Source organism: Diprion similis, chromosome 3 (genome assembly GCF_021155765.1).
Source record: "Diprion similis isolate iyDipSimi1 chromosome 3, iyDipSimi1.1, whole genome shotgun sequence".
NCBI lineage: Eukaryota > Metazoa > Arthropoda > Insecta > Hymenoptera > Diprionidae > Diprion > Diprion similis.
In genome coordinates, this window is record NC_060107.1 from 11,543,437 (window position 1) to 11,608,802 (window position 65,366).

General features: G+C 37.8%; 3 protein-coding genes and 1 long non-coding RNA gene across 7 annotated transcripts in view; 3 read left to right on the forward strand and 1 right to left on the reverse strand.

Moving 5' to 3' along the window:
* The window catches only part of LOC124404213 (probable cytochrome P450 6a14), a 4,387-nt gene extending 127 nt beyond the window's left edge, over window positions 1–4,260 (reverse strand). The window contains exons 1-6 of the mRNA XM_046878162.1: window positions 4,079–4,260; window positions 2,732–3,101; window positions 2,321–2,658; window positions 1,445–1,705; window positions 1,122–1,373; window positions 42–241 (exon numbers count right to left, since the gene is read on the reverse strand). Coding sequence (XP_046734118.1) covers window positions 42–241; window positions 1,122–1,373; window positions 1,445–1,705; window positions 2,321–2,658; window positions 2,732–3,101; window positions 4,079–4,259 — 1,602 coding nt within the window. The 5' untranslated portion in view covers window position 4,260. The remainder of the gene's footprint in view (window positions 1–41; window positions 242–1,121; window positions 1,374–1,444; window positions 1,706–2,320; window positions 2,659–2,731; window positions 3,102–4,078) is intronic.
* Window positions 4,261–42,350: 38,090 nt separating this feature from the next.
* LOC124404412 lies at window positions 42,351–47,373 on the forward strand. Of its 3 annotated transcripts, XM_046878517.1 has the most exons (4): window positions 42,351–42,528; window positions 45,791–45,863; window positions 46,027–46,177; window positions 46,249–47,373. In XM_046878517.1, exons 3-4 carry the CDS (start codon window positions 46,156–46,158, stop codon window positions 47,334–47,336), a joined length of 1,110 nt encoding a protein of 369 aa, XP_046734473.1. In that variant the 5' UTR covers window positions 42,351–42,528; window positions 45,791–45,863; window positions 46,027–46,155; the 3' UTR covers window positions 47,337–47,373. The 3 variants fall into 3 exon arrangements, with proteins under 3 accessions (XP_046734473.1, XP_046734470.1, XP_046734472.1); XM_046878514.1 differs by having other exon boundaries at window positions 46,027–47,373; XM_046878516.1 differs by lacking the exon at window positions 42,351–42,528 and adding an exon at window positions 45,003–45,042 and having other exon boundaries at window positions 46,027–47,373.
* A 2,042-nt stretch (window positions 47,374–49,415) lies between these two features.
* LOC124404413 lies at window positions 49,416–60,219 on the forward strand. The gene is made up of 3 exons (XR_006929006.1): window positions 49,416–49,490; window positions 53,131–53,132; window positions 60,209–60,219. It is a non-coding gene; the product is annotated as an uncharacterized LOC124404413 (long non-coding RNA).
* Window positions 52,474–57,160, forward strand: LOC124404411 (solute carrier family 22 member 4-like). 2 transcript variants are annotated; one of them, XM_046878512.1, is made up of 4 exons: window positions 52,474–52,661; window positions 54,432–54,526; window positions 55,337–55,415; window positions 55,534–57,160. In XM_046878512.1, exons 3-4 carry the CDS (start codon window positions 55,358–55,360, stop codon window positions 56,853–56,855), a joined length of 1,380 nt encoding a protein of 459 aa, XP_046734468.1. In that variant the 5' UTR covers window positions 52,474–52,661; window positions 54,432–54,526; window positions 55,337–55,357; the 3' UTR covers window positions 56,856–57,160. The 2 variants fall into 2 exon arrangements, with proteins under 2 accessions (XP_046734468.1, XP_046734469.1); XM_046878513.1 differs by having other exon boundaries at window positions 55,343–55,415.
* Window positions 60,220–65,366: the final 5,147 nt, after the last annotated feature.

Genomic DNA, 65,366 nt, shown 5'->3' on the forward strand with positions numbered 1-65,366 from the left:
GAATTTTAATACTTGTGATTCTTCCAGATGAAAATTCATCCCACGAGTAAAGGTGTCCGAGTTTCAGACTGTTGTGAGCTTCGCATTTCGACACGAAGCATCACTCCGTTTGCTGGAACCTGGACAAAGCTGGCACTATCCATCACCAGAGGCACCTGAAGATCTGGTCCAGGAGTGAAACGGTACTTGGACAGTAAGCTGGCAAGGCCAATTTTCGTCTGGAGTAGTCCAAACCTCATGCCTGGGGTTTCAAAAGAAGCTAATTTTCAGTCTGAACCTAACCTTACCGAAAAAATGTAAATTTATCCATAAATTGAGGAGAAACTCATGCCCCCCCCCCCCCCCCCCCCCCAAACTTAAGGCCCAGGATTGCATTTTGAATTAACTATTTTCAGCTGGAGGGTTGAATGCGAGTGAAAATGGATTTTTGTCCGACAATATTTCGATAATGAATTAACGGATTTTCATGATTTTAGTCTCAATTATATACGAAATATCGGAGTACAATAAAAAATTAATACTAAGTAAGTAATTTGGCTTGGCCATAAGGGCTAAGAACTTCAGGTTTCTAAGTATGCGTTTTGAGCTCATAAAACATCAACCAATTTTTTTGCACCTTTTTTCAACTTTTTTGATTCGTATAACTTGAAAACTGCCAATCACATCAAAAATGCAAACAGTTTTGAGATAAGAGGCACGTTGACTGGGACCAAAGTTATCAAATTCTGTCGATTCATTCTCGAGATATCATCTCTTTTATCTGGTTCCTGACTGTATATACCCCAAAAACCCGAGTTTCACCTTTCTAGTCCCAATTACCTTCTCACAACTACATTTACTCTATAAAAATGAGCATTTTCAACAATTTGATAATTTATAGCGCTCACTGTATTCGCGGAATTATTCTAAACCCACTTGAAACACCAACATTGATATCTTACAAGTCCAATCATGCAAAAAAAAAAAAAAAAAAAAAAAAATGACAAAGATGTGTCAAAAATTGAATTTAAATCTTGAATAACTGATTCAAAAAGCTCTCTGATGTATGAGACGATGTGCCGCAAAGAGTTAAGGTGACCTAGACAAAACACGATTTAATCACAAGAAGACAGCATACTTACCGATGCAGTTCCTCGGCCCTTCCCCAAACGGTAAATAGGCGTACTGATGCCTGCGGGCGATGTTCACCGTGTCGAAGCGTTCCGGGTCGAACTTGTCCGGTTCTGGATAAAGTTCGGGATCCCAATGGAGTCCGAGAACCGGGATGATAATTGCAGTCTTCTTCTCTATGCGGAGGCCAGTTTCCGGGAACTCAAAATCTGCACTGCACTCTCGGTTTAGGATCGGAATTACCGGATACTTCCTCAGAGTCTCTGTGAATAGTCGAATGCATTGGTAACCCATACGAAGGATCGTACCAGAATTTGGATTACGTGAAACCCACCGGAGACGACTTTGTGAAGATAGTCCATCGCCCTGATGCTCTCGTATGACACGTCTCCGAATTCTTCCAAGACTCTGTTCACCTCTTCTGCTACTTTGTCCTGCAACACCTGGTGCAACGCCAACTCGTAGAGGCAGTAGGTCACCGTCGATGACGACGTGTCGAAGCCACCGAGCCAGAAGACGAAGGCCTGTGCTGCACCCTCTAGCATCGTGATTTTCCGATTCTCAAAATTTTCTGGAGGGTAGGTTGTTTCAGAAACTGAAAAGGCAGAAATACATATGTTGACGAAGTCACAGCATCAACGTCATCATCATTGTCAACTTTTTGCTGTACAAGTATCCATAATAGATTCTAAGTGACTATTTCCCACTTGAGGATGTGCCAAAGGAGATTACGTTAATAATATTGATGCTTATATATTATAATCTGTACTGCAATGACCTGAAGCAATGCTTGCAATAGTATAAACATGATTCTGATGTCAATTGAGAATACAATGCGATAGAATTGATTGTATCGCAATATTTTTATGTCACAATCACATGATACATACTCTACTTCTAGGTGAACTCATTTTTTTCTATATACAAGTATGTTGATAACTTTTGGGGGTCTAGACCGAAGAAATTCTGACATGACCAAAATAGGAACCACTCTACCACATAACCATCAGTTGCATTAATATTTCTATTCGAATCTTTGATAATTCTAATTTTAATACTTCGGAATGACTTATTATTCAAGAATTTGACCAGTTGACCTAACGAAATTCGATGAAACGGTCAGTCTGACGTTCTGAAGTTTCAGAATTCAGTCCCGCACCCATAACTTCAACTTTTCACATTCAAAAGTGGAAATGAAATATTGAACCACCTGCCAAGGTTGCTGAAGTCTTGTCATTGTCACTGGCGATGTAGCCTTTGTTCATGAGCTGAATAACCACGTTCAGAAAGTCATTCCGAACGACTTTATTGTCCCTTCTAAACCTTACAGCCTCCTCAAAAACACCGATGAAGAATTTCGGGGCCTCCTTCCCAAAGACTGAAATATTCAACAGGTGTAAAACGTACGGGCACAGGATCGCGATCAGGTTAACCAGCGTTCTTCGTTCGAAGACCTTGCGACCCATCGTCGGGAATTCTGCTTCCGTATTCTCAAGGCTGTTGCATTTTATGCCGAAGGCAACCGAGGCGATCACGTCAGTGGAGAACCTTGAATGTACAGTACAGTATATCCGATGTAACGAAGTCCTGTAATCGATTGATTGATGAAGAGTCAGCTAACCTCGCCATGAGTTCTTTGACCTCGATGAGCCCGGATTTCTCAGCGTCTTTAGCAACGCGGTGATTCAGGGTCTCCGAGATTTCCTTGATGGTGAATAACATCTGTTTCATCTTGCTCGCGGTGAATACGGGGGAGAACTTGTACCTTAAGAACCTCCACTTGCTGCCAGCCACCGAAAAAAGATGACCCGATAACGGATCGGACTCTTCATTGCAGTACATACCACGGTCATGGAAATGCGTGAATTCTTTTGTCAGGACCATACGGATCAAGTCCGGATCCGCAACAACAAGAACCGGCTGATGGAACATGAAGACGCCGAAAATTCGGCTGGCCTTCAAGTCCAAGTAAGCGTCGCGGATCATTTCACCTGGAATACCCATCAGATCGGTTAATGGGGTGGGAGGGGGAGGGGGAGGGGGAGGGGGTTACAGCTTGAACGTTTTAAAATTACACCTATTATTAGGATTTTTTTTTTTTTTAGAGAATATCTAAACACTCAGAAAAATTTGAGTGTGAGGGCTTTATTATTTATAGTTTCAGGAACGTTTGACATTTTTTTCGTAGAAATTAATAAGAAAATGGCGGCATGGCGCATGTATGTAGCGAACGACGACGTTTTCAATCCGGTGGCGTGAATTCCTCGGTCAATATTTATCCGATCAATTTGAAATTTTGACACAATCTTTAAAACTTGTTTATCGATTCGATTTTGTGGCTAGATATTTGAATTTCAATTCCAGAATTTTTTTAAAGAATTTTGTTGGGTATTGACACAATTTCTTTAACGTAATCAGCCTTGTTTTAATCTAGATATATTCTTTAATGGTTGGACTTTCATGGAAGGTAGATCCCAAAGTAGGTCAAGCAATCTAGAAAAGGCAAGAGGCCTATATCTGGCAAGATAATGTCGCGCTGAAGGAACTACGATCTTAAATACAGGGTTCCTCGATAGATGAATTTTTCACAGGGAATCTTTATCGTTTTTCAAAATTTATTTCAACATATCGAGGGCGAGAATCTCTTCAATTTTCTGCTCTATGTTACCGATCTTAATCTTTCGATCTGGAAGATAAAAACTACTTCTCGATACTTGGAACATATTCTGTTTCCGTAAAAATACGAGGTCAATTGATCTCGATCTAGAAGTAATAAATCATATGCCATTTCTGGTTACAAGGAGCAAGTATTCGCAAGTCACGAAGAAGAATTGAACAATAGATGAGTGTAAAAATCAGTCTGTTTGAACCGAAGCAATCATGTGGAAGCCGTTAACTAGTTAATTTTAAACGTTATATATTCAATAAACTCAAATGATGGTTTCATGATTGATGCTGGTTATCCTACCAAATGAGCGTCTTCCTGCAAAGATCGGTCCCATGTTGCCAATAGGTACAACCGGTTTGACGTAGTCAACGTTTTTCCGACTCCAGTAGTTGAAGGTCACATACTTTAGATAGATGCACGCAGCTAAAGTGATTGCAATCACTGCAAAAGCGAACTCCAGAAGAAAATATGCAAGCCCCATAGTTTTAATATTTTTCAAATCACTTTGCACTAATGGATAAAAAATAAAACAACTTTTTCTGATTAATACGATGTGTAAGAAATCAGTCTTAATGATGATGTATTGACATATTTTCAATCATTGTTTTAATCATCGTTATTTTATGCCGCAACGATTGTACGTTGAAAAACTTAAACCCGCAGATTTACATTTAAGAGTTTAAGTTGATAAATTAAATCGCTCCTGATAACGCAGAACATTGAATGTAGAAAGTCTGTGAACTTAACTGACTGAGCAGCTCGGTGCTTGTTGGAATTGCCTCCCACTTTGTTACTAGGAAATTACTAGGTATGTTGGTTATAGTGGGGAGCAAAGTAGTCCTTCTTCTCTCTTTAGCAGCTTAGACTCATTTTTTATAGTCTTTAGGACTTAATCTGATTGCGTCAATTGATCAGTTAGCTTCGAACAGATTAGCGTATTGTCCATTTTGGATTTCTTTAATTTTTTTTGTTGCATCAATCGCTGTTGATTGCAGTCCGAATATAAATGAGTGCATTAGTCGCCTGACGTCTAAATCGAATCTTGATTTCAGAACTAATTTACATAATAAATTTCAAAAAATTTATTATACTTATTTTCCATTAATTTTTATTTATATTTATTGATAATCAGATTGCCAATTGGATAGCAACGTTTGATTAAGAGATAATAAGATTGATTAAGAAAAACATATCTACGAACTGACTGATTGTGAATAAACACACACCAAACAGACTAGAAAGTTGGTTTATGATACTGTGATAACAATATAAAAATTTATGCTGAACAAAAACTTTAAAAAAATTTCTGAAACGATCTTTATGTAGAATGGAATAAAAATTTGATATTTCAAATCTCACATGATGCCGTAAGCTGTTTTAATTTAGGCAGAGCCTCATTTTATGATCACATTTCTGGTCATGCTCATAATACCTTGGAAGATAGTTGCGTGCACGACAGCTACGTTATCAACTGTCCACATGACGTGTAATTATTCGACTAGTCGTAGCCTCTGAAGCATGGCCAATGATTATGCGAATGGCATCAAGCTGGATGGACGTTGTACATAATTCTGCGAACCATCGATAACCAATCAGTGATATGAAGTAACAGAAATAGCTTTATGTGGCATGCCCGTAAGCCGCATGTTTTTTTGGCAAGGATAAAGATTTCAGGACGAGCTGAAGGCGAGCCGGAAGCGAGTACTGAAATTATCCGAGCCAAAAAACGATTTACGGGCATGCCACATACAATATTTTTTACGCTATGGGCATTGAAAAGCAAAACGAAGAGTGAGGTTATGTCGCGATCTGTTCGACGAAGCTATTTTATTCGGCAGTTTGGGATGCGCACTTCGAACTGCGCATCAAAACTGCGGAATAAAGACTTTATTCCGCAACTTTGTTCGCTGCCGTACAAAGCGTCACTTTACGGAACGAAAACTGCCACAAAAAGTGGACTTTTCAATGCCCATGCCGTAAAAAAAATGTTAAATACTTACTGGTTCTGGTCCAGAAGACTAGAAAAATTTATTTACGCGGTGTTCTTAAAGGACAGAAAGAAAAGACTATTATTCCAGAAAGATATCATTTTTCACTTCCTTGAATCTGATTATGATTTGATATTCGAAATTTTTTGATTTTTGCGTTCATCTTCTCGCTTTCACAATGATGGTGTTAAAATGGCGTCTCAGGGTAGGGAGCTAAGAAACCCGTTTACGATTTTGGCAGGAAATTGACAATTTGGGGTGAAACTTTGTCTCTCCCTCCGAGATCCTTTGCCGTTTTATTCCCACTCTATGGATCCGGCGAACGACAAAGGATATTCTTGAAAATGTTTTTAGATTATCTACGTGATATTGTGGAGGAAAAACAGGCGATATGAAATACCCGGGGCGGTGCAGGTTTGTCGCATCGTAATTCAGGTAATATATTGAGTCTGCGAACGCTTTTGATGTCGGCAGTGCCTCGGGCCTTCGAGTATTCCAAGAGAAGCACTTCCCTTCTCTTCTTTTTGCGTTTTAAATTATTTCCGCCATCTTGATCCCGTCTCAATTTCAAATACGCTTTCACCGCAATAAATATCGATCTACGACCCGTGGGAAAGAAAATGATAATTACAACAATTACATTTTAGAATTCAAATTATCAACTCAAGAAAAAAAAATGGAATTTATTGATTCGGTTATAATGGGTGGTATAGAGCTAGTGGCAGCGGTGGGATACATGAATAAATTTTCGATTGAATAAATCGTGAGTAATATCATTGATTCTTTTAAACCCGAGATAAAGGGTCCAAAATTTGTTTCTGCAATGTATTTCACCGCATTCTATCCACCAGATCAGACGAATTTTGAGTGTGTATCTTTCTTTTTCACGACATGGGATTTGACTTGATGAAACTGAAAAGTGTTTTTTTTTTTCATTCTAAACAGCACCGCATGGTCGTAATTATACGAGTAATATTAAGTCTGATAATATCACATCGATTTGAAAAAAAAAATTGCGTTATTTCGTGATATATTCGTAATTCACCATCTTGATTCAGAGTTTCGTGAAGATCGATATGGATGAATAGTTAAACCATAAAAGAAAGCACGTACCTAACTGAAGTAAAACGTAAAGTGCATAGCAACGTGGTAACGTAACAAATCAGTCGTAAAACTTAATCGCATGATTGTATATTGTAGACATTAATACAAATCCATGGGGAAAAATTATGGTCCTGGAATAAAACCCTAACTCAGATTTTATAACGGTGTGTATAGGATAAGTTATCGGATAATCCGTACATTATTGGTAAAAGTGTAATATATTATCCTTGTAGATATATGCTGCACTATAAACTCAGAATCATATTCATTCGCTAACGCTAAATTACGACGTCTCGGTTTATTATTAAATCTACCGACCGGAATTGTAACTAAATAGCTCAGACAATAATTGGTATTATTTTTTTAATCGGTTTTGAATACAGTAAACACGCATCTGACGTGAAATGATTATATTTTATCCAGTGTTTAACTATTTATTTTCACAACTTGAGATCGTTAATCAAAATTCAAAATTTCGAAATTGTTAATTTAACGTTGAAAAGAACATACTCGAAATAAAAAATTCAGCTAGGATGTCTGATGGACTGATTTTGAGAATTTTCTTTCATCATCAAATGATTTCCTATCCATAAAAGAGTTGATTTTTGGATTTTTACACCGCTCTCTAGTATTTCTATTCGGGAATATCAAGCTGCGCTGTATCCTGGGCGATAAGTTGGGTTTTACGATAATGGGGTCGTGGGAAATAGCGTGTCTGAGAATGAGCTCAAAATCGTTAGTCCACATCGTGCCGAAGGACTTCTTATCCTGAGGGTTCAACTCCTCAGCCTTGTCACCCTCATTTGAGACCTTCTTACTACTCACAGCTTTATCCCGCTTCTTCGATTTCTTTTGATCACAAGTTACCGAGACGTTGGAACTGTCTTCGATCTCACCCCCTGATTTCCTCCCTTGCAACGCGCTCATGCCGAGCTTTCGACGATTTTTGCTACTCCGATTCAGCCACGAGCACATTTTCGTCTCGCCACTTGCTGGCTTCTTATCGAATAGTGAATCAGGCTTCATCTGCGGCGCTTTTTCCTGTCAAAACCATCAGCCAGCTGTAATTTTAAAGCTGTCATCTCACACCATCGCACTTCAAACTATTCTTTATCGTTTTTGCTACAAAAATTACGAGCTCAACTCGAATATATTCACGTTTATATCCGCAATATATTTTCAAATATATTAATCAATATCAATATAAATAATTATCAATATTCGTGCAGTGCTTGTCATCTCAGGATTATAATAAGATCAGGGTACACTTTTGTACAAGTACATGCAAAGTAAGTTTTCGCTTTCGAAAATTCGCTCGCACAGCACGCAATACTCCAGAAGCATTGCAATAACGTAAGGTTAAAATGTTCAAACCACTCAAGATAGATCGCGAAATATTAAAGAAGCATTGTAGCAAGGTCTCTACTATATCGTGACACATTGCAAAACCTTTCAGCAATATTGCAAAAACGTATCTTTCCAAGATTCACAAAATTCATGGATATTGATCAAAATTACAAAAAGATTGCAGCAAAGAAACTCGATAATAATTACAAAATTTCAACGAAATAAAAAGGATTTCAAACCTTTCTCATACATTACTCATCATTGCTGAAATATTGCAAAATCTATCTTTGGGATGTTCGGAATATTTCAGTCACGATCTGCAGTATTACTGCAACTTTAAATTCATCCTTGATGAAAAAAAATATCGAATCAATATATAATCAAAATCAATAATCAAAATATTACTGCAATATTCCTCCGATATTGAAGTGCTTGTTTAGTAAAAGTCAAATTAAGTCTTTGACCAAATTACTTCTCTGTCAACATCGTAGGTACGAGGAGTTTTCGATGGTTTCTCCACCTCATGGACGCTGCCTCTGTTAAGTTCTCTGATAATCTCATCAGCAGCACTTGTCCTGATGCAAGCATCACCGCAGCTCAACAACGCCTGGTACTTCATCACACCCATCGGTGAGGGTGGTGGAGTCAACGAACCTCCTTCGACGGTCTGAGTCATCCATAAAATTTGCAATTTGATGAATCTTGTAAATACCATTGAACGAAAATTAATTGCGTGAGAAAAATCGGTACCACATTTTCAAATCTGTTCAATTTTCTTCCGGAAATTTCGGCGAACTTGGGCAACGAGGTTAACTTCCATGGTGATGGGCGGTGGTCGTTTTGATGCTCCATCCATGGGTTCTGTGAACTCGGCAGAATGTTGGATGGATATCGTCTCGGGTTATCTGGCTACAAACAAAGTTCATAGATTTTCCGATAGTCAGGTAGAGATCGTTGCAATATTCACTTTGGAGAGAAGAAATAGGCGGATTGAGTGACAGATGATTTTGATATTCAGACAGCTGAACGGAGAAACTGTCTGCTCCTTAGTTTCAACGATCTCAAAATAACTTTTAGCTCTTCTCAGTAAGAGAAAAATTCAGTTAAGAATTCGAATGATTGACTGACTGGTTTTAAATGTTCGATTAGTCGATTCTGGTGGAGAAAAAATTGACAAGTAAAGTCCTGCGAAGTTGTTTGGGAACGTTTCTTCTTTCGATGCGCTTTTCACTTGCGACCTGCTTCTCACTACGTTTCTATTGATCCTACAAGCAAGGTATGATCAAGGTGAAATAAAAAATGCATGAAAGGGTGAAGACGAAGTGTAAAAATAGAAGGAAAAGCAAAGTGACAGGAATGCTCTTCACCTTTGCAATGTTGAAGAATTGCAATAGCTTTTGCATATCGTAATGCTTCTTCACGTTGTAGGATGAAAGCGTTTTTTCTTGTCTTGTTTTGCAATTTTGTGATGAAAATTCGTAAAATTTTCTGTGGATTTTCCTCAGATACTCTGTAATAATCGTGAAAAATCTTGAAAAATTTCGTGAATTTGTAATAAACAGAGTTTCGCTGAATTTTTTTCTCAAACATTCAAAAACTTCTTATCGATACTTTGAAGTTTGTTCAATTGTTTCCTGTAATTTCGAATCAACGTTGGATTCAAAGTCTCAAGTGATTAATTATGTCCAAATTTTACGATTACAAAAAAATTTGAATCAATCAAATTCTTGTAAAAGATCGATTAAGAATCAAACTAATCGCAAATGCAAAATCTACAATATCGGAGTCGTTTGCAAAGCTGAAATTGTATATCCAAAATACATCGAGAGAAGCTCGAGGCATCGACCCTCCCTCCGAATTTGCAGAACATTAATTGAATCTTTCGTCGTTAATTTGACTATCAACTTTCCTCCCTCGCATTTCATAATGCCTACTGCAATGCACACAAAGGCTTGATGGAACATTTCGGTTTCTCGTTTACCTCTCGTGCAATTTGGCTCTGTCTATATTATAGTAGGTATACCCCTCGTTTGATCAAGAAGTTGAAATATTTCAACTCCGTGACGTTTTGTAAACATTTAACTCACCGCTCTCTAGAGATAAAAGACGCATAAATTAACGATTTTAAAATACTATAAGTTCTGGTCTTCGGGTAAATATTTGGTGGAAAAGCTTTGCAAGATTATATTAAAGGTATCACAGGATATTCATAATCAATTGTTTACAATACGGATTAATAAATTGTTGATAAACGTTTACACAATATTCACGAAATCAAGTGCACGAAATCAGTTTATCACTTGCTACATATACAATTCGTCCATATTGCAACTGTAGCTGAGATATCTGAATATAGTTACAAGAGGTCGTAGCATTGCTAAAATATTGCAATATTTTCACAATGATTTTAACTTTGCATCTACTACATAATACTCACGTAACTGTCAGTCAGCGATGGGATTCGTATGAATTATTTAGTGATGGATACACGGGACAAAGAGAATTTCTAACAGATGGGATGACGAGAGGTGCGAGATGATACATATATATCTATATATAAAAGAGAAGTAACCGGACTGAGAAGTGAACGTCGCAAGCAATCGGATTAGAGAGGTCGCGACCGGTTCGTCGGGTATCTAAGCCGGTTCCGCAAGCTTTGGAAGGCGGAAAGGAAAATACGACACCTTCACCTTGGCCCATGTAACCCATGGCGAGAGTTCAAGGACACCCGTTACATGTGAATTCATTCTTATAAATTGCAATCAGAAATGATCTTCGGAGAGGATCTATGCAGGAAAGAAAATGAGAAAATTGGATTCAAAAAAACTGTTGAGAATTGTAGATTATTTTTGTAGAGAATGGTGTGATACTCAAATTAATGAAACTATCTACTATCTCTCAGATACTAGATCACATCAATAGTATTTCTAGGAGTTTTCAGTAATCTTTAAGAAAAAGAAAATCATAGAATGCATCGAAAAACTTACCCTGATTATTTGTGAAAAGTGTTAACACCGTGGGTTGTATTGTCTGCCACTCACACACTGACGCTCGAGTGTTAACGTGACGTAACGTCATTTAGCAAGCCACTACTACTAACTTTTTTAGGGTGGGGAGCCAAATTTCTCGCGACAGCTGTTTCGGTAGAATATGCAATTGTAATATCGACTGTGCTTTAAAGCCTAACATACGTCTAGCAGCGCCAAAAATGCGCTACAAATTTTTTTTTAGTTGGGATAAGAATAGAATTTAATAAAAATAAATAATACACATTGTTTATTGGTATTTAAACTTGATAAAATTTTTTATTTCTTCTTGTTCTTACAAAAATTACTACATTAAAAATTACGCGATCCACAAAACTAAGAAAAAAAGTTGCTCTGTAGTTGAAAATTTTTTTTTTTAATTTTTGTAAAATAAAGTTGTAGTTATAGATTGTGAAGCCGGAATTTTAAATTTCGCAATTTATGGCAGTTTAAAAAAAAGTGTACGTTTTACGTCACAAATTTGACACTTCAATTATTTTTATAAAATTTTTAAATCAAAATATCAAAAATCCGGCGCGACATATTATAACTACAATTTTATTTTACAAGAATTTTTTTCAAATTTTACAGATCGATTAATATTTACTTAAGATATGACGCCGACCGTTGATCAACTTTTGTTGATGTTTTATACAGTAATTTTTGTAAAAACAAAGTGAAATAAAATAAATTTTTTTATAATATTTAAATACTATTTATTTTTATTAATCTCTATTCATATCCCTACTAAAAACGGTTTTCTCTTGTAGCTCATTTTTGGCGCTGCTAGAGTTATCTAAGGCCTTAAAAGACCCACGTTGCAAGCGCAGGGTTAAAGTTTATTTCGGTTCAAAAAGAGCACTCTTCTTTCGTAATTCTAAATTCACAAGAGCTTAGTAACTGCGTTAATTGTATAATTCTCGAAGTGAACTCCCCGAAGCCTCGTCACATAATGCCGAATTCACGCTGCTCTCCGTCCTACTGACTTAGATTCGTCAACCGTCTAATCCCCATGTTTATGTTTTCGGGTTCTCGTAGTTCCCGGCATCCCCGTTTCACCACCAAGGCCTATACTCCTAAATTTTGACTAAATTTTGGAAGAAAAACAAGTTTGGGTCGCGAGACGTGCGGCAAAAATAAAAATGCTAGGCCTCGTATACGAAGTTTTCACTCAAATTTTTTGCAGTATTCTCGACACTTTTCCGCATTAGTTTGAATTCATAGAGTGAAATTCAGTATACATCTTACATATAGATATTAGATACATATCTAAATAGAGTGATTAGCTTACGGTCGAATGGTCTAACGCATGTGCGCTAAAATTTTAGACCAAAAGCAGTTTTTTGGTCAGGTCTAATCTGAAAATTTTATGGGGCTGAAGTTTGTATGTTAACGCAACGAAACGATGGGGAAAAAATCACTATTTTGCAAGTTGAGAGTGAGATTGAAGTTCTCAAGTTTCCAAAATATGAATTAGTTTTGTGGTGTTATAATTTACTGCATTTTTTTTTTTTCTTTTTACAGATATTTCAGTAACTACGAAATAACGATTTTAACCGAATTGCAAACGATCACAATAACGTTACTAACTTCAGATCCGTAAAAATTTTGGCGGTTGTAATTTTAAAATATATTTCATTTTGTATATAAACTTAATAGCATCACTTTTCTTAGGCTCGTATGTAAGGGAATAGTAACTATAAAATTTTGAAATTTTCAAGGTTTGTTCCTATCATTATGGATAGAGCTTGGAGACACGAGTAGTGGCATGAAATTTTACACAAATTTTTTTTAATGGTTTCGAACAGATCTGAGAGACGTCTAAATGAAAATTTGTTTCACCCCCAAAGAAGGAACAAATTAATACACACCTTTAAGCCATTTCAGGCATAAAGGAGTACGAATATCCCCACAAAAAGGATACCGAAAATAGGAAATCCTATATGTAGTTATATAGGGCGTCGTGAAGAATTTCGTTCCGAATATTTCTTGCTTCTACTGCCCTTGTTTTTCTGTATAAATTGAAAAATTTCCAATAAAGAATAATAAAAACTCGCAATTTGTTGCAGGTCTGCAATTATTCAAGCCTGCAACACGAATCCTGCTTCAAACTTCATAAAAGCAACATGAAAATGTGACTCGCAAGTATTATATCGTCGCTATTCTTACCCCATATCGCATCATTACAACATTACATAAATCTTACAAATACGATCTTACGCAAGATTGTAAGTCTTCTAAAATATTGCAACAATCCAAAATCCTTTATGAGAAAAGAGCAGTTGCAAATATTTCACGATTGACGAATGGCTGCAGAGATTCTTCGACGTCGCTTTGCCTGGTGCAATGCTCCAACCGCGAAGAGCCCGCCGGCTACACACGCGTTATAGTCGACAATAATCCGCTTACAGGTCCAACTTCATTAGGCTGAGAGCCAAACGGGGTGGGAGTTTAATGGGGTGGCAGTGGTTATGCAGCCGGGGTTGCTGGGGAGATTAAATATGCTCGGGGTGATGCATATTGTAAGCAGCTTACGAGAGAGGAGCCACACACACACACACATATATATATATATATTTTTGCTGTAATACAGACTTGCAGGTGTCCGATATTTTTGCACAGGCCATTGCCCAGCCTCCATCCTACAGGGCTTAAAACTTTGCTCCTTCCTCCGTCTTCTCGTCCCGATGCGTCGAACAGACTCGATGAAGATCCTCCAGGACCTGATCCTGAAGATTGATAACGTGGAGGGCTGCCACTGGACTTTGACCTTTGGTTCGTTACCAAACGGTTATTGGTACTATCGAAAATGGTGGAAATTGAACGAGACTAGGGTTTCTAAGATTTGGAAAACTTCTTCTGCTGTATTTAGAAATTTAAAAGTCTTCTTATGTCTTGTACAAATTCTAATAGATATAGAACTTTGCTACGATGTGAAAAAAATTTTGTTGAATTAGCGTTACTTCGTAATATTTAACTGGGTTTCATGGAGTTTTGATAGTTTATTTCTCATATATATGTACATATATATTTCAACGAACTTGATAGAACTTAGCATATTCCACCAATATTTTGTCACACTTGGATGTGGACAAATCTTACAAATTTTATTTCAAATATCTTTCTACAATTTCGGCAAATATCACCGAATTTATCATGATAAATTCAAAGATTTTACATAGATCATGGTTCGCAAGAGTTTGAAACCTTTACGACGTTTCCATAGACAAGTTGACAAGTAAAATAACCGGAAATACCGTAAGGATTCAATGAGCAAATTTTTCAAAAAGTCATATCGATTTCCTCACAGCAGTTTTCAATTTTTTTCTATTTTCATATTTATTTGTCAATGAGCTCAGCTATAAGACTTCATATTGAAAAATGTTTTGATTAGCATTATTTGGGGCTTGTGATGGATATTTTTCCATTTTTAAAACCCATTCTTATCTAAATAAAATTCTTTCTTCTTCGACTGCTCGTGCAACGCAAACCACCTGGCCATGTCAGTAAATGTAAAAAAAGTATCATTTCTAAAAAACTACTCATATTTTCACTGGATACGTTTCACCGTTAATCGCAATACCTACCGTCACAGTTCTTTAAAGGCTTTCTCTGCTCAGCCGGCAGATGTCACCCAAGTTGCTGTTCGCAAGTTTAACTCTGCACAAAACTGCTAGTTAACATTATGAATTAGTATTCCCACGAGAAGAAAACCGTTTCTACAAGTTTCTTTCTACAAGTAGCGGTCAAGTAATATAAATTAAATTAAATTAGATTATATTAAATTAAATCAAACTTTATAAAATTGAAAATTAAATGTATGAGAAACGAACTTATAAAAACGATGACCTTTCTTTTCAAGGTTCACTTACAAAAAAAAAAAAATAGGATTAGATGGAACATCAGAACAAACACAAATTACTTGCACATCGAAATAATCGTAGTGAGTAAGAAAAACGGGACAAACCGCAAAAATTACGATTCGCCTTCATTAAAATTGAAAACTTAGGTTATGTGGTGACAAAATGGCGCCAACAACTAGACTCTGACGTCATTAGGACATTTTTCAATAGATCCTGTTCACGAATTTCCGTATCAACGATTGTTGACTATTCGTACTCATCCAGTTCAGACTTTTTCCACTGTTATTATCGACGACAAGGTCCGAAACAGAGTTGAATTAGTGATTAGTGAAAAAGCGTTCAAAAAATTAGAAGTGGGAGTCATTTTACAATATATATCATTGCTGAAACATTTTTATATCTCATAACGGATTTATTCAGATTTTCAAATACGTCGATCAATAACATAGTTTTAAAAAATTGTGGAAAATTTGAACGGTGTCGAGAAAACTGAAGAAAAAAAATTGAGAGTTTTCAAAGTGAGAACAATCTTATAAAAAATTGCTGGCCAATTTCAAAAGATCAAGAATCGTACGTAGCTCGAAGTGAGCTGGACTGCCCCACATGAAGTTCCTTCACTTTCAGTTTCACGTTGAAATTCACCGTCAGAATGTGGTTGGCTCAGCAGCGAATAATCGTTTCTGCAAATTGTGTCTGATAAGTACAACTAAAACGATTTAAGAAAACCGCGAGTTTATCTGCTCTATAAATCTCATAACTAGTCCCGACGCGTTTCATGTAAAAAAATAAAGAGCAAGGCGGACTTGTGCCATTTTTTGGCACTTGCAGGACTTGCATTTTGTGCATTATAATGCACAGCGATTCGAATTCATGGGAATTTGGTTCGTCGCTCGCCTCGAGTTGAATGGAACTTGTAGATTGGAATTAAATCGCACCGGGCTAATATTCCCATTTAAATGTAAACGGGCGGAAGTAGCGATGCAGGCGTTTCTCGCTGCTCGAACGGTCTTGGCTTCGGCAGTTTACTTTACTACTCTGGCGGATTACGTGTGTTTTAGGGTCTTTCGTTTTGGAGACTACATTCTTTGTTCACTCCCGCCTGAAACACTTGTCGTATGTAGCAAGAGATAAAAAAAATTTTTTTGCTGACGGATATATAATGGATCCAATTTCAAAAAGTAGCTCTCGCAATTCAAAGTTTTCCCAATTTAGTAAAAATTGATATTTTTTTTTTTTAACAATTGACACCGCTCTGCTACGATTAATGATACAGACTTATTCCTAACAGCATTTTGTAAATAATGAACATCTCTAAAAAATCATCATTTCAGTTTTTTGTTGTAAAGTCAATAGTTTAGGTTCTATAGAAGTTTAAAATTGATTTTAGCAAAAAAAAAAAAAAATTGTGCAGAGAATCCAATTTTATACAAAATGCATTCAGAATCAAGTCCAATCATTAAATGAGACTCAGTGTTTTAACAATTTAAAAAAATAACTGACATCAATTCCCATCTTATTTAGATCGAAAAGCATTAAAAAATTCCGGAAGTGAAATTTCAAAATTGAATTAACGAGATATAATGCAGTGAGAATTGTTTTTTTGCTTTTAAACGAAACAAGCTAGTCCGTTGCCATACCAAGATCGGGGATGCGGTCTATTTCCGGTTCTTTTGTTTTTCTCTGGGAAGAATTATCCCTTTTTATTTTCTTGCGGCGTAGTACTTTTTGTATATATATAGGGTTATGTTGTTGTATTGACCGTAAATTTGAATCGCGGTTAGATTCAGTCTTCTGGCCAGCATATGTAGCGACGTATTATGCAAAGTGGCCTCTACGGTTTATATTTCTTGGGGCAACAATAAGCGTGGGCTTTACCAGCGATAAGTGCGTGGTAGCGCTGTTTATACATATATCCTTAGGTGATTGCAACGTGCTTTTGGTATCTCAGAATTTCCCTGATACTGTGTATCGTGATGTTCGCACGAATTTTTCTTAACCCGCTTCAAAGTTCACGAAATACAGGTAGCTTAAGACCATATACCTTGGTTACCATGCGATTCAAGTTTCTTATAAGAGTTGATCGTTCGATGTGGTTTGGTTACTGCAGTAAAAGTTACTAAGAACAGTAATCAGTATCAACTATTTACGAATTCCGAATGATTTCAATAAGATTTTATTTATTTATCTACGTTAAAATAAATACGTGAGATAATAGAAATTGCATACGTTTACTCACGGTTTATGCTTTTTGCGGAAAAATTTTCAACAATCACTTCTTCTAACTTTTGCAATTTTCCTTGTAGATTTTAGTTTGAAAAAGCATTGATATTTCATATTTTGCACAAAATCTTTTTTCCAACTTTAGTGCGAGGGTTCCTCCTTAACTCCCATACCTCTGTCCTAAAATGTGTGACTAGATTTTAGTCTAGTTCATCAGACTGTATCAGATGTCTCGCGTACAGGTATCGAAATCAATAAAGTATGGCGTCCTTCAGTTTCAATTTCAATTTCATTCAAGAAATCTGAGTGAAACCACCAATATTTCTTTCACCCTGATGCACTTTTTTCTCCATGACTAAAAGTTCATAAAATCCTTCGTCAAACCAACACATTTCTCTCAGAAAGCTCAGCCGGAGGATTCGCAGCGGATCGTGAAAGCGGTTGGAAAGTGGGCTTGAGTTTCACACCGAAACGCCCCAAATATGATTTAATCAAGTTAAACGGCAGTTAGTTAGAGGTGAACCCGAGCTTCTGGCAGGACTGGCATGTCGTGTAGAGCCACAAAATACGTTTAAAGGCCCAGCAGAATCCTTATGGAAGTTGACTGGATTTTCAGTATGTTAGAGGATCAAAATCCTCTGGATCAAAAGTTCTCATGGACAAGATGAGTCCCAAAAATCAGTAGTTTTCAAGATACAGGTTTTGGAATAAGGGTTTATGGTAAGTGGTTCCAGTAAATCAGCGAGTTCACAGATGGAATCAATCCATTGATGCAATCGATCACAGCTTCCTGCCTATCTTTGAGAATCAACCTTGCAGTTTTCTCAGTGATTTGTTTGATTTCAAGTCCCCTTGAAGCTTTATAATCCAAGAACGTCACGACATCCATAGATATTAAAAAATCTGAACACTTTTCTCCCGAAGCATGTATCACGGAATGACTAATTTTTGGGACTTGTGTTAACGAGAACTTTTGATCAGGGGAATATGTGCTATGACATACTGAAAGTCCAGCCAATTTCCATAGGGATTTTGCTGGTCCGTTACGCAATTTTCATGACCCAGTGATCGCAAGTAATAACACAACTAACATAAGTGCTCGATTGCGAAACGTCGTGTCGTTACGAGTTGCAAGTTGCAAAAACTGACATCAATTTCGTCTTGTGACTATCGTTGTCCCGCTGTTTGCGGTGGTAATGCAATGGAATTGCAATTGCAGTGGCGATACAAACTTTGAGATACCATCAGCCTAGCTACCCGCGATCTTCTCTCATCTTTTTTAATACATCCCTCAACCATTAGTTTTAAGTTCGCTCACCCACCTCGACCAATATTTACGTTTCATTTTGCTGAAGCGCTTCATCTACCACCCAGCGGTGCTCAACTGTTTACTCAACTTGATGAAGATGGCCATCTGGGTCAAAATGAGCCCTTGTTTTTGACCGTATCATCCGTTACTCCAACCTTTGCCTCGTTCAGAGTCTTCCGAAATTCCGAGTGAAATCTCCCGGAAGAATTGAACTAATCATTCCGGGATACGAAAAAGCACACGCAAGAAGGAATCATTGTTACAGAAGCTCCAATTATTTTTTTTTTACCTATTCCAGTCATGGATAATTATTACGATACCTGGCTGTGACATTATCATTGTTGCTACACTTTCCATTCTACGTTCTCAAGCACCAGAAATCACAGAAAAAATCAGGCCGACAAACAAAAGTTTTTATTTTGTTGAAAGAGCAAAAATTAATTCAATCACCCAATCACACAAAAATTTTATAGTATTCGCAACAGACACATCAGTCTCATTGACATAACAGTTTCTGTAGTTGTTTCTACGGCAAGAATTCAAAATACCGATGCGGTAACTTTAGCAAAAATTTTTTTGTTTGTCCAATTGCAGAGAAGTTAATGTCTCAAGTTGAACTTTGAGGACAAGGAGACACTTATTGGAAACACATATACAAAAGCACCGGCAACGGGGGTTCACTATTCGTGCTTGGAAGCCGATATGCAGGATTACGAAGCATCGTGTCGCCTCATCTCTTCATCTGGGCATCCTGCAGAGCACACGCGCATTATATCGTTGTGTGCGTATAATATCTGTGTCCCTAAACTCGACACACGTTTGTAGAAAGTTTTCCAATTAAACCGTTTACATTGGATTAAGGGGCGGACCTACGGGTAATGGCGTGTCTATAAGCTCTCCTAATCGAACCTTGGCCAGACCCCTTGGTAAAGGCTGCACGTCACGGTGGAAGGAAATTACCGAAGGAGAGCACCGAGCTTCGTTTCTGTGTTTCTCCTCCCCAGCTGTGAAGTGCTTGTTGATTTTTACACCGAAATTATTTGCCCGCGTGAATTATCCGAGGCGAAACGCAAACTCTTCATATGATGGAAATTTCCCTAAATTTATAGACCGGCCGCTCACCGAGTGACGGCGTGATGGCTTCATAAACCGATTACGTAGACAGAAGTATAACACAAAATGAAAATACTCAGGTAATTATGGAAATCCGCTGCGGGTGTTTTTAAAACAAATAGTCCAAATGGGGCGCAGTGTTATCCTTGCTTCTGGCGACGTCTCCCCGCCTCGATGAATCTCTCGCTTCTACCCTCAGCCACTCGTTTCATGCGGAACAAATTTCGTTAGAATATTCAATTCAAATCGGCTTTGTTCTTCGTATTATTGAAGTGAAAGAATATTTTAAAAGACAAATTCCCAAACCGATAGAATTGCTAGTTGAAATGATATTTTCGGATTCAACGCAAAGGAATTATAGTTCAACACTGGTTGTGCCATGAAATTGTGCTGATTGTGGCCATCGATCCACACTGGTATAATTTTTTCCTTTGAATCCTCACACAATAAGATCATTAGAATCAAAAATATAAAAACAAACATAATCGTGAAAAGATTTATCATGTGTGATTCAGATGTGTACCAACTGTCTAAAGAATTCCCTAGATTGTTAGGAAATTATTTTCCTAGCGAACGCTACTCTGCTCGATAATGCCATCGTGTATAGTTATGGTGTTAGTTATTTAAAGTTCCGCTCATTTTTTTCCCCAGGCAGATTCAACGTCACAACAATTAATCACCATTGATCTAGGGTATTTTGGCGCCGTTGGTACACGTCGTACTCAAGTCCAATCCAGCGCGAGAGAGAAACTTTTTTGAAGAAAGAAGCTGCACTTCTAGGCACACAATTTATACTCACACCACGACGACGTAGGCTTTGCAGATTTATGGTAGTTTCCTGGCGTATATGATCAATATATTTCGAACCTGACGTGTAGAAATCCACTGAATTATGAGACGCAGCCACTTATGTCGCGATTTATAGTTTATTTGGTCGAGCCCTCTGAATATCCTGTATATACGGTGAATGCCTAATGCAACCGTATATTCACTGCCATGTGCTAAATTCGCAGGCGTCCCGACGCCGCGTCTCGGTGTCCCGTGCCTCAACCTGCAACTCCAACCTCGACTGAGCTTCGTAATTAATTTAATTAAATTGTACCGGCTTTACTGCAGCGATTCCTTGTTTCGTTTTCAAATTCATTCTCAAAGTCCTGTGTTCCCTTTTCTTTTGTTCCTTTTTACTAGACGCTCACGTATTGTTTAAGAACTCGAGCGCTTCTTCTCTCGAGAGATAAACACAAGTGAGTAGACATGCGAGGTTGGGCCTGCATACAGAAATTATCGGACGGTCGATAATGTCGGTCAACTAAATGAACAGACGATCGATAAGGTGAATCAAAGTGGGAATATCCCCGCCGTCAATCATATCAGAAAAAGGTTTGCGTCTTGGCTAAGTGATGGTAAATGTCGGTATGGGAACCTGTATCCAGAACCCGCCTGTTATACCTGCTCACGGGAAAGGGGGTAAAAAATTAGAAAACCCGAAAATCAGAATGGCCAGAATTCCGAATGCAAAAACATCGAAAACCCACAAAAAAGAACGAACAAAGTGGTGAAACTTCATGAAGTCAAAAATAATAGAAATAGAAATATAAAATTATCGGAAGTTAAAGTGATGAAAAGTTGCACAGCACACAAAAGGTGCAGAATCATTGCAGCAAATCAGGTTCCCAAGGTTTGAAATATTTTCTATGATTTCCACGTGATTTGACAGTTCAAAATATCACAGAAAAAATGAATAGATATAGATTTGTAAGGTTTGAAACACCCCGAAAACTAGAGATTTAATTTTTCAGGAATGTTGCAGCACGTCACCTTGCAAGGGTCGAAGCAATTCGATTGCGTTGCGCAATGTTGTTGCAATATTTCTGAATCTCGGGTTTAAAATAAAGTACGATACCTTTGCAATATTTCTATGATATTTCGACTGCGAGTAAATTATTATTGAAGATTGGTGCAATATTTTACCGTTGTGCACGTATGTGATTGCAATATCTTGGTAATATTGCAGTCGTAGTTGCAGTATAGAAATATTGACGTATTGTTCTTGCAATATTGTGTGCCTTGCGGTAATGCGAACATAGTTGCCATGAAAATACTTTCCTACATTTCCGCTGTCAAATCACGATTTTGGCACACGTAAAGTGATACTTCTGAATGCCAACTTCATGATTAATAAAATATTGTGAAATTCGTATGAGTGGAAAGAAGAGCGGGGCAGTTTTTATCCTATTGTCATTTGCCGAACGGCGATGGTTCAATTTCTGCGTAATGTCGTCTGTCCACATACCGTGGATATCCGTCGGTAGGCAGGCATTTACAAACGTCGATGAAGGTTGGATTGCAAGTCTATGACACTGCAGAATTTTTCGCCTCGCGGGGTTTATCGAACATCGATAAAATTGGCAAACTCCACTGTTCCGACGATTCGCCTCCAGACACCCGATTATCTCCTCTAAAATCAACCAGCTTCGGTGCAATCCATCGACGGTTTTATTCCCTGGTCTGGAGCACCAGACTGTGCAAAACGGAACATTTAGTCATAATCAAGGATTCGCTGGCTTGAAGTAGAATTCAAAGTCTAAGAAATTTAAGAACAATTGTTCATAAAATTACAGTAGATTCGATATTTTTCGGCTTGATGACTTTCACCCTTTACTTGCCGTCTTTCTTGGTACCATAGAGTTCATTCTCTCTGCACTTGACCCACAGACCTTTTGAGAAGGTGGTCATCTTTTCGTGCTTTTATCAATCTAGAAAAGAGGTAGAAAAAGTTCGCAAACAACAGACGATAGTGGGATTCTAAAATACTAGTCTAGTATTTGCTTGAAGCTTTGAAATTTGAAAATCAACCTGCAATTATTCGACATTTTGTTTGAAATGACGTTTTTCTAATATTTCATACGATTTTAATGAAATTTGGTACACATTCTAGTCTGTTGCGTAGTTTTTGCATGAACTGAAATCATTCTTGTCCAAACTGGACTCTGTGAGTATAAATTAAAGACGTGATTAGATTAGATAAATTCCGTAAATTATTCGTAATAACACGGAGTTTCAACGTGTGTTTAATTTAAAACTCACGGAGTTTAGTTCGGACCTAAAGTCATCGAGGGAGACCCTTCATTGCAACCAAACCAATGACACCAATTGCCTCAGTGTTACTTGATCAAGCGCTGCAGTTGAAAGTAATAAGAATTATGGGGTATCCCACTTTGCCCCATGTTTAGTCGCATTGGTGTCATTGTGATTTCCGATTCGAATTCCGAATTCAGACTAAGTGTGCCAGGAGAGCAGCCAGTCCAGTTTTCCGATTAGATAATCTGGTCCATTCGCGGAGGCTTTTCGAAGCTTTGTTGTTCCACCAGGTGGGTGATGGCGAGTTTTCGAGATCGGGTATTGTTGTAAGTGGTGGACGGGCAAACGAACCTGGCAGGCGCCGGCATTGTGGCTCAGGATTTATTTCCGCCTTTGTCTCTAACCAGCTCCCCGGGGACTGCTGGGAGCGATACGGGAGAGCGAGAATTGTTTGTGCGGCTGCAGGCTCAAGGCGCCTCGCAGCACCTGCTGCCTCTTGTTCAACGTTCTCCAGATTCCTCCGATGGTCCCGTTCCCCTCACTACAGCTTCAGGACTTCGGTTAAGGGCTCATTTCCGACCCTAAAATCTCGGACTGATTGTGAGGCAAGGAAATTTTATTCTAAGGGACCAATGGCGGGGATGAATTCCATAGTTGGAGGATCAATTCTGTGTGTAATCAATGGGGGCGGCAAGCTGCAGTGGAAGGAAGATTTGAGGTCGCGTAATATTGGGCTGTTCAACCTAACCTTCTCTCGAAACTATCTCGAAGCTGGTGTAACTTGGGTTCGGTGTGAGGCGCAAGTTCCTTAGACTAGTAAACTGCGGAGATGAACGACCTCGAGCAAGTCGTGGCAGTTAGAGGGAGGAAAGGTGCATCCGCAAGTTCGGATCTCTTTTTTTTTTCTTCTTCTTCTTCTTCTTCTTCTTCTTCTTCTTCTTCTTCTTCAGTGTGATAAAAGTATCCCACCACAACTCTTTCGAGAGTTATCGGTGATAATAAAACTTTTCAGAAATAACGACTTTGATAACTGGATTTGTTATCCTACTTGAAGGATAACAACTTGGCCGTTATAGTTTTCCTAGAGCTCGGAATATTCGTCAAGTAACCCATTCGGTGTAGAGCCATACATCGGGTGAATTAGTGTTCGATGTTTCTATGGACGGTTTGCCGGGCTGAGAGATTAGGGCAGAATGGATTCACTGTCTGTCTGTCTGCCTGTTGCAATATGCACCAAAGGGATCCTTCTGGAAAACGACAAGCTCATCGACTGCGCAATTATTGTCCTGTCTGCGAGAATCAATTATTCATCTCTCCCAGCCATTACGGAGTTTCGCTTTGAGAGACACCTTCTTCCACACCCTTTTCAAATATTTACTCAACCCCAATCCTCTCTGCAGTAAGACCTCTTATAACTTAATTGAAGCCCCTCTAGACGCGAATTATTAATGACGATTCTTCAATTCAAGTTCACATCACGTATAGGTAAGAACGTATTTGTAGATTAAGTAACTTCCCTCCGAACAAATGACGCTCAATTTTGTGACATTGACTTCTTTCGGGCGTTGCCTGAGCCGTGTTTTCGCAAAATTCTCTCCACCATTTCCCTCAAAATTGAAACTCAAAAGTGTATTCATCAGTTTAAAAAAAATTCATTCTTTCTAGCATAAAGGGTACATTAAATCTAAATTTACTCAACCGCTTTTTTCCATTCCGTGACATGTTGCAGTGCATTAAAAAACGTCAGGAACGTAATTTTTTAAATGATAGTTTGGCTATTAGAGGGTCCACAAAGACCACCCTTATAATGTTACCTCCGCTAATGAATATTATAAGTTTTCTCGATGAAATTAATTAAATTTCACTATCCACAGACACGTCTTTCATCTTCGCGTCTTGAATCGAAGGCCACGAGAGTCTGCTGTGATCCCAGACTTGAAACACGTTGAAAAAAATATATAAACGGTGCTGAAATGAGCTGTGTGACGGACAGGAAGTACTAGGGGATGATTATAAGTAGTTAAGGGCTTAATCGTATCCAACTTCAGATCTCGACGGGTCACTTGTTTCTGCCAGTGGCACAAATAGCGACTGACCCACTTCCTGAGGTAACCCCAGCTGCGGCAGACCACGTGCGCTTGCACATAACCTCGAAGAGTGCTGCGGAGAAAGAGCAACGGATATGGCCGAAGCAGGTACAACACGGAGGAAAGAAGAGACAATAAGAGCACTTTGCACCGCAGACTTTGAGCAGCTGGGCGAGAGGGTGATTCGTCATCAGTCTTTCCCTCCAGCACCTCTGGCTCTTCGTGACCCTTCATCCCTCCGCCATTTCACCCTCCCTGTCTTGGCGACGATTTGCAGGGGTTGCAGGTCAGAGTCGTTAAGGAGCTTCAGAGCCGATCTTACCTCGATTGGAAGACGCGATGATGTTATGTGACCTACACGGAGTGAAAAGAATATTTGATATTTTGATTTAAAAATTTGCTAAGAATAATTAAAGTTTAAAATCTATGACGTAAAACGGATACTTTTTTTTAAACTGCCATAAATTGATAAATTTTTCGAAATTTTAAATTCCAGCTCGACATACTATAACTACAATTTTATTTTACAAGAATTTTTTTCAAGTTTTGCAGATCGATCAATATTTACTGGAGATATGATGCCGTTGATCAACTTTTTTTTCTTAATCTTGTGGACCACGTGATTTTTTTCATACTAGTTTTTGTAAAAATTAAGCGAAATAAAAGTTTTTTATAAAGTTTAAATACCAATAAACAATGTGTACTATTTATTTTTATTAATTTCTATTCTTATCCCTACTAAAAAAAAAAAAAAAATTCTTGTAGCACATTTTTGGCGCTGCCATTTTCAAACAGTTGTATAGAAATTTGAATATTCGACATTAATAATATTGCCAATGATTAAGTATCCCATTTTGCTCCAAGTTCATGTGGCAATAAATTTTTCACTTCATTTTAATAATTGCTTTCATTTTGAATCCACGCTGTTTCCAAGTTGAGAATCGTTACAAGAGAATCTCAGACGTCACGGGGTTCGCGTCACAGCATTGCTAACGAGCTCCCTCCGATAGTTGTTGGTACTTTGTTCGGTGGTAGTGAGGGCGGCCTGATCCTTCCTGCGTTGGTACAATGCTGGAATATACATCGGCCAGGGGTTGGAAGGTACACGCTGGCACAGCGGGGCGTCAGCATTATCAAGAGGCATTATAATGCCACGTCAACTTAACGAGGTATGTCCCTTGAAATGATGGTTACCAAACTGACAGGTTGGCCCCCTGGGCCTGTTGCACCAAATCCGAGGATTCGCCATTCGGAAAGAGGACATCACAAAACTGACGCTTTTGGTCTCGAAGTGTATAATGAACCGGACTTCAAAAATCAGTGTTTGGGTCCTCAGGTGACAGGAAATAATGGAAATTCATTGGAGAAGTGGTGGTGCCATTGATAGAATAGCTATTAATCAAAAACTTGCAACTATAGATCGTACTAAGTTCAGAAAACAGAGCTTGAAAAATCAGTGTTCAAGTCCTCGTATGACAGGGAACAATAAACATTTATTTATTCATATTGAGTGCCTAACCTGTCCCTTTATTTTTCAGATTTTACTTTATTCATTGAATGTGTAGAATGTAAATGGAACGATTCTGGTCGGATTTTGGACAATTGATCGAAATTGATCCATGCTACGGTATTTATTGGCATATTATTACATTTTTAAAGGTTAATGTTTCAAATGTACTTCAGAATCATGGTTTTATAATTATAAACCATATAAAATACATTTAGATCGTTTTATCAATGTTCTCATTTTCTATTATTTGAGGACCCATGCGATGATTTTTGAACCTTTATTTATTTCACTCTTGAAGACTGAAATCTACACTTTTTCAACATTCTCCATTTTGGAAAAATGTTACTACCTAAGGTTGAGGTCTCATTTTGACAATTGTGTGGACTTTTCTTCCATTTCTTTTAATTTTACGATATTTTAAAAGCTGAAATTAAAACTTACAGTTTTTTCGTGTGTTTATTTTTTCTTTTAGCATTTTCTTAATGTGACTTGAAATGCTAACCATAAGAATTACTTCAATTTTTGACTTGTTTTAAAGTGTTTGTTGGTATACGTCTTACGAACCTTAAAATTCCTGTTTTGAATTGTAGAGTTTTGATAAAGATTTTGAAAACAATTATGTTCTGTGAAAATCTATTGAATTCATTCAAGAAAATACTGAAAATTTTCAAAACTTATATTCGATTTCTGAGAGCTTTCAAATCATACAAAAACCGTAATCATAGTAATTTGCGTGGCTGGGTGGTACGTAATAATTTTTTCGATGTAACTAAAAAATAATTGTGAATTCTTACTCATAATTGTGAGATTTAGCGATGTATTACACTGTTTTGCATGGACTTTATTCTTCTCTACCAACGATCAAAATTTCGATAATTCAGTAAGAGATTGGAGAAATTCTTCCTCACTCTCTTAGTAGAAACGAGTGAATTTTCTCACATCATTTTGTAAAATCAGGAATTAAAATAGCCTCGCCGTGAGTAAATTAAATATGAGGTTTTCCTTCGCTCCGGCGGCGTTACACGAAGATAAAATTTTTAATTAGGGTGCTTCTATAGCGTTTGAAACCCCGTTGACATTCACGGGCTTACTTACCTCTTTATTCTCTTCAAAAATAATAAAAATTGTAAAAACACGTTTCTCTCCGTTTTATAAAACGTCCAGGTATAACGAAGTGTGCTGCTGCTGGGAATTTCATTTTTGGACGAGCTGCTGAAATAAAAAACAAAAAAAAAAAAAAAATTTCGTCCTGATTTTTACCGTTTCAAATGAGTTCCGTGAAATTATTTTGCAAATAAATTTCAAGGAGAGTAAGAAAGCGGTGAAATATGCATGTATAATTTCATAGTACCGAATAAAATACTACTCGTTTAGCTGACAAAAGGTTATCAAACCAAATGTATTTGAACTGAAATATCATCGAAGACTTCTCACATTCATACACCAATTATTTATTCATCTAAAATATTTTCTACCTCAAAATTACACATTGATCGCGTTGAACGCAGTTTTGTGAGGAATGTTAGACATCCGGGAAGCTGTAAGGAAAGCTGGGAGAGAGAGAGAGAGAAAGAGAGAGGAGAGAGTGAATAGAGTCCCATTTGCTTAGCGTTATGGGGAAGCACCAGCGCTTCGCTCTCGCAGTATATTAAATTTGCATTTCCTAGGTAATTGAGATTTCGAGTAATATATTTTCACGCGCACTTGATTAAATTTCATTTTATATTATACCTTTGCTTTCTATACAACGTCTGACGGAAAGAAATATTCGCAAGAATTATTGCTTTTCCGGGCTTTGCAAGAATGAACGGAAGAAAAAAAAAAAAAAAACACGTCTAATTTAATTTCCAGCGATGTACCGATCGCCTCTAACAAATTTTAACGCGTTCACCATTATGGAAATTTGAGGTGTAAATCTTTTCGGCATTATCATTCGACGGAGTAAAAATTTTTATACTACTACGAAAAAAGGATGATCGTAAAATACATTATTTTTAAATCATAAGTGATTAGATTTAATCCTGGTTCTTTTTTCTCTACGCACAGTTTTATTTCTCAGCCGATACGGTCAAGGAATTTTGACAAAAAACCACATTCTCAATAATTTAAAAACACATTAATTTTTCGCAAAATAATTTTATACTCAAGTGAGAGTTTGATTTTGGTTCTTTTGGTAGATTTCCAGTGAATTGATGTAAGAAACTGTCACTGAATCAGAATAATAGTAACAATTCTTGGATATAAAAAAAAATTTGGAATCCATGAATTCAAATAACACAATCTTAATTAATAATAATATCCTATTAATGACAGTATTAGATTCCATAATCAGTGTTGTCTCCTACCAGAAACAAACGATTTATTCATTTTCTGAAAAAACAAAATTGAAGTAACATCCAAAATCTACGACTTTCGAATTGAATAAAACAATTACACGTTAATGTTCAACTTTCTCGAAAATTATTCACAAACAGCTAATCTCTGATTCATATTCATAGTTTGTAATTTTTCTCACGTGGAAGAGAAGTTTTTTTTTCATCATAAAACTGAACCAAATCGATTTCACTCTCACTGTTCGTACAGTGACGAATATTTTATTCGACGTGGCCCGACGCACCCGCAATTTCATTGCTTGTTGAATACAACAATGAGAAACACGAAGTGCGTGTCGACAGTCGTTAAGGCGTCGCGACGCCTGTCTAAAACTGCCTATAATTCGCGACATCTGTACCTACCTAGGCGCGTTTCAACCGTAAATATATCCAAAACGGAAGTGTATAACCGGGGAATCATTACAGCGGTAGGTAAATACTAACCTCCAGCAACTACGCCTAATGCTAGCTCTCTGTTCACCAGCGCCATCTTTCCACCGAATTCGGTCAGTTCTTGGAACAAAGTGGAATATCGATTCCAATTTATTGCACGCATGGGGTCAGGATCGGTCGGCTTTCGTACGGTACTGTTTATACAAAACTACCTGTAAGTGGTATAATTTTCATCCAGTCGCAGCTGTTGTGCTAAATTGGAACAAACAATTGTTGAGAATCACGCCATTTTCCATAAAAACAACTTTTTTCGTACGTGAAACTTCGCAACTAGTCAATGGAAAGTTGTTTTCATGTCACAATATTCTCAAAGCTTAGTTAAGATCTTTCAAAAATGATGAATATCAATGAAAAAGTGCAGCAAAAAAAAAAACAACAACTTCTAATTCACCCCTAGAAACGTAAATTCACGTGCCAACATTGGACTTGTAGAGCGCAGCGTGGACCAACACACTTGAACCGAGAACATTGTCTCTTTAATTTCATCCCCAAGGGCGTTTCCGCCTCGAATTTCCTCCCTCGACTTCTTTCCCGCCACGAGAAACCAGGGAATTGGAATATGTATACCTGTGCCCACCACTCCAGCGTGACTTTTCAATTAACCGCAACAACCGCGAAGGGTATGAAAAACTGGAAACTATCCAGGGAAGATGATATTATTAATTTGGTAGCAACCATTGGCCAATAACTTAGCTATCAACCGAAGGTTTAAGACACTTTGTTGCAACTGGTTAGTTGTAAACGTGGAAATAAAATCCACGCGCTCCTCAGTAGTGCGAAAATATCGCAGTTGGTTAATTTAATTGCGGAAAGTATTTTTAAATACTGTAGAAATATAGCAGGCATGTAAATTTATTAGCTTCAACAAGTTGCGAAAAAATTGCAGCAATTTAACTTGATAAGCTTTAAAATGCTGCAAGGATATAGTAAAAACGTTAGTTCGCCAGGATTGAAACATTCCAGTAATGTTTGAAAATTAGAAACGTTGCAAAAACATTGTAGAAATCGCACTCTTGTGGGTTTACCCAAAGTTTTTGCAAAGCTTTGAGCGCAAGTTGCGGTATCGCATAAAACGGCAGTATTCTAACATTATTTCTGCTACTGCGGCTGCAATATAGCTATATTGTTATTGCTATGTTTTTTTTTCCCTTTTACATATTGCGTGCTGCATGAGAAGTGAATCGATTAAAGTGTGGGAAGGAGTCTTCTCAAACTGTTGGTAAGGTATAGCAACAAAATTATCGGATGATCGATGAACATTATAGAAAAGGGTTTACGTCTTGACTAAGTGTCGGTAAAATGTCGGTACAGGAATCTGTATCCAGAAGGATTCTTCATCTTTGCCTCAAATAGTGGATCAAAAATGTGTAAAACTTGGAAGATTTCTGGAGCAAGTTCGAAAACCCTGTTTTGATGAATTACACGAGTCATAAAGAGAAATTTGGTGTGTTTCGAATTCCGAAATTTCACGTTTCTAATCGCACCTACTTTCTTTGGTAGAACTTTATTGTCGTGATGACAACATAGCACTTAAGCTAAAATATGGGAAAGTAATTTAAGTCGATGATCGTAACTCAAAACCAAAAAAAAAGTGTATACTTCTAACTATCAACGTAGATCGCTGGTTTTAAGACAATTTGGTCCTAAACGTAGTGTAAAAAATGCGGTGTGGCGTTGTTTGAATTTGATGATAGTCTAACGCTATATCGAACGTTAAACTTTCGAATTGAGCAAAAAAATTGGTCTATATTTATCTCTGCTGGACAAAGTTGGTCAATTTTACTATCACCATTTTTTTATAGCGTATATAACCTGTCTTGTAGTTGAAGCTCTTTGTGTTTACCTTATGGAAATGATCATCAAGTCGATTTGATTCAGTAGTCTCATATTGAACTTCAAAATAATGCTCTTCTCTACACGGAAATGAAGTATTTGAAGAAGAATAATGACCGTTTTTTTTTTCATACTTGAGGTGATGAAAACGAGATCAAACTATGCATTACTCAGGGACAAAAGTCGTGTTGACCGGTGATATTCAGAATTATTTTGGTCTCCTCGAAAAGCCATTCGGGTTCCCGAGAGCTGCTGCACCTGACGGACCTCGACGATTTGATTCAACCCTGTACTTATTCAAGATGTCAACAAGGGTTGAGTGGCGGTCCTCCAGGGAAAGGAGGCCCCTTACCCTCAGTTTTCCTCCTTAGCCTTCACCTTCGCTTGAAATCATAAACAGACACTTCTCGGGTAAGGACCTACTTATCACCTGTTATCCTCCGAGATTTTCTGACACTTCCGAGGGCCGAAAGATGTGCTCTTTAGCATAATGAAACGATACGTATGCCGGACACAACGGTGCTCCTGGTACCCGGCAACCCCCGCCAAATTAGGTGTGTGTATAATATATATATATATATATATATATATATAGGTCATTCCAGGCCACGAATCTCACCATTTTTTTGTAAGTATGATGGTGAGTGGACACAAAAATGCGATCAGATAATTCTCAGACTTTTGAAAAAAATCTGTCTTCCAGTATTCGATCGATAAGTAAATTCATCGATAGCCATAATTAATTTTTAATGGAATTAAAGTAACTGGTAAGACTTCTGACTTGAAACTAATTTACGAAATAGAAGAAAGTAAGTTTGAGAAGAGACGAAAAAAGGTCAGGAAAAAGAAGAAAAATCTCCGGCGTAGCAATTTTGTGGTCTGTATTCAAATTACGATAAACGATTTCTTGTTGCTTATCTTTGTTGTTCTTTTTTCTGCTCATTTGAATTTTTCATTTCAAATCTATTTGATCATACCACTGGAACTAAATGCACGCGTATTTTAGCTGTCGGCGTAAGATTTTCGTCTATTGACCCAGACTTGACGACGTAACAATTGAAATCGGTTATGGCTGATAATGATTTAGCCAACTCGGCAGTTTGGGAAAAGCTCATTGTTAGTCATAATGCATGGATTTATTAATATTAATACAAAAAAAAAAAAAAGAAAATGAAAGAAAAGAAAACTTGAAATAAAAAATTGAAATCTGTATTTTCGAGTACTGAAATCAATGGACCACGTCCACGTCCTTTGTCCCTGGGTAATAATTATAGTAAATCAAGCTTGTGACAAAAAAGTTGACTGATTTTTCCCGAATCTTTTGATGTAAATGTAAAACTGTTTGTTCTAATGTTATTTGTTGGGTCTGTTAGCAAGTTTATCTCACGTTATCCGCAACAGACTTCCTAGCTCACTACCCAGTTTTATAAATATCTGTGAAACTATTTCCGTAGCGAGAGAGTTCACCACCTAGTGGATGTTTTCGGTATTAGTGTATCGATGCTCACGGTTAATATAGTCTCTACTTGTTTCAAAGCATGTGGAGTTTCTTCTATATACCTTGTAAACAAATAAGTGCAACTGATTCATCGAGTTACATTCAATCGATGCAATTTTTTTGTTGGCTAAATTGTTGTACTTGTTTTATTTGAAGTACCTAATTGCTTCTGCCAGCGAATATGCGACTTGGAGAAACGATATATAAGCTTCATATGAAATGATATTTAGTTGGTTCAATTTCAGAAACACAGCAAAAGGTTCATTGGAGTCAATACTTGACTTTAGGAATTCGCTTGACTAAATCATTTTGCCAAACTACCTCAACCAAAATTGTTGTATCGAAGTTATCGTATTTGTAACAAATAAGGGATACTTGATTAAAGTGAATGGACTCTTAACAAAATCTACTTTATTGATTCAAGAATTCGTTTCCCTCCGCGTAGTTTATTTCAATTGATTCCTTAATTTTCGTTGTAAACTTGATCTCACAGGTTACTTCTCGCTCGCGGAAAAGAGCCAGGAACAATCCTGATTAGCACAAGCTGAAAGACTGTTGGATGAATAAAACATTTTCTTTCACCACCACAGCCAGCCCTGAAGACACCGTTTGGACTGGGAATATCTCTAACTTAGAAAGAAGGAAATATGAAAGAGGAAAAAATGTTAGCATCAACTTGAGTAGTCGAGAACCGGCAAAGGGATGTCACACAGAAACTCGCGTCTCGCCTCCAGCGTTAGCAGCAAGGACGAGAGAGCACTTCGAGTTATTAGAACTAGAACAATGTGCGTCCCGGGTGAACATAATTCCGAGACTGGAGGTGCTGCAGACGTCCAAACATGAAAGGGTTAAGCGAGCTGCGCGGCAAGTTCGTACCTTCGTTTTCACGTCGAGAGGGGAAACCCGGCTCTCTGTTTCTGCACATCGAGCTTGTCCTGCAGACCCCAAACTTCACAGGATTCCCTTAATTAATTACCCAAATTAGATTGCTTCGTGGACATGCAAACCACTCACAACATACGTTTGCCATACTAATCAGGTGATTTTATACGTTTCCAGACGATCTGTTTTTCTTTTTTTTCGACTAATATTAGACTATTATGGACTAGTCTAGTGGGTCTCGAGAAGCTTCTTGAATCCATTCATTAACGTTCAGAAGAAACATTCAGTTTCGTTGATCTATCGATATTCCGCAGTCATATAAGTGATCCGAAAATTTCTGTGGTCAGAATTTTTTTATAGATCATTTCGATTTAGCCAATCAGATTCGAAAGCTGAGCTGAAACTGTGCATTGACTTTTTGGGATCGATCTACAATTGGGGATTCTACATTAAACCGCAGTGTCTAAAAAGTAGACTGACTTTGAAACCTAAGTAAAATATGAATGTGTCTAACGAACATCAAGATTCTTTTTTTTCCTAGAATCTAGGAGAGTTAGTGTATCATTTGAAAATTTGGAAAGTGTTTGTCTGTTGTAAAGACATAAGAAAGTGATAAAATGTGTATACCTGGGATAGATAAGGATTTTTCGGATTTTCGATTGCAAAATCAAAAGTTCATTCTTCCAGTTTTCGATATTATAAAAAACAAATCTTAAAAATCGAATAAGCTATCGTATTTTACTCGGGTTTTGCTTTTGGCTGGCTTTTCTTGATGCTACACTAAATAAAAATAATTCTAAGAAAGAATTAGAAATTTAGATCGGCCAATATCTTCTATTCTGGATTGTCGTAGGCACTATTGAGAGTCAGTCGAGGGGATCGAATCGTTTCACATCGTGAACAATTGGATGTGCTTCGTGTGTGTGTGTGTGTGTGTGGGGGGGTAACGGATGTGACGTCAGCGAGAGCAATTTCCCGCGCAAATAGCAGTTAACCGCCAAACCCGAAATTGTCCTCAAATTGCGCGTGGCCATCTGCCTGCACGCGAGCCGAGCAATTCATACCGGTTCGTAATATCCGTTTCATTTCTTCACCGTTTTTGGTCTGCCAGTGTAGGGATTTTTCTGGTTCAGAGGGGTCGTTTTTAGAAGGTGAAAAATCTTGTAAAGGAAGAAAGATCTTGGAATGGAATAATGATCTAGGATTACATGTTGCAAAGTTAATTTAAAAGGACACTCCGATGAGATTTTGGGCCAAAATTGTTTTTTTAATTCTCACACGATTAAAAAAAGGCGTATCAAAAATTATTCCACCAATTTTCAGGTCTTGTATAATATGCTTCGAAACAAGTTTTCATCTCCTGCGACGAAAACCTATGCGTAAGGAAAACCTTTCGAAGTAGATTCTGTTCACCGCTGCCAAAAATTCCTTGCAAATACATTTCTATCACAGAAAGTTGAAACTTTGTTTTCAGGCCTATACTACCATAATCTGAAAATTACTTGCATTGAATTTATTTAATATTTCATCGTAATTACAAAACACAATTGTAATTGGTATTCAATTTATTTTTGATTCCAAAATAAACGCAAATTAGGTTAGTCTTACAATTGCGATTCAAAAATGCAATTTGTACTCTACTGCGGTCTCGATCAAAAAATTACACTTGCGATTCGTGATTCGTGATCGACTAGTTACAAATGTGACAATCGCTCAAAATGCAATATTTTCTAGATAGGTATGGCAGTGACGTACCTGGCTTGTGTATTAAACGTTCGCCATTAAATATTTCAGTAATCGGGTGGTACGGTTAACCAAATTTATGGTTATGTAATCACGGCCTCGAGGTCGTTCGTGGAAGGGGCGGAAGAGTCAAGGTGTATAGTCGATGCAGCCGGTGACTTCGATTGATAGCGTAATCCAATATTATAAATGGTCCGAGGAAAGGAGGAGGAGGAGAGAGAAAGTGGATGCAGGGAGAGGAGAGTTGAGGATGGTTGAGAAACGAAGGAACGGAGGAAAGAAGGAGGCAATTTATCACTCGGTCCTGTCTTACAGGGTTAATCCCTCTCTTATACCATGAGGCAGCAGGTACTGATTTATTCCTCACTCGATGATTAATTGATTTCTAATGCAATAATATTTTTGACAGCCCATTACTTTTATTACTCTGTATCAACTTCTTTTCCTCTGCCTTCCTTGCTGTGCAGTACACCTTCAGCTATCTTCGTAGATCTACACACATAAGAATTCCGCAATATTTTTTCTTTTTTAGCAGGAAGTTATTTTTTTTTGATTTTCTAGTAGAGCAGTAATTCCGAATACATCCAGTTATATTTTGTCACACTTACGTTGTTTATTGATAAACCTGTAATGGAAACAAGATTTTTGAAATATTTATACACTGTTCCTATATTGCAACTTTGCAAAAATATTGTAGCAATATTGCAAGTAGGGTATGAAAATATGTTGCGTTATGTGTACGAAACGTTTTTGAAATATTTCAAACTTTGGAGAATTGTCTTAAAGATTCTGAACTTTTCAAGTTACTTTGCTGCGATGTTTGTGAAATATTTCAAGTTCCGGAAACTAACGTTTCTCAAATATTATAAACTTTGTAAATTTATCTTACCGCAATATTTTCAAAAATTTTTTTATCCAAGAAAATTAAGTTTTGTTATTTCAACGATTTCAAGTTACGTTTCTGAAATATTGGAAACCTTGCAAATTGAGTTGCGTTCCTTAAGTCCAGTCAACTATCCAGTGTTTCTAGCTTTCGAGGTCACGAAATTTGTTAGATCAGGACTGCTGACTGCAGATTCCTGAGAGACGCTGACGTCAGGATGGGAAACAGCGTTAGGTGAGGTTTTGTTTTTTTTTTAGGGGCAGAAGCTTTCCGGATAATAGTGCCTCGTTTTCTTGCATACTTCTTATGTAATGGGGCGAAACGTACGGCCAACACAGAGGATTTATCGCGAGCCATTTTTCGAGGCCCAAGATTCACCGGAACGACCGAAGAGCGGGAAGCGCAATGGAATCAGCGCGTTTTTACACCTCCAACAACCTTTGATCTCGAAATTTATAATACGCGGGGTGATGCATAGCCGTGAATTCCTTCATCCAAGAATAATATCCGCCTCTTGAGCTGCGGGTGCGTCGGAAGCGTCGCGTTGTTATCGTTTTTCACCAAGGTAGAAAAATTGCTCCAGCAGAAGAACAAGAAGAAGAGTAAGAGAAAGAGGAAACGGAAGAAAAGAAACGGCGACTATGGAACGTTTCGAATTTGTTCTAATGTTCTTTTGACACTGGTGGATAATGTCCCATGAAAATATATTCCATTCCCCGTCATTTGCCCCTGCCCTTATGCGAAGCGATTTCTTATTCCCCCCGCCATCCAGGCAATATCACTGAAACTTTAATTCGCACACACTATGCAGATGGAAACATAACCTCACATTTTTCCTTCCACCGAGTTGAGCCCCAGTGGTCGCTCGATACGATGTTATTTAAATGTTTTGCTTCATTTTTCAGGGTGAAATAAAGACAACGGATACGGAAACAATGAAGAGAAATCGCCAATGACACATCAGTCAAGAAACACACAGTCACAGAGTCTTCACTGAACATTAAGCAACTGCAACTCACCATGAGTCTTAGTAATTTAAATTCCCTCATCCGTAACCCTCCAAATTTACATAAATCCTAGAAAAAAATCTTTGCTCATCTAAAATCTTTTAAAGAAGAAACAATGGAAAAGTAACTGAAGTTTTTGACTTCATTTTTCTTGTAGAATGTCAAAAATACTGAAAGTCACCGGTGGTAATGGTAATGGTTATAAATTGCAAGATAAAACGGAACTGCAGAAATCAGTACTTCCTTGATTTCTTATTGTTATTAAAATACGCGAAAACATTGCTCAGCTCATTCAGAGGGCTTAAAAAGTTTCCGGTCAAGAAACGTCGCGAGTATCCCGTAGATCTCGATATCCTGGGGGAATCAGGAAGGTCATAAGCTCGTCCATGATGTCATCGGATCGTCTTTAAGTTTATACCGTGCCAGTTTGGCCCTCGCGATTAGGTTGGGCTAGAGTGAGGCGAGGTTTCCTTATTGCCTGCAGCGTCGTATCGGTATAATGAGTCCTGCAGGACCCTGATGAAACCGTGAAACCGAGTCCGCCTCGTGCTTCATGCATACAGTTTCCCACTTTCGTGCATTATGTATGAAATGAGACGCGGTTGCATAAATCTAAACTTCTTGCATAAACTGATAAGCAGCGCCATCTGGAGCTGCGCGCAACGCGTCTTGGGTAGCTTGCAATCCGCTGCTGCGATAAAGGCAAGTCCGAGGTGCCTCGTAATAAAAGTCAGTATTAAACGATGTTGGAAAATCAGTGAAACCAATAGTAAGGAAAAAATTTTCAAAAATTTATTAACGTTTATTCGAACGTTTACCACGAATTTCCAGTAGTCTTGTTGGAATTTCTGGAACGGATTTGTGTTCTTTCGAAAATTTATTTTGTGGGAAAAAACTGAAAACTTTTCAAATAATGTCAAGATTTTTTTTGTACAACTGCCAAAATTAATTTTCTGTATGAAAATGAAGCTTTTACAATTCGGTTAAATTTCTGTAAATATCGTAATTTTGTACGAAATATATTGAAAATTAATCAAACTTCACATATTCGTCGCCACTCTGTTTTCAATCATCAGGAATCTCTTCTGCTGATCATTTGCAATGTCGATTGTTTATACAATATACGTATATAGGTATATATATATATATATATATATATATATATATATATATATATATATATATATATGGGCTAGAATGGCCTGCTGGCAGACAGGATGTGTACAAGGGTAGATTAATGTATCGGAGTGATGGAATGGATGCATCGTTGAATGCGTTAATAGTAATCTCGATGAATTTATCCAGTTGACTTAATGGAATGGTATATCGTGGACCGTATTGGATCCCACACTCAATTATATAGCTGAGCAAACGCAATAGATTTTCATCCCCGACTCAAAACACTATTTTAATATCACAAATTTTGATTGGGAAATTTTGGGATTGCAAGTCTCGTAGTGGTGAATGTAGAAGTATGAAAAGTTCGAAAAAGAGACTCCACCGGTGGCTCAAAATGAAGCCGAAAAACAGCGAATTGAAGTCAAGTCTGACAATTGCATTCATGTTCAATAAAATCTGAAGCTACATGTCCGAACTTGAAGAGAGTGAATGAATCTTGATCTTAACATCGCCTTCTTCTTTTGGTTTCCTTTAATTTGAGGTGCGTTGAACGGAGATGGGGAGGAAAGAGAATTGCAAGAAAGAAGCTACGGGTTGTTTGTGCTTTGTTGACTTGACAAATATTCCTCGGAGTAATGGAAAAACAGAGGAGCGGAGAACGAGTAAGTGTGCCCTGCAGCACCGGCGACATTTCTGTACCAACCTATAGATACGGATAACGGATAAGTAACTCAAGGTATACAATACGAGTTGCTGAGAAAACACTCCAACATTTTTCTTCCGATGGAAAAAGGTCTCGTGTTTCGGCCGTCTTGCTCATCAGAAACGCTACAGTGGCTCATACCTTGTCCAATTAATTGCCTCTTCGTTATGGCTCGAAACAATTCACACAAAATAGGTTTCATTGCTAGACTTTACCAAGTTTTCCACTCGGCGTATTTATTTACCGGAAATATTCGCAAGTTATTAACGCTGGAAATAGCGCAAAACTTTTCTTTTGAATTAAATAAAAAAGGAGCAAAGAATTGGTTGCGTAATAAATATATTCAATCTTGAAACAAACATTCAATATCTTGCAATATCACAGCACTCATGCTGTTCGATCATTTTTCATTGACAGAATTCAAGCTGAGACGAGTCAAGTGACTGTGCCAGTAGAGCGGAAAAGTAATATTTACGATTCAAATAAAAAATCAGTTGAAAAAAAATCTCATTACCAATAATTCCTGTTCAATTGGAATGGAAAACTGTGATATCTTTCACGAACCCTGAGATTGTTTCCTAAGGGGACTTCGAGGTGAAACTGTTTTTGCATATTCGGAGGGTCGATTGGTTAAATCAATCAACTTAAGCACCCGAATCATTGGATACAGTGAAACTAGTCAATAAACGACAGGACAAAGAAGAAAGGATTCTGATCCAGAAAAGGCGAGACGATTCGATTCCTAAGTTTTTGTTGGCATCGTGGACGTCTTGCGTAAAAGTAAAATAGTGGAATTGGTGACAGCGGTGGGATTTTGGTGGTAACAATTCTGCCGAACAGAAACGATGTTAATTGAAACTTTAGGAGACGCGTTGAAATTAACGTAATTACGATCTGCTGTCGGTGGCGTTGTTCACCAGTTGCGGTTGTATCGAGAGTCCGGAGGGACGACGAGGCACGCGTGGTTTTGTATTTGCATGTTCCGTTATACCGTTGGTCCCACTGCTGCTGCCACCACTGTGTGCACACCTTCACATTTATGTTTTATTTGCTCAACAGCGGTGAGAATTCCTGCTGGTGTAAAGTGTCATTTCATGCCAGTTGTGAAAAGTTTGGGTGACGCTCTGGGTTAATTCGGACAGTTGTAGCTGAAAATTTGGCAACGTGGGATCGATATCAAAAAATAAAATCTGTCGATCCATACTTGTGGGGGGTGAGGAAAGATTAACGAAAGGTTCAGATAAGTTGATGTTTGTGTCACTCCTGAAACAACGTTTCATATTGGTTATACCAATATTTGAAATGATGTCGTTACCGTCAAAAATGCATATTAGTAGAAAAACGGTGTATAATATTTTTTTTTTTTCTTTTTTTTTTCACTGACTCTGGAAATGATCAAAACGTGTAATTTAATCGAAATTAAGCTTTTGAAAATATGAAGGCAAACTATCGTGTATTACGCAGATTTCACTTTTTTTCGTTAATAGGTACATAAAAAAAGGTCAAAACAGAAGATCGTAAGAACCATTTTTTTTTCTGCAATCGGTCTAGAAACTATTGGAACGCATAGATAAATCAAAGTCTGAAAAAAACAGAAATCTGATAAAAAAAATTTCGAAGATAAAGACAGAAGAGCGTAACCGTCAATTTTTTTTTCTTCGAAATCGTCTGAACACTGGGTATACGCATAAAGAATTTTATCTGAAATCGATCGGGTATTAAATTTAGTTTAAAGACATGTCTTTCTTCTGTATAAACCTGAATTTGGAGTAATATCATTGTTCAAAGTATTTTTCTGTTGCAAAAACAGTTTCAAAAATGGTAAGAAATTATGCTCTTTTGTTTAAAAACCTCTAAAAAATGTAATCATCAATTTTTTGGGAGAAGTTAAGTTCATGTACAAGAAAGGCGCGTCCTCAAAGTAAATTTGAAGCCCTTTTGAATTCAGATAAAAACTGTGGCCTCCAGAATATACCCAAACAGCTACGTCTGTTGATGACCTCCGATGGGTGGCAGCTGATATCTTCCCTATTTTCGGAGGAAATGCTTGAAAATATGACGATATTTATTTGAATATATGTATAAAATGTCCTCAAAGTTTCAATAAATTACGTACATTCCTTTCTTGTCAAAAAAAAAAAAATCACGAAATCACTAAAAGATCGAAGTTTTAATTTTGTTCTTAACTAAACTGTTATTCAGTTTCAATGTTTCTGATCATATTCTAATGTTTTAGGCCGTGATACGATAAAAAAAAATATACGACCCTTTGCCTTTTTCAAAAGCGAAAGGTTGTAAGGTGGTACTTACGACCTTCTGCTATTAGACACGCGATATGGTGGGTTTAGAAAAATTTATAAAAAAACGTCAAGGACGTGTGATACATGCGGTCACAATTGACAATTATTCTTTATTTACTCGGTTAGAATTTACTCAATTTCCATAAATATCTAACCATTCGTTTGTTTGCAGCATCGTGTCTTATACTGGATTCATCCATTTGTGTCATTTGGTTCAGCATCGACTTCCTACGGTTTTTTAAATCGATCAGTTTCGTATCGAAGATCATTTTTTACATACGCAGTGCACTTTTAGCTGCAATTTGCGCCAATACTTGTCAAATTTCTTCGTGTTGTTTGAAATAGCTTCCTACATTCATTAGAAAAAAAAAATAGAACATTTTTCATCATCTCATCATTTCAATCATCTCTTGGAGGGTTGCTCCAATTTTTTTTTTTTTTTTTTTTTTTTGATGCAATTATGGCAATATAATGATGAATTTGTTCAAGATAGATCAAAACAACTTGTGCTCAAAAGTCACAAAAAATAATTATCAGCTCAGGAGTCGGTCGGGTTTATTCATTATGCGTTGTTCGTCAATTTTTCTGTCTTCCTCAGAATATTTCCAACATCTTCACCACACTTCTAGGCTAGCTTTATATGGCACGGTGGTTTTTATAATGAGATGTTAAAATCACAACAGTTGAATGATTCGCTCAGCCATTTGTTGCTTTTTGAAAGACTCGATTTTTTATTTCAAATAGAATATCACGGATCGTAGAACTCGTGGATGTTCCCATTTATTTCCGGGTTTAGTGTGTCACCAGTAAAGGTCTGCACCTGGTAGTGATGTGAATTCTAGAGGCTCTGATCATTTTTCACGTGGTTCTGGTACGTCGGGTATTCCATCATACACGTAATAGTTTTTCCGTCACCCCTTAATTTAGCTGCAATTGCACTATTTAATATTTATTTATTTAAAAAACTCGGGGTTCTCAGTCTGACTGCTTCTCGCTTATCAGCATCTTACTGCATCTCGCTTATCCAATGCACTGACTCGACTGGATCGATATAGGATTCTCTCAGAGAAGTAGCGGGGATGTAAACCTGCCAAGCTATTGGCCACGCAGGCGCAAAGGATTTAATGTGCTGCGTTCAATGTCAGAAAAGGACTACGCATCTCTCGCAAGCTGGCAAGGTCTGATCATCAAACGAGAATAACCTTTTCTATTTCGCATCGTGAAGTGAAAGAGACTTCAGCAAATCGACCAAGATTTGTTTCATCATTGCGTGTTCGTTAGGGGAAAAGGAGACTAACTAAGTGGCCAGGTCAGTTTTGTGTCCCTCTTGAAATACGTGTATCATTTCTGCCAGACGTATATTTGGTGCTTCATCATTCGCTGGATCATGGCTTCGAAATCATTCTGTGCATCACTCTCAACTGTAGGGTTCTTTGCTGCGATATTTAATGGTGGCTTATTCCGCTTAAACGACGTTATCCAGAAATCAAAAATTGGTAGAATTCATATCAACAGTTTACCATAGTGGCCGCCATCTTTGTTAGTCGATGTCAGGTCAGGGGCGTACATATGTTCAAAATCATTCATGGTGCCTATGGGGTTCCAAATTTCGGAAATTTTGTTTCACGAGAACATGTGCAGAACATCAATTCTTTGGTAGCAACAGAAGTTGATATCTTATTTTTTGCATAATTCTTTGAAAATCCCTTTTTGTTAAACTGAGTTTGGAAGATGGATTTGATTTTCAGAAGCTGAATTTATGAATATTCAAAAAAATATTTTTGATCACATTTTTTTATGATTCCCTTGCATTATTTTATACGATAAAGGTCAGAAATGTGATTGGACGTTGTGCTGCAAATGTGAACGATTGTTCTCCGGGTAGACCTCCAGTACATGTGCACCGGGTGTGCACGAATCAAGATTCAAAAGTGTGTAAAACGTTTGTGGACCAGGTTCAAAATGCTCGTGAAATGTTCTCCAATATTGCAAAAAACTTCACGAAGCGTGTGGATACTTCCCAAATACCTCTCAGACATCTTATTGCGCATTCCATTTTCGTCAGGGTCCGATCGTAAATCCCGCCTTCTACCCGCAACCCATGCAACTTCGAATGTACTCAAATGTTACAGGGATTGAGGAGAATATCGTCGAATCAGTGGAAAATGTCGAAGATATAAAGAAAATTCTCCCCCCCCCCCCCCCCCCCCCCATAGCAGAAAAACTCAGTTATTGGCTGAATTTTTTCATTTATTTTTTTTATTTTATACGTTTTAAAATTATATACAATATTTCACGGGGGCCAATAAAATTTTTTACCATGTTTGTTACGAATATAGAATAGATCGTGATGATTGACAGATTTTTTTAATGTCTCTGGGACTGAAAAAAAAAAGGTAGAAACCAGAATATGCCAAAATCCAATGTTATTCTAATGGGGTTCATGCTTACAGGCACCCTTTCCCGTTGGAATAGGGATCCGGTTGAGCTCATAATATTTTTGAATTTATTTGGAACACAAATTAAGGGATGAATGAAAAAAAAAGTGTGTTAAGGGGCAGTCTAATGTACATATGTCATCAATTTCATCGTCCGACGATATTTTGAGAACGAGTTACCGGATTTCAATAATTTTAGTCTCACCCGACGTGGCCCTTCCAAACTTAGAACTGATTAGATTTTGGCTTTAATTAATTAATAATTTAATTGGTTCAGTATTTTGTGGATTATTTGAATAACAAACTTCCAGGAAATTAAATAAAAATGATATCCTGATATTGGAGAAATGGATTTGAATAAAAATTGGTACCGTAATGTCTCTTTGGTCACTAATCACGAATCTAAAGTCAAATTTGAAAAATTTCAATTTGACCCGTTCAATGGCCTTCAAAAAAAGAAGAAAAAAAACATTTGAATTTCTAAGAAAATTGCTATTCGAAGTTTTGTTCCATGGCTGATCACGAATCTAAGGTCAAATTTTTGAAAACCAAAATAGGGAATCCAATATGGTAGAAAATAAAAAAATAAAAATTTAGATTTTGCTGTGAATTAGTAGGTGGAGGTTTTTTGGGTTACCGAGAACGAATCCAGAGTCAGACTTCCAAAACTTATAATGGTGTATCCATTATAGTATAATATGGTATCTAAGGGCTTCAAAATCGTTAATCACGAATCCGAATCTGTAGTTCGAAATTCGAATTGGATATTATCTTTTTTCTCTTTATAAACTTGGAATCTGCAGTGTGAGAACGGGAACTTCAAGGACTCGCTCATGGCCAGCCTAAAGCTGCAGAGATGACACTTTTTTTCACATCTTATTAATAGAAATGAATCTTCCGATCATTGCCATATCATGGTTACAACAAAATCGCGAAAAATGTTTTTAAAAATAATTCAACAAAAAACATGCTACATGCCTAAGTTTTATTTATTAGAAATAAGTATTTTCCTCGTACTTTTACCTGCAAAAAGGAATACTGGAAATAGGATGAACATTTTAAGGTTCAGACGATTTCAGTAAAACCCAATTCCCATAAGATTATTACAGGGTTTTTTGTGCTCGGCTGGGGCTCGGCCTCACCAGTTCAGCGTCGAGCGGAAAAGTTAATAGTGGCGCCATCTTATATCATGGATTTCCGCGGTGAAAGATCTGAGTATACGAAGCTCAACCAAGGCAGGAGTTGCAGTTAATGTATTCGTGCTATTGTTTTGTTGTAGGTGAAATAGATTTTAGCGGTATCTAAGTATCTAATAGTAAGTGCCGTGAATCGTTAAACAAGAGATATGCTATCGCGGTCGTATCAGCGGCAGCCATGTTGATATTGTGAGTGTTTGAATGTGTGTCAGCTGCGTAAACGGAATATTTTGTAATTATTTTTCTCATTACTTTCCACTTAATTATGATATGCAGCTGCTGTTTCACCCACAAAACTTTTGAATAATGAAAATACGTTGGAGAGTTTTTTTTCAGAATTGTGGATAGAATGGTGCTGTTAAGCCGTTTTTTGCGATTGAGATACGTGGACTTTGATATTTAGATATATATATATATATATATATATATATTCGAAATCGATCAGGGCACCCCCTTAAATCGCCATCGAGTCACTTGCAACGCTGATTCGGTTGCACATTCTGTTTAATCTACTGCAGATTTCTTGAGCTTTACGATACTGAACACAGAACTCATTGAACAATGATTCTACAATTTAATGCAATGACGTAGAATTTGGGTCACGAAATTCTCGTTTCATTCGATTTTTCATATTCTAATCTTTCAAATATGAATTGAAAAACAATCTGGAACTTTTTTTTTTTTTTTTTTTTTTTTTTGAGGTATAAAAATTTTGCTTCACAAAAGATCAAAGAAAAAAAAAGAGAGAAATCCTGAAAGGCTGAGAGTAAAGGGGAGAAAAAAAATGGACTTCGTGTCCTAGATGTGACTGTTATTATTCGACAAGTTTGGTGCTATTTTCGATTCTAGATTATCAAATTTTCATCCCAAAAAATTGATCCTACACGTTTCCCAACAATAATTTCGTACAGTAATATTGAAAATATGTGTTTTTCAGGCGTTCACATACAAAATGGAATCGAACGGCTTTGTCTGGCTCTTACAGCGGAGACAGTGCCTGGTAGTTTGCGGTGGGTTTCCAGCAATACGTAAATTGTTTGATTCGTTCGTGCGAATTGGCTTCACCATAAAATCACTCAACTTTCTTAGGATTAAACGAGTATCGAGTAATTGACATCCATTAAATTTAATTTTTGAGTACCCAAGTACAGGTCAATCCTTTCCTTGTTGCAGCATCAGCTTTGATATTGGGTTCACCAATCGGCCTTTTTTTCTGCGACCAAGACTTGACGATGACTTACGGTATCAGCCTCATGTTAGAAACTGGCCTGATAATAATTGGTGCGATTCTTGGAGCAGTCCATGCGGATACTAAAGGACGCAGGTGATCTATGATGGCGTCATCATTATTCCTGATATTTCAAATCGCCTGCTATACCTGTTTACACTTCGGAGCACCAGACGTGACTGCGATTGTGATCATAATTAAAATTGGTTTGGGCTTTACAAGCGTTGTCGTACTTACTTGGATTTCGGAAATCACCAGCACCAACATACGTCAAATGGCAATGGTGCTTCCACTGTCAATTTACTCCGTCGCAATATTCATTTGGACCTTTGCACTTGAACTATCGGAACTGAATTTCAGGAAGTTTAATTTTTTATCTGGTGTTTGCGCTTTGATCCTGTTCACATGTCACACGCTGGTAATACTAAACTGTCCTGAGTCCCCCTATTACTTAAACTGGATGGAACGGTACGAGGAAACAGAACAGTCACTGGAATTTTACACAGGATACAGGCACGTCAGAATAGCAGAAGATACTCCGCAAGCCATCGACATTCTCCTAATGAATGGGTGTGTGCAACGATGGCGAGAAAAATTCAGAGAAATTTTTAAAACGGAAAATCTTCAAAGACTGGGAATTATTTGTTTTCTTATATTAGTCAAATGGTCCACGAAGCAATCTTACAGTGAGTTATTGCTTACGAAAGTTGCCATGAACATTCCGGTTTCCTTGAATTTTGTTCTACTCTTGCCATTAGCGGGGTTCAGTATCTTCCTAATGCTATCGATCAATCTATTCGCAAGAAGAAGATCTCTGTTGGTGGTAACTATAATAAGTTTGACAGTTTCTGTGATTATGATTAACATACCTGTGGATGAGGGTTCTCCACTACTTGCGGTATTGATTTTCGTGAAATACTCAATTCACTACATTTTTGTCAGTGTCATTTTGTGCTGCGCAGGAGTATCATTTCCAACTAACATCAGGGCCCTTTTCATTGCTTTAGTTATGAGCTTAGAGGCGTTGATAAGGAACACATTTTTCTGGATCGGGTCTCTGATCGAGAAAGAGAGCATATGGATCTATAGCTACGAATTAATTACAGCTAAAGCTTGCATTGACATTGGGTCACTTGTTGTTGCTGGTGTTTTAGTCGTGATCTTCATTCCAAAAACCATTGAGGTGCAGTCTGATGGTATGTTGAAAAATTACGCGGTTGCCTCGACGGGAGATTTAGAATTGTTGAGACTGTAGCGAAAATATCACTCTGGTTCTCTTGATGACAAAATATTCTCAAATTTGCATAACAGAGAGAACTTTCGTCGGCGTGATGACTTTGTGGATCGGTAAACTAGCGAATAATTATTATTTCTGTATTTTTTTAGAGACGTCTGAAAAGTTATAAAATTGAACGGGACGACGTATTGAAAAATTGATACTATAACTTTTCTCTGCCGTTATTTGTAAAGGATGAGAAGAAATTACAGATTAAGCTTGATTCGATAACTTACAGCTTTAATGTGTTCTTGGCGGTTAATAAATTCTTTGTCGACCTGAAAAGGACTTTCAACACACGTTTTACTATAATGTATTTATTTTCGCAGACATAGAAGTGAGGTATCATTACTCTAGTACGTCATTCATATTGTACCGATTACTTTATAAGAATTCAAACCTCAGAGATAAAAATTCTTCCAACGATCTTTGCACACTGCTCAAACCGTATATTTCTGGTCGAAGAACATTAAATTTAAGATAAATAATACTAGCATTGAATAACGTAAGATAAAAATTATTCTTTCTAAGTGTAATCTATTTGTACCAAATACTGAACAAGTCTGGGGAATAAAAATATTTTCTGCAAACGACAACTGAAATTAATCTGATAACCAGCTAAACCTATATCAACCTTCCTGGAAAGATACTTTCACTATAAGACTCGTAAATGAGGTTAAAGTTTAGCGAAAAAATAATTTGGTATTCGTTTTTGCTGTTCGTTTTTCATCGAAATCCAAGCGACACGTATATTTCTTCTGATCGGCGGATAAACGGTTTAAAGAGGTGAAATTAACCCCCAAAGTTGGGCACTCTCAGTGGCAGTTTCGCTATTTCGCGTGTTTCCAGTTGAGATATTTGAATGAAACCAATTGGAGGATAATTCTCGTGGCGACTAATGAAAAATTCATTTTGACCGATTACGACAGGGTTAAATGGTAGAAAATTATAAGGGTACAAAGTTACAAACTATTTATAACCTCGGTAAATCTCGTAATTTGAATGCAATTAATTAATCCTTTGAAGCATACATTTTTCCTCACTATCAAATTCCTTGAAACTGGGTAAACCAGTGTTTTCAGGATCGCTAAAAACGAATCCGATCTCAGAATTTCAAACTTTAAGATGGCGGATCCAATATGGTGGACTGAAGACGTAACAATTATAATTTTCCAGATTCCTGTACTTCCAATTTTGATTTCGCAAATATTCCTCGAGCACGATTGGATCTACCTCTTCATCTCTCATTTCACGATCAGTGGGCAAAACTTTAGTTCTTTATCACTGCATGGATAAAAAATTCAAAATGATATTCAGTATGAAAATGATCGGTGATATTCTTTCCTGTAATATTATTTCATATCCTCTTATTCCGTAAAAATTAATCATCCAGGGGACAAACATGCGTCGAATTCACAGTTACCGTGTACACAGGCCTCAGACGTAACGTCCACGAGTGGCGTTGCTGTCCCTTAAGCTGTTCACATTCCACGTAGATAACTGTATCTTTGCAGTCGTCAGTATTCTAAAAGGCAAACCATTGGCAAGGCAAAGCAAGGAGGTCGAAAGCCCAGGAAGGGAAACCTTAAAGAGAGTCGACTTCGTGCCTCAGAGGTGACTGTTGGAATTCCATGACGTCACTTCTTTTTTTAATTATTTTCATTCGGGGAGTGCCAATGTGAAAGTAGTAGATAATGATCGTTTTATTTAATGTTTCCTTGTGAATAAACAAATGGTCGGAACAGAGCGAACCAAATCGCGCTCGAAAACAGCAGGATCCCGCTTCGGAGGACAAAATAGTTTACTGAAATATCGTAAAAATTGACTTTTGTAGGTCCGGTCCACTGGAGCTCTGCGAAAGACAAGAGTTACTCTAGTTATAATGAAACAATCAATGCAATGATTATTTTATGCTAGCATAAAACTATGTAAGCATTATCATTTTTCGTGCAATTTAGAATTGCTCCAATTTTCATTGGATTTCCAAAAAATTAAGTAAAGACAGAATCTTCTTTAATAATTTAAATACTATGTTACGTGAAATACTTCAAGCACCTTATTTTTACTGCTGTCACGTGGTCCTCTGTTGGAGTTTTATTTACGACGAATGTCAAGGCCATCGCCATTGCTATTGTCGTGAGCATAGATATGCTGATGGGCACCACCATATCTGTGTTTGAGTATCCAACGTACGCACAATATCTTATTCTAAGAGTCTGACAGCGCTGCATACTCGTGACTAATAAAATGCCTGAGAACTAATATTGTTAGAAGTTGTGATATTTGCTTCAGCGCTTTTTATTTTTGTAAGCGAAAACAGTTTCTCCGTATCAAATGGCAAGTAAGCTCAACACATTTTTTCATTGTGCTGGAATTATTGATTCTTTATCCTGCTCAGAATGTTCCAATCATTTATACGTCCCTACGCATGTCTCTTGTATGATACTCGACAGAACTTTTATCTGTTCCTTGTTTTTATTGCATCATATTAACCTCGAAAGTTATCAGCTAAGATATACAAGTCTATATAGTCAAGTAATTAGCATAAGCAGTTGTTGCTGTATCGCGGATACGAATTGAATGTCTGCAGTGATGTTTTGGTTCAACGAGTGACGCTACTCTTATGTGGCTCAGCGGTTCATTCGAAACTTGGGATACTTTTTGAATGGCACAGAAAAATCTGCAGGTATCTCTTTGGTCTCAACGATGACTACTTTTCAGACGTGGAATCAATTCAAATATTTTAAAGATACGGCGTTTCACAAAACATCATTACTTACAGAAATTGTAAGTGTTCGAATAATGCGTTAATTTCTGTTACTTGACTTATCTTGGCTGATGATGCAGAGGCCAAGTGTCACATCCTCGATGCCTAATGTCCCTGAACATAAACCTCATTTTGCATCACCGATTCAATTCTATGAATCGATAACATTTATAATTTCGTTTTTTAATACTTAAGCAAAAACTGTTTATCGTCAAAGAACAGTTCGTTATGACGAACCAGATGCCCGAGAATCACGTCACGATATTTCCGGATATGGAAGTGACATATACATTTATGTGATGCAAGCACGGAAATTCTCGCCGGAACCCATGGAAAAGGTCGAAGTGCACGTAAATAACCCATGACACTGGCCCCAGAGGGCAGAGAGAGTTCAGGGCGAATAAGAAGGTCCTAAATATCATCTCGACATACTTAAATACTCCATATTGGTCCGTTCTTCAAAAAAATTGATGGAACTAATTAGAAAGCACGATAGATAACTGCATGCTAAACAATTAACTCAGAAGAGCATTGCAGTATGCAGAAATAGAGTCGGTGAAAACCATCATTAGAACGGGACATATTACCAAAAATCATCTATCTAGAACAGTTTTCGTGAACCCTCGATCAGAGTAGTACACAAAATCTTTTTCAATCTCGAATTAGATAACTTTGAAGAAATTCCGAACTTTTCTTTTGATTCAAGTATCATGATTTGAATAATAATATTCAATCATTATAATTTCGAATCAACTCAATTTGAATAAATTTGTTCATAGTGTTTAATTTATATTTCAGTTATCCCAATTAATTAGTTTCAACGGGAGTAAATCAAACTGGCAAATCTACTGAACCGTCTCCGTTCCCACTTAGTATATACGTAGTATACATCCGCGCCCTATCAAGCATTAGTGAATTTATTTCTCTACTCTACTATTTTCGCAATAGTACTTGTATCATTCGTTGGTCCACTGGCGCCTCATTTGGCCTGGGTCAATTAGCCTTCTTTCTCTTGAAAACTGTTCTACGAAACCCCATTCCAGCCGGAGTGCTAGTAAATAATTGTTAGTAGAAATTCCATTCATTCAGTCACAGATGATAATTCATTTGCTACGACCAGAGTAATCCCACGTAAATAGTGATGATTCATATCATAAACAGTCACCGCCGAGCACGCAAAGCCATCCACAGCCCGATTCATCAAAATCGACTAACCGTAAGTGACACTTTTATTTTTCAAAAGCCCAACCGAGAGAGAAAAACTCCGCATTCATCTCAGGTGAATCGTTTTCCGAAATTTTTTCTTCGTACAAGCTTAAAGTTACAGCGGTGAATTATGGTTTTTTGACACAAGTCAAGAGCAACTTAGAATTCGCAAAGGAGAACTGATGTTTTAACGAATTTTGCAGTAAAAAGATAATTTGAATTCTGCAATTGTCATCGTAAACTTATATTCAGCGATAAATAAAGAATCACGTACTCCCATTTTGCTGTTGATTTCTATCGCTCGATATTTTAACCTTCAAAACAACGAACTTTGTCTAATGATATCAACAGACTAGTTTTGAATAAAAATACAAGTTTCCCGTGATGGATTCCAAGTGAACGTTGGCTTATCTTTGGCTCCTTCCACTAAGGTCGGTTGATCACCAGATCCAATTGATGCATTCCTTGAATTCATGCAGTTCACAAGACGGATGTCTATGATTATTTTAGGATACATTTTCAGTAAACGTCAATATGACCGAGAACGCGTGAATTTATTGCAACAATCCGTTTCACAAACTTTTCTCTATCAAGAAAATCACACTCAAATATTATTCGTGCACCGTCAAAGATATTACAGAATGACGGATTATACTCTAAGTTGGTCATATTCCTTGAGATGAACCATAATTGCCTGAATTCGAAGCGAAATGTCTTAAATTCGATCTCAACGACATTTGTAGTTTATAATTGGAAGAAAACCCTATTCTGACTAGATTCGTAAATCCTATCAAGAATTCAATACATGACAACAAAACGACCAACACTGCCTATAAGGTGACATTCCAATTTTCTAGAAACATGAACTTCGAATTTTGATATCACAGATATTCCACAAGCACGCTTTGCTGCATCTCTAGATCTCTCATCTCGCGTTCAGTTCGCATGGCTCTATGAGCGATTCTCCCAACTTATTTCTTTCATTATCACCTTCATTATGACTACTGTGTAGCGTATTTATGCCTATTCCGAGTGTTCGGCAGATTGACTAGAAGTGACGATCTTGGAGGGAGAGAGCAACGTAAGTAAGGGGGGATAGGAACACGGAGTCAAGGAATCATTTGACCGTCAGGCCGCGGCTCGGAAAGTCGACTGTGCTGTGTTGGAAGTCGGCGGAGAACTGCCTGCTCCCGTGAGCTCGTCAGGGCTGATCAACAAAGCATAACCTTAACAAACTCTCGACGTTGAGTGGTGGGGAGTTGAGGCGTCGACCAAGTTTCTTTGGCGTCACTCCGTACATGTCGGGAAACGAGCATCAGCGAGGCGATCTGGTAAGTCGATGTTCGTATCGCTCTTCCAACACGTGTCATTTCGATCCGACAAAAATTCAGGCCATCATCACTCGCCAGATAAATAATTCGAAATGATCTTTAGTATCAAAATGATCCGTGACGTTCTTTGCTGTAGTATTATTTCATAAAATCGTATTTCGCGTGATATGAATCATCCAAAGCACAGATATGAGGTTAATTTACAATTTGTATGTATACCGAGAGAATCTCTAAAAACTATACAAGAACTGCACATGCGCCAAATAATTCAATCTCATTGCTCGGCGAAATCGCCCCGCGGTGTTATTTTCGTCAGCTAACCAAGAGGACGAACGTACACGGAATGTGACAAGGCTGTGAATACTCGCGCGTAAAGTAGCGCATTGAGGTTATGTTCGCATTTATTCCTATTTAGCATGAATTGTCTAAGAATAGCGTCATTCAGCGATACCGTGGTCGATATGAGAAGATGTTTAATCGATGCAATAAAGGCTTCAATGGAGAAACAAGTATCAAAAGCTACAGAAATTGGGTCAATTATTTATTAAAAGAAGAAATATGAAATCAAATGTGGAACGTCATTAACAAGTGAGAGTCTGGACAAACTGAGGTAAGTAAGTGAAAATATTGTTTATTTCAAACAGATTCTTTACTTAAATAAAATTAAAGATAAATGAATTGTTCAAACCCCGGAGAAGGTAGCAGTGTAATCTCATGCTGAGTTTGGAAATGGAACCCGAAATGCAAAAGTTATCTAGTGGCACAAGTTAAAAACAAAGAATTTCATATTGGTTTCTGCAACGAAGGGATTCCATCTGGATATTCGTGTTACTGGATGATGTTCGGAGCACTACAAAGAAGATATTTTATTGGATTCAGGTTTCAGTAAATATTTCCATGTACTTCGTTGAAAATTGGATATTTATTTGTTTCGAAGGAACAAGGGGGTACAATCTTGAATCGAATGAGAATATCTTCATATTAAGGTTCCGAACATCGCTCCAAAACATGGTTATCCTTAAAATTAATAGTGACAACAAGGAACATTTCAAAAGTGTTGATTTTCAACGTTTTTCATAGACAGTTCCTGAGTTTTACTCTTCGGCTTAAATTTTTTAAAATTAGATTTGAAATTAGAAGAAACCGTACGACCTACAACTTCTTTCGGTAACCAACAAAAGTGGCGATTATCTCTGCGCGTGTCATGAATTGAATAGGAGGAGCAGATATCAGCGAACAGCAGAGATGCATTGTTTCAGCTGTATTATGTGTTCATAAAAAAACTTTAATTGTTATTCCTAATGTATGAAGTGATAAAAATAATTGAATAAATTGTCCCCACCTACCTGCTTCGTTTCTTCCAAGCACCCAACATTTAATCAGACTTCTATTTCGATCGAATAAGAGGAACTTTAAGAGAGCATCAACATTCAATGCCGAACGTTCCTGAAGAATCAACTTTCCGACTCAATAACAAACGCTTCCCAAGCCTTTACGAGTCACTACCTCAATTACGTGAGATTCTCACCTGAAACATGCGTATGAACTAGATCGCCGACAGAAACAGTTCAACAGAAATAGTTTGACAGCTGGGACTCGGGGTGGCCAGCCTGCACGGACCGCCGATTAAAACTCGCGCATGCACAGCATTTCTTGTCTAGTTTCTGGAGATTCTCCCGGTATGTGGGCTTTTGGCGTTACTGCTGTTTCCGAGACTGTTCAGATTTGACGTAGATGATTCTTTCTTTACTGACCTTCTTATTGTAACAGAAAAATATTCGACGGGAGGGGACTGAAAGCTCAAGAATACAAACCTGAAAGGAGTCAACTTCGTGCCTCAGAGGTGATTGTTGGTATTCCACGACGTAAGTACTATTTTTTACTTCGTTTCAGAAGGCGGCCCCAAAGTGAGAGTAGTAGAAAGTGATAATTTAATTTCACGTTTCGTTGTAACAATAGTAACGGTCGAAACAAGATGAAGCTTTGAGTGAACCGAATTGCATTTGAAAACTGCGGACTTACTTGTTAGAAAAAGATTTTTGAATTATCTTCAGAATTGATTTCAGTCTGTATATCCGTGTCAGTGGAGCTCAGCCGAAGACGATTTGAAAAACGCCGGCCACGTTTGTAGGCGGACGAAATATCTGTAATATAAAAACCACGAATTTTTATAACTTCCGACGTATCTTCCAAGAGTCTTTTGGTTATATGTCTAATTTTACCTTATATTTTTCAGCAATTGATTAAAACGTCCGCGAGGGTCTCGATACAACACGAAGTCTGATGAAAAAATTGCAGCTCAGCGAAATTCCAATGTATCGATAATTCGTCCTACAGAACCTGAGAAAATGAAATTATGGTTATCGAAAGTCTTGAATTTTGTATTTCAGATGTTCCGTTCGTCTTAACGTGGTCACCGTTGTTTAAATCGTCTTCTGCAAAGCTCAACTCGAACAGACGTACAGAACTACATTTTGAGGATGATTTAAACAATCTTTTCGCGCTCTGACGTTGGAATCCATCGTTTTGAAATGCGTTTCACTTGACTTTGTTCCGTTCATTAGTTTAGAACAATGAAATATTGATTAAAATTATGATTTTATACTGCTCTTGCCAAGGCAACTCTTGTTAACATCGTTCATACTCTCGTAGAATAATGTTAGTCAAATTTTTTGTTGCAGTTATTCGCGTGCACGATGGAAGCAAGCAACGGCTTTCGGTTATCACAGTGGAAGCAGTGCCTTGCAGCATTCGGTAAGTTTCCAAAAATACTGTGCTTGCGCCTCGTGCGATCTAAAACGAAAGTTATTCTTCTCAAACTTTCGTCAAATTTATTGAACTTGTGCATATCATTTGATAATCTTTTTTTCAGCATCAACTCTAATGTTCTTTCCACTTCAAGTCGATGTTTGGTCGAGGCTGGAGCCCGAAGGATTTCTCAAATTCATTTACCTCGTGTCAGGTGTTGTCTCAGTCATATGCGGTGCTATTATAGCAGCAGTTTGCTCTGATTGTTTTGGACGAAAAAAAACCATGTTAGCGTCATCACTCTTTCTGCCATTTGGAATTGCTTTCATTTTTTCTGCACATTTAAGTAATGTAGTACAGATCCTGTCCTTAATTAAAATGTTTTTTAGTCTCGGTTTCACCAGAACTGCTATTGCTCTTTATATTTCGGAAATTACCAGCATCAATATTCGTCAAACCGCTATGGTACTTCCGCTGGTGACTCTGCCGATCTTTCAACTGTTTGGGGATTTAGCCTTGCGATTTTTAACCGACCATTTCGTTAGTGATGCACAGGATTTCATGTTGGTATATCAAATCAAAGCTACTGTTTTTGCCGTAATCGCGACATTGTTGTTCAGTATAATACTTTTACTGTGCCCTGAGACACCCTATTACTTGAACTGGAGAAAGAGGTGCAAAGAAACCGAACGGTCCCTCAGTTTTTATACCGGATACAAGTACGTCAGAACAGCAGAATTGATACCGGAACCCCGTGGCAATTCGCGATTAAAGGCGTACGCGCAGGAATGGAAAGAGAAACTGAGAGCAATCACCGAAATGAAAAATATTCGTAGTTTGGGCATCATTTTTGTATTAATATTGATAAAATGGGGGTTTAGACAACACCTAAATCTACAAGCTATATATGATATGTTACGTTTGTATACGAATATCTCTAGTTTCGATGGTTTGATTGTAAGTTTTGCAATAGCAATTTTCACCAGCTTTCTGGTATTGCCCGTAATTTTATTCGCGAGGAAAATATTTCTGTTAGCAGTGATCGTAATCAGTTTTATAGCAACTTTGATCGGGATATGGATAAAATCTGTTGTAATACTTTCTGTACTTAATTACGTGAAATTCTTGGGTCACTTCATTTTCACTGGTGTCGCGTGGTCCTCTTTAGGAATTTTATTTCCGACGAATGTCAAAGCCATCGCCATTGCTATTGGCGTGAGCTTAGACATGCTGATAGGTTCTATAATGTCCTTGATCGAGTATTTCATATACCAGAATGTTAATCAACATGGAGCCGTATACGACTTTATACATCTCCCACTAAAATCTTACGTCGACTTAGGTACTCTTGTTGTGGCTTTTATCTTAGTCTTGATATTCATTCCAAAAACGATCAAGGTGCAGCCTGAGGGAACGTTTAAGAATTATGCTGTAGTGCGATCCTGAGATTTGAAGTCAACAAAGTGATGGGGTGCAGCCCGCCGTTGTGGAAGTAGGATCCAAAATTTTATTATCGAAAGAGTTTGAAGAACTCATTTCACCAGATTTCAGTAAATCGAGACGCTGTTCTCGATTGCTTTTCTCAAAATTCCCATCAACGATTCTGTTATTCCGAGAGTCGGACAGCGCTGCACACTCGGGACTAGTGAGGTACCCGAGAACCAATATTCTTAGTTATGACAAAATTTGCTTTAATGCTTTTTATTTTTGTAATCGGAAACAGTTTGTCTGCATTAAATGGCAAGTAAGTTTAACACCTTTTTTCATTATGTCTGAATTATTACTTCTTTGTCACCCTCAGAACATCCCATTCATCCCAACCTTAGTTATACCCGGCTCCTTTTGCGTAACGCATACGTATAACTCTTGTGTAATACTCGATGAAACTCTCATCTGCTCCTTTGTTTTCGTTGTATCATATAATATATTATTCTCAAAAGTCATCAGCTGAGATATACAAGTCAACATAGCGACGTAATTAACTCAAGCAGTTTTTGCCGTGTCGCGAATACAAATTAAATGTCTGCAGTGATGTTTTGGTTCAACGAGTGAGGTTACTCTTATGTGGCTCAGCGGTTCATTCGAAACTTGGGATACTTTTTGAATGGCACAAAAAAATCTGCAGGAATCTCTTCGGTCTTAAAGATGACTACTCTTCAGACGTGGAATCCATTCAAATATTCGAAAAACGAGGCTTAAACTAATACTGTACGCGTTTGAATAATGCGTTATTTGTGTTACTCGACTGTTCTTGGATGATGGTACAGAGGCCAAGTGTAATTTTCTCGATGCCTAACGCCCCTGAATATAAGCCGCATTTTGCACAATCTATTAAATCTTATGGATTGATATGTACCTTATTTCGTTTTTCATTTTATTTCAAATTTTCATATGCATTGTATGCATATGGTTTTTTTGCATCTTCCAACCGTTTTGAAAAACATTCATTCTTGTTTGTGTTTACACTATAGTCGAACAATATTTCCGGCATTCCAACTAGCCCACTACACTGGACCTAGAGAGCAGAGGGAGTTCAGGGCTCAAAATAGGTGGAACTATTTGGAGAGCACGGTAGAAAACTGCGTGTTAAACAATTAACTCCGGAACGCAATGTAGCATGCAGAAACAGTATTGATTTATATCACAAACTGTCATCGTCGAGCACGCAGAGCCATCCACACAGGAATCATCAAAATCGACTTATCGTAAATAACAACTTTTCTTCAAAAGCCCAATCGGGAGAGAAAAACTCTACGTCCATCTCAGGTAAATCGCGTTCAGGAATTTTGTCTTTGTATGAGCGTCAAGTTATTGTGGTGAATTATGGTTTTCCGGAAGTACGTCATAGCCAATCGGAATCCAGCTCGTGACACATGTCAAAAACAACTTACGATTCGGGAGGGAAAACTGATGTTTTGACGACTTTTGCAGTGAAAAGATTATTTGAATTCTGTAATTGTCATCTTAAACTTACATTTAGCGATAATTGAAGAATCACGTTCTCTCATTTTGGTATTGATTTCCATCGCTCGGAATTTTAACCTTTGAAACAGCGAACTTTGTCTAATGATATCAACAGACTCGTTTTCTATGAAAAAACAAGTTTCCCTTGGCGGATTCCAAGTGAACCTTGGCTGACCTACAAGGTCTACAAGGTGACATTACAATTTTCCAGAAACTTGTACTTCGAATTTTGATATCACAAATATTCCACAAGCACGCTTTGCTGTATCTCCAGATCCCTTATCTCGCGGTCAGTTCGCATCGCTTGATGAGCGATTCTCCCAACTTATTTCTTTCATTATCACCATTATTGTGACTACTATGTGGCGTATTCATGCCTATCCCGCGTGTTCGGCAGATTGACTAGAACTGACGAATTTGGTGGGAGAGAGCAACCTAAGTAGGAGGGGATATGAACACAGAGTCAAGGAATCATTCGACCGTCAGGCAGCGGCTCGGAAAGTCGACTGTGCTGTGTTGAAAGTCGGCGGAGAACTGCCTGCTCCCGTAAGCTTGTCAGGACTGATCAAGAAAGGATAACCTTCTAAATCTGTCGACGTTGATTGGTGGGGAGTTGGGGCGTCGACCAAGATTCTTTGACGTCACTCCGTGCTTGTCGGGAAACGAGCATCAGCGAGGCGATCTGGTAAGTCGATGTTCGTATCGCTCTTCCGACACGTGTCATTTCGATCCGACAAAAATTCAGGTCATCATCACTCGCCAGATGAATGATTCGGAATGATCATCAGTATCAAAATGTTCTGTGACGTACATTGCTGTAGTATCATTACATAACATCGTATATCGCGTGGTGTGAACCATCCAAAGCATCCGAAGATATGAGGCTAATTCACAATTAGCATGTATACCGAGAGGACCTCTAGAAACTATACCAGAACTGCGCATGCACCAAATAATTCAATTTCATTGCTCGACGAAATCGCTCCGCGGTGTTATTTTCGTCAGCTGACCAAGGGGACGAACGTGTACAAAATGTGACAAGGCTGTGAATCTCTCGCACGTGAAGTATCGCATTAAGGTGATTTTCGCATTTATTCATATTTGGCGTGAATTGTCTAAGAATAGCGTCATTCAGCAATACCGTGGTCGATATGAGAAGATATTTAATCGATACAATCAAGGCTTCGATGGAGAAACAAATATCAAAAGCTACAGAAATTGGGTTAATTATTTATTGAAAGAAGAAATATGAAATTAAATGTGGAACGTCGTTAACGAGTGGGAGTCTGGACAAATTAAGGCAGGTGAGTAAAAATACTGTTTATTTTAAACAGAATTGAATAAATTGTCCCCACCTGCCTGCTTCGTTTCTTCCAAGCACCCAACATTAAATCAGTTTTCTATTTCAATTAAATAAGACGAACTTGAAAAGAGCCTCAACATCAAATGCCGACCGTTCCTGAAGAATCAACTTTCCGACTCAATAACAAATGCTTTCCAAGCCTTTCCGAGTCACTGCCTCAATTACTTGAGATTCTAACTTGGAACATGCGTATGCACTAGATCGCCGACAGAAACAGTTAAACAGAAATAGTTTGACAGCTGGGACTCGGGGTGGCCAGCCTGCACGGACGGCCGATTGAAACTAGCGCATGCACAGCAGTTCTTGTATAGTTTCTAGAGATTCTCCCGGTATATGGGCCTCTGACACTACTGCTATTTCCGAACCTGTTCACATTTGACGTAGATGATTCTTTTTTTACTGACCTTGTTACTATGACAGAAAAATATTCGACGGAAGGGGAGTGAAAGCTCAGGAAGACAAACCTGAAAAGAGTCAGCTTCGTGCCTCAGACGTGATTGTTGGTATTCCACGACGTAAGTACCATTTTTTACTTTGTTCCAGAAGGCGGTTCCAAAATGGGAGTAGTTGAAAAGAGATAATTCAATTTCATGTTTGATCGTGACAATACTAACGAAACAAAGTGAGCCTTTGAGTGAATCGAAAAGTATTCGAAAGCTGCAGACTTACGTGTTGGAAAAAGTTTTCAAATTATTTTCAGAATTTATTCCTGACACATTTGTGTCAGTGGAGCTCAGCTAAAGACGTTTTGAAAAAGGCTGGCCACGTTTGTAGGCGAACAAAATATCTGGAATAAAAAAACCGCGACTTTTTAGAACTTTCAACGTATTTTCCAAGCTTTTTTTGGTTATGTCTTTAATTTCACCTTCTATTTTTTAGCGATTGATTGAAAAATCCCTTAGAGTCTCGATACAACACGGAGTCAGATAGAAAAACCGCAGTTGGGCGGAATTTTAATGTATCAAAAATTTGTCCTACAGAACCTTATAAATTGAAAGTATAGTTATCGGAAGTCTTGAATTTTGTATTCCAGATGTTCAGTTCGTCTTAACGTGGCCACCGTTTTTTAAATCGTCTTCTGCAAAGCTCAACTCGAACAGACGTACGAGCGTAAATTTTGAGGATAATTTAAACAATCTTTTGGCGTTTTGAAGTATTACTTGACTCTGTTCCGTCCATCAGTCTAGAACAATTAAATATTGAATAAAATAATGATTTTATACTGCTCTTGCCAAGGCAACCCTTGTTAACATCGTTCATACTCTCGTAGAATAATGTTAGTCAAATTTTTTGTTGCAGTTATTCGCGTGCACGATGGAAGCAAGCAACGGCTTTCGGTTATCACAGTGGAAGCAGTGTCTTGCAGCATTCGGTAAGTTTCCAAAAATACTGTGCGTGAGACTCGTGCGATCTAAAACGATACTTATTCTTCTCAAACTTTTGACAAATTTATTGAACCCGTACATATCATTCGATCATCCTTTTTTTCAGCACCAACTTTAGTGTTCATTCCACTTGTCGTCGATGTTTGGGTGAGGCTGGAGCCCGAAGGATCTCTCAAATTCATCTACCTCGTGTTAGATGTTATCTCAGTCATATGCGGTGCTATTATAGCAGCAGTTTGCTCTGATTGTTTTGGACGAAAAAAAACCATGTTAGCGTTAACACTCCTCTGGCCATTTGGAATTGCTTTCGTTTTCACTGTACATTTAAGTAATGTAGTACAGATCTTGTCCTTAATCCACTTGTTTTTTGGTCTCGGTTTCACCAGAACTGCTACTGCTCTTTATATCTCGGAAATTACCAGCATCAATATTCGTCAAACCGCAATGGTACTTCCACTGGTGACTACGCCGATCTTTCAACTGTTTGGGGATTTAGCGTTTCAAATTTTAGTCGACCATTTCGCTAGTGATGTGGATGATGTTATTTTGGCATATAAAATCAAAGCTAGTGTTTTTGCCTCAATCGCAACATTGTTGTTCGGTATAATGCTTTTCCTATGCCCTGAGACACCCTATTACTCGAACTGGAGAGAAAGGTGCAAGGAAACCGAACGGTCTCTACGCTTCTATACCGGATACGAGTACGTCAGAACGGCAGAACTGATTCCGGAACCCCGTGGCAATTCGCAAGTAAAAGCGTCCGCGCAGGAATGGAATAAGAAACTGAGAGCACTCACCGAGATGAAAAATATTCGAAGTTTGGGCATAATTTTTATATTAATATTGATAAAATGGGGGTTTCGACACCACATAAATCTATTTGCTATAAAAGATATGTTAAATTTCTCTACGAATATCACTGGTTACGATGAATTGATTGTAAGTTTTGCAATAGCAATTTTCACCAGCTTTCTGGTATTGCCCGTAATTTTATTCGCGAGGAAAATATTTCTGTTAGCAGTGATCGTAATCAGTTTTATAGCAACTTTGATCGGGATATGGATAAAATCTGTTGTAATACTTTCTGTACTTAATTACGTGAAATTCTTGGGTCACTTCATTTTCACTGGTGTCGCGTGGTCCTCTTTAGGAATTTTATTCCCGACGAATGTCAAGGCCATCGCCATTGCTATTGGCGTGAGCTTAGACATGCTGATAGGTTCTATCGTGTCCTTGATCGAGTATTTCATATACCAGAATGTTAATCAACGTGGAGCCGTATACGACTTTACACATCTCCCACTAAAATCTTACGTCGACTTAGGTACTCTTGTTGTGGCTTTTATCTTAGTCTTGATATTCATTCCAAAAACGATCAAGGTGCAGCCTGAGGGAACGTTTAAGAATTATGCTGTAGTGCGATCCTGAGATTTGAAGTTAACAAAGCTTCAAGCAGAAGTGATGGGGCGCAGCCCGCCGATGTGGAAGTAGGACCCAAAATTTTATCATCGAAAGACTTTGAAGAACTAATCTCACCAGATTCCAGTAAATCAAGGTGCTGATCTCGAGTGCGTTTCTTAAAATTCTCATGAACGATTCTGTTATTCGGAGAGTCGGACAGCACCGCACACTCGGTACTAGTGAGGTACTCGAGAACTAATATTGTTAGAAATGGCAAAATTTACTTCAATGCTTTTTATTTTTGTAATCGGAAACAGTTTGTCTGCATTAAATGGCAAGTGAGTTCAACACATTTCTTCATTCTGTCTAATTTATCAATCCTTTGTCTCCCTCAAAATATCCCATTCATCCCAACCTTTGTTATACCCAACTACTTTTGCGCAACGCATACGCATATCTCTTGTGTAATATTTGATGTAACTCTCATCTGCTCCCTCGTTTTCGTTGCATTATGTAATATATTATGCTCAAAAGTTATCAGCTGAGATATACACGTCAACATAGCAACGTAATTTGCCCAAGCAGTTTTTCCTCTATCGCGGATACGAATTGAATGTCTGCAGTGATGTTTTGGTTCAACGAGTGACGCTACTCTTATGTGGCTCAGCGGTTCATTCGAAACTTGGGATACTTTTTGAATGGCACACAAAAATCTGCAGATATCTCTTCGGCCGTAATGATACCTCTTTTTCAGACGTAAAATCTATTGAATTATCCAAAAAACAAGATATTTTACCAAACATCATTGCTTACAGTAATCGTGCGCGTTCGAATAATGCGTTGAATTGTGTTACTCGACTGGTCTTGGTTGATGGTGCAGAGGCCAAGTGTCACATCCCCGATATGTGTGACATTTTGCATCACTGATTTAATTCGATGGATTGATATATTTATTTCTGACATATTTGATGTTTTTACTTAAAAAAATCATATTACTCGCTCCTTCCCGAATATTTCCTTTCAAAGTATAAGAATAATTCAAATAATGGCTAAGATAATTATTTCTACTGGTATGCTCGGTAGCCAAAACTAACCCAAGAGTTTGATGATTTTTGAACGGGTCGAGATGTCGAATTGGAATTTATTTCAACAAACTTTCGCAGTAGAATACATTTTCGCTAGTCAATCAATACTAGGACTTTTCACAATAAAGGGGGAATATGGGGGCTCATCGAAATCCAACAAATCAGGCATAAAAGTTTTCTGAGTGTTGCTAATTTGAATATAATTTGTCCCTTGGATCAAATGTTTTCTGAGGGACTGGCCGTGGCAAACCACCCCCATACCCAGTGCAGTGGACATCAACATATCCTCCGGAGTGCATGCAAGGAGGCGACCCGGACCTTCTCTTGCATGAAGATTCCAACGCAGACGCTTTTTCTAAGTATGAGTCGTAGACAATCGCTGGGAGACTTTGCCCTTCAGGCCTGGGTAATTTTATTTTGAAAATACTATACAATTGTTCCCACATGCTAAGACGGAAGCAGAGTTTTTCCCGGCTCGTTACGGTCAGTTGTAGGCCTACGCGGCCTTCTCCGAATCTGCCGGTCGAACCATATGGGCTCCGACGCTACCATTCCGAGCCCGTGAAAAGGTGTTTATAAGACTTAAAATAAGTAGAGAAAGTGAAGTGAAATAAATAAATGCGATTAATGTGATTAAGAGGCATCAGATCCCCAGGAACGCACTAGACGTAAACACTACTCAGAACATGGCACGAGTAGAAGATAAAGATGGCTAATAAAAATTGAAAGGCTATCGTTCTTGACTTTAACCTCATTAATTCGGGCAAGGTCTTAGATATAATATGCGACGTTCGTAACATCAATTTAATATATGAACACAAAGTATTCAAATAGGTGATTATTTCACTCCTTCACAAGCGAGTGGTGTTCATTCTAATTTTGATATATTAAGTAAAATAACAGACCTAATAGCGAATGCAACCATGCGCATCAATAAGTTCAGGATAAGTATTTGATATGAAATACCAATGTGTGTAAAACGCTTTCAGACTGACACTCGATATCATATTATCAAATATGTAAAAGGAAGATATTCTTGCCTAAAACGGGCTGGATAATGTTATCTATTGCTGTAATATCTTGAAAAGGAGGGGAGGTTTATCCAAAATTCGAAATTGTACACGCACAATCAGTCATTGGACGTATTTGCAATCACTTGTCGGTTCATCTTCAATCAAACGAAACCGTCTCTATTAAATGGCTAAGAAGTACGGTGCGTTGTGAGCTAACCAAATCCGATTACTCATCGAGAACTTTTTAGTTTTTCAAATTCGACGAAGAAGAGACTTCGAGAGTTGAACGGATTTCACACCAACATTCCATTACACTCTTTTTTTCAGCTCGTTATGATAGGTTATATAACAGTACTACTAAAAGGTACTCCGTGAATATTTTCAGAATTTTTAATTCACTCATTTCGTGAATGTTTGTTTTTACCCGTATATCGTGGAAGATTGAAATCGGGTAAAAAAAAATTTACCACAACAAAGTTATGTATTCCCATGAACATCACGTTATTATGAGTGTCCTTATCATAGTTAGCTGTAATTACTAAGGTTATATTAATGAATAGGACTTCCTACGGTGGGCTAAAAGTAAGACTAGTCTTGCCGACCCGAAAACACCCTAATCTTTTGGCGTATCGCAGACTCGGGATATACCAGAACTGCCTTTTGTCAGACAGAGATCTTTCTCCGTTGCTCCCATGAAAAGACAAGGGCTTTGAAGCCGTTGCTTCCATCTGGAGACACGGGATTCC

What these genes read in the sequence shown, in the direction of transcription:
- LOC124404412 (XM_046878514.1), top strand. Translation starts at nt 46,185, where the DNA reads ATGATGGCGTCATCATTATTCCTGATATTTCAAATCGCCTGCTATACC.
- LOC124404411 (XM_046878512.1), top strand. Translation starts at nt 55,358, where the DNA reads ATGGAAGCAAGCAACGGCTTTCGGTTATCACAGTGGAAGCAGTGCCTT. An exon ending in GCAGTGCCTTGCAGCATTCG is followed by an intron (nt 55,416 to 55,533) that starts GTAAGTTTCCAA and finishes TCTTTTTTTCAG; the next exon opens with CATCAACTCTAATGTTCTTT.